We start from the raw sequence: 71,886 nt of genomic DNA, 5'->3' as shown, positions 1-71,886 counted from the left end.
GCTTTTCATTACATTAACAATTAACAAAAAAAAAAAAAAAATGTGGAATTGAAAACAAAATGCCCTTTATATCAGCACCCTAAAAATGAAATGCTTAGGTAAAAATCTAAAAATACATGTACAAGTTCTATATGAGGAAAAGCACAACATTTGGATGAACAGAATCGAAGAACTAAACAAATCCAGAGATACTCCATGTTTACAGATAGGAAAACTCAACAACTTGACATTGTCAAGATGTCAGCTCTTCCCAATATGATCTATAGATTCAATATAATCACAATAAAAAGTACAGAAAGTCATTTTATGTATTTTGACAAAATAATTCTAAAGTTTATATGGCAAAAGACCTATAATAGCCAACCCAATATTGAAGGAGAAGAAAATTGAGAACAGACTATTCAATGTCAAGACTAGTTATCTAACTACAGTAATCAAGATAGTGTGACAAAATAAGACAAAAAGATTAATGGGACAGAAAAGAGAGACCAGAAATAGACCCTCATAAATGTAGTCAACTGAACTTGGACAAAAGAGCAAAGGCAATAGAAAGGAGAAAAAGTAGCCTTTTCAACAAATGGTATTTGAACAATTGAACATATACATACACAGAAATTATCTAGACACTGATCAAATACACTTTATGAAAAATAACTCAAAATTGATCATGAACCTAAAAGAAAAAATGCAAAATTATAAAACTGGAAGATAACGTAAGGGAAAACCTACATGCCCTTGGGTATGATGATATATTTTTAGCTACAACATCAAAGATGCAATCCATTAAAGAAATAATTAATAAGCTGGACTTCATGAAAATTAAAAAACTTTTACTCTAGGAAAAACACTAGTAAGAGAATTAAAAACAAACCAGACTGGGAGAAAATATTTGCAAAAGACGCACCCACTAAATAACTGCTATCCAAAATTTATATATACAAAAGGCTCTTAAAACTCAAACTTAATAGATACATCATCAAAAAAGATATACAGATGGCAAATAAGCACATTAAAAAAAAATGTTCCATACCATATACCATCAGTTCAGTTCAGTCGCTCAGCCGTGTCCGACTCTTTGTGACTCCATGAATCACAGCACGCCATGTCTCCCTGTCCATCACCAACTCCCGGAGTTCACAAACTCATGTCCATCGAGTCGTTGATGCTATCCAGCCATCTCATCCTCTGTCGTCCCCTTCTCCTCCTGCCCCCAATCTCTCCCAGGATCAGGGTCTTTTCCAATGAGTCAACTCTTCGCATGAGGTGGCCAAAGTATTGGAGTTTCAGCTTCAGCATCACTCCTTCCAATGAACACCAAGGACTGATATCCTTTAGGATAGAATGGTTGGACCTCCTTGCAATCCAAAGGACTCTTAAGAGTCTTCTCCAACACCATAGTTCAAAAGCATCAATTCTTCCATGCTCGGCTTTCTTCACAGTCCAACTCTCACATCCATACATGACCACTGGAAAAACCATAGCCTTGACTAGACGGACTTTTGTTGGCAGGGTAATATCTCTGCTTTTCAATATGCTATCTAGGTTGGTCATAACTTTCCTTCCAAGAAGTAAGTGTCTTTTCATTTCATGGCTGCAATCACCATCTGCAGTGATTTTGGAGCCCAGAAAAATAAAGTCTAACACTGTTTCCACTGTTTCCCCATCTATATGCCATGAAGTGATGGGACCAGATGCCATGATCTTAGTTTTCTGAATGTTGAGCTTTAAGCCAACTTTTTCACTCTCCTCTTTCACTTTCATCAAGAGGCTTTTTAGTTCCTCTTCACTTTCTGCCATAAGGGTGGTGTCATCTGCATATCTGAGGTTATTGCTATTTCTCAGGGCAATCTTGATTCCAGCTTGTGCTTTTTCCAGCCCAGCGTTTCTCATGATGTACTCTGCATATAAGTTAAATAGGCAGGGTGACAATATACAGGCTTGACATACTCTTTTTCCTATTTGGAACCAGTCTGTTGTTCCATGTCCAGTTCTAACTGTATACCATCAGGGAGATGCAATTAGAGTAATGAATAATGATGAGGTATGACTGCATACCCATTATGATCAGAATCTGGAACACTGACAAAACCAAATGCTTAGAGGATATGAGGCAACAAGCAACTCTCATACACTGGGAAAGGCAAAATGATACCATACCTTTGGAAAGAATTTTGTGGTTCCTTATACAACTAAATATACTGGCACCTTATGATTTAGCAACTGCACTCCTTGGTATTTCCAAAGAATCTGGAAAATTCAGTCCACGTAAAAACCTGCGTAAGTATGTTTTTAGCAACTTTATTCATAATTACCCAAATTTGGAAGCAGACAAGACATCTTTGAGTGGATGAATGGATAAATGATGGAACATTCAGACAAAAAATTATTATTCAGAGGTATTTAAAAATGAGCTATCAATCCATGAAAAGACATGGAGAAACTTAAATGCATATTCAGTTCAGTTCAGTTGCTCAGTCATATCTGACTTTTTGCAATTCCATGAACCTCAGCATGCCAGGCCTTCCTGTCCATCACCAACTCCCAGAGTTCACCCAAACTCATGTCCACTGAGTTTGCAATGCAATCCAACCTCCTCCTCCTCCACCACTCAAACTTTCCCAGCATCAGGATCTTTTCAAATGAGTCCGATCTTTGGATCAGGTGGCCAAAGTAGTGGAGTCTCAGCTTCAACATCAGTCCTTCCAAAGAACACCCAGGACTGATCTCCTTTAGGATGCACTGGTTGGATCTCCTTGCAGTCCAAGGAGACTCTCAGGAGAAGACTCTCAAGAGTCTTCTCCAACACCACAGTTCAAAAGCAGCAATTCTTTGCTGCTCATTCCAGTACAGTTCAGTCACTCAGTCGTGTCCAACTCTTTGCAACCCCATGAAATGCAACAAACCAGGCCTCCCTGTCCATCACCAACTCTCAGAGTTTACTCAGACTCATGTCCATTGAGTCGGTGATGACATCTAACCATCTTGTCCTCTGTCGTGCCCTTCTCCTCCTGCCTTCAATCTTTCCCAACATCAGGGGATTTAAAACGAGTCAGCTCTTTGCATCAGGTGGCCAAGATATTGGAGTTTCAGCTTCAACATCAGTCCTTCCAGTGAACACCCAGGACTGATTTCCTTTAGGATGGATTGGTTGGATCTCCTTGCAGTCCAAGGGACTCTCAGGAGTCTTCTCCAAAACCACAGTTGAAAAGCATCAATTCTTAAGCACTCAGCTTTCTTTATAGTCGACCTCTCACATCCATACAAGATTACTGGGAAAACCATAGCCTTGATTAGATGGACCTTTGTTGACAAAGTAATGTCTCTGCTTTTAATGTGCTGTCTAGGTTGGTCATAACTTTGCTTTCAAGGAATAAACATCTTTTAATTTCATGGCCACAATCACCATCTGCAGTGATTTTGGAGCCCAAGAAAATAAAGTCAGCCACTGTTTCCCCATCTATTTGCCATGAAGTGATGGGACTGGATGCCATGATCTGTTTTCTGAATGTTGAGCTTTAAGCCAACTTTTTCATTCTCCTCTTTCACTTTCATCAAGAGGCGCTTTAGTGCTTCTTCATTTTCTGCCATAAGGATGGTGTCATCTGCATATCTGAGGTTATTGATATTTCTCCCGAAAATCTTGATTCCAGCTTGTGCTTCTTCCAGCCCAGTGTTTCTCATGATGTACTCTGCATATTCTTCATTTTCTGCCATAAGGATGGTGTCATCTGCATATCTGAGGTTATTGATGTTTCTCCCGAAAATCTTGATTCCAGCTTGTGCTTCTTCCAGCCCAGTGTTTCTCATGATGTACTCTGCATATAAGGCAAATAAGCAGGGTGACAATATATAGCCTTGACGTACTCCTTTTCCTATTTGGAACCAGTCTGTTGTTCCATGTCCAGTTCTAACTGTTGCTTCCTGACCTGCATACAGGTTTCTCAAGAGGCAGGTCAGGTGCTTTTGTATTCCCATCTCTTTCAGAATTTTCTGCAGTTTATTGTGATCCACACAGTCAAAGGCTTTGGCATAGTCAATAAAGCAGAAATAGATGTTTTTCTGGAACTCTCTTGCTTTTTCGATGATCCAGAGGATGTTGGCAGTTTGATCTCTGCTTCCTCTGCCTTTTCTAAACCAGCTTGAACATCGGTAAGTTCACAGTTCACATATTGCTGAAGCCTGGCTTGACGAATTTTGGGCATTACTTTACTAGTGTGTGAGATGAGTGCGGTAGTTTGAGCATTCTTTGGCATTGCCTTTCTTTGGGATTGGAATGAAAACTGACCTTCTCCAGTCCTATGGCCACTGCTGAGTTTTCCAAATTTGCTGGCATATTGAGTGAAGCACTTTCACAGCATCATCTTTTAGGATTTGAAAGAGCTCAACTGGAATTCCCTTGTAGTTCAGTCGGTAAAGAATTTGCCTGCAGTTCAGGAGACCCGGGTTCAACTCCTGGGTTGGGAAGATCCCCTGGAGAAGGAAATGGCAACCCACTCCAGTATCCTCGCCTGGAAAATCTCATGGACAGAGGATCCTGGTCAGCTGCAGTCAATGGGGTCACCAAGAGTCGGGCGCAACTGAGCGACTAACACTTACTTACACTTAACTGGAATTCCATCACATCCACTAGCTTTGTTCATAGTGATGCTTCCTAAGGCCAACTTGACTTCACATTCCAGGATACATGGCTCTAGGTGAGTGGTCCCACCATCATGATTATCTGGGTTGTGAAGATCTTTTTTGTACAGTTCTTCTTTGTATTGTTGCCACCTCTTCTTAATATCTTCTGCTTCTGTTAGGTCCATACCACTTCTGTCCTTTATTGAGCCCATCTTTGCATGAAGTGTTCCCTTGGTATCTCTAATTTTCTTGTAGAGATTTCTAGTCTTTCCCATTCTATGGTTTTTCTCTATTTCTTTGGCATTGATCACTGAGGAAGATTTTCTTATCTCTCCTTGGTATTCTTTGGAACTCTGCATCCAGATGCTTATATCTTTCCTTTTCTCCTTTTTTCTGCTTCTCTTCTTTCCACAGCTATTTGTAAGGCCTCCTCAGCCAGCCATTTTGCCTTTTTGCATTTCTTTTTCTTGGGAATGGTCTTGATCTCTGTCTCCTGTACAATGTCACAAACCTCTGTCCATAGTTCATCAGGCACTCTGTCTATCAGATCTAGTCCCTTAAATCTATTTCTCACTTCCACTGTATAATCATAAGGGATTTGATTTAGGTCATACCTGAATGGTCTAATGAATTTCCCCACTTTCTCCAATTTCAGTCTGAATTTGGCAATAAGGAGCTTATGATCTGAGCCACAGTCAGCTCCCGGTCTTGTTTTCGCTGACTGTATAGAGCTTCTCCATCTTTGGCTGCAAAGAATATAATCAATCTGATTTCGGTGTTGACCATCTGATGATGTCCCTGTGTAGAGTCTTCTCTTGTGTTGTTGGAAGAGGGTGTTTGCTATGACCAGTGTGTTCTTTTGACAAAACTCTATCAGCCTTTGCTTTGCTTCATTCTATACTCCAAGGCCAAATTTGCATGTTACTCCAGGTGTTTCTTGACTTCTTGCTTTTGTATTCCAGTCCCCTATAATGAAAACGACATATTTTTTTGGGTGTTAGTTCTAAAAGGTCTTGTAAGTCCTCATAGAACCATTCAACTTCAGCTTCTTCAGCCTTACTGGTCGGGGCATAGACTTGGATTACTGTGATATTGAATGGCTTGCCTTGGAAACAAACAGAGATCATTCTGTCATTTTTGAAATTGCATCCAAGTACTGCATTTTGAACTCTTTGTTTTTTTTTTTTTTTTAGTTTTTAAACTTTACATAATTGTATTAGTTTTGCCAAATATCAAAATGAATCCATCACAGGTATACATGTGCTCCCCATCCTGAACCCTCCTCCCTCCTCCCTCCCCATACCATCCCTCTGGGTCGTCCTAGTGCACCAGCCCCAAGCATCCAGTATCGTGCATCGAACCTGGACTGGCATCTCGTTTCATACATGATATTTTACATGTTTCAATGCCATTCTCCCAAATCTTCCCACCCTTTCCCTCTCCCACAGAGTCCATAAGACTGTTCCATACATCAGTGTCTCTTTCGCTGTCTCATACACAGGGTCATTGTTATCATCTTTCTAAATTCCATATATATGCGTTAGTATACTGTATTGGTGTTTTTCCTTCTGGCTTACTTCACTCTGTATAATAGGCTCCAGTTTCATCCACCTCATTAGAACTGATTCAAATGAATTCTTTTTAATGGCTGAGTAATACTCCATTGTGTATATGTACCACAGCTTTCTTATCCATTCATCTGCTGATGGACATCTAGGTTGCTTCCATGTCCTGGCTATTATAAACAGTGCTGCGATGAACATTGGGGTACACGTGTCTCTTTCCCTTCTGGTTTCCTCAGTGTGTATGCCCAGCAGTGGGATTGCTGGATCATAAGGCAGTTCTATTTCCAGTTTTTTAAGGAATCTCCACAGTGTTCTCCACAGTGGCTGTACTAGTTTGCATTCCCACCAACAGTGTAAGAGGGTTCCCTTTTCTCCACACCCTCTCCAACATTTATTATTTGTAGACTTTTGGATCACAGCCATTCTGACTGGTGTGAAATGGTACCTCATAGTGGTCTTGATCTGCATTTCTCTGATAATGAGTGATGTTGAGCATCTTTTCATGTGTTTGTTAGCCATCTGTATGTCTTCTTTGGAGAAATGTCTATTTAGTTCTTTGGCCCATTTTTTGATTGGGTCATTTATTTTTCTGGAGTTGAGCTGTAGGAGTTGCTTGTATATTTTTGAGATTAGTTGTTTGTCAGTTGCTTCATTTGCTATTATTTTCTCCCATTCTGAAGGCTGTCTTTTCACCTTGCTTATAGTTTCCTTTGATGTGCAGAAGCTTTTAAGGTTAATTAGGTCCCATTTGTTTATTTTTGCTTTTATTTCTGATATCCTAGGAGGTGGGTCATAGAGGATCCTGCTGTGATGTATGTCAGAGAGTGTTTTGCCTATGTTCTCCTCTAGGAGTTTTATAGTTTCTGGTCTTATGTTTAGATCTTTAATCCATTTTGAGAAAAATATGGAACACTTCACGAATTTGCGTGTCATCCTTGCGCAGGGGCCATGCTAATCTTCTCTGTATCGTTCCAATTTTAGTATATGTGCTGCCAAAGCGAGCACCATTTTGAACTCTTTTGTTGACTATGTTGGCTACTCTGTTTCTTCTAAGGAATTCCTGCCCACAGTAGTAGATATAATGGTCATCTGAGTTAAGTTCACCCATTCCAGTCCATTTTAGTTCACTGATTCCTAGAATGTTGACATTCACTCTTGTCATCTCTTGTTTGACCACTTACAATTTGCCTTGATTCGTGGACCTAACATTCCAGGTTCCTATGCAATACTGCTCTTTACATCATCAGACCTTGCTTCTTTCACCAGTCACATCCACAACTGGGTGTTGTTTTTGCTTTGGCTCCATCCCTTCATTCTTTTTGGTGTTATTTCTCCACTGGTCTCCAGTAGCATATTGGGCACCTACTGACTTAGGGAGTTCATTTTTCAGTGTCCTATCTTTTTGCCTTTTCATACTGTTCATGGGGTTCTGGAAGTATACTGAAGAATACTGAAATGCATATTACTAAATGAAAGAAATCATTCTGAAAATGCTGTTTGACTCCAGAAGACAATAAAAAAACTGATGATTATGGGGTTGTGGAATGGAAGGAGATCAAACTGACAAAAGCCAAAAGGATTTTTACCACAGTGGAAATGCTATTGTGCCTATATTGGTACATTGTTATATTTTGCCCAAACCCATAGAATGCACAACACCAAGAATGAACCCTAAACTGTGGAGTTCGTGTGATTGTAATGTGTCAGTGTAGGTTCATCGTTCATGAAAAATGTGCCATTCTGGTGGGTATTATTCCTAATGAGGGAGGCTATGTATGGTTTTTTTTTTTGTTGTTGTTGTTTGTTTGTTTGTTTGTTTTGGTGTTTTAAAAGGTCTTGTAGGTCTTCACAGAACCGTTCAACTTCAGCTTCTTCAGCGTTACTGGTTGGGGCATAGACTTGGATTACTGTGATATTGAATGGTTTGCTTGGAAACGAACAGAGATCATTCTGTCATTTTTGAGATTGCATCCAAGTACTGCATTTTGGACTCTTTTGTTGACCATGATGGCCACTCCATTTCTTCTGAGGGATTCCTGTCTGCAGTAGTAGATATAATGGTCATCTGAGTTAAATTCACCCATTCCAATCCATTTCAGTTCGCTGATTCCTAGAATGTTGACATTCACTCTTGCCATCTCTTGTTTGACCACTTCCAATTTGCCTTGATTCATGGACCTGACATTCCAGGTTCCTATGCAATAATGCTCTTTACAGCATCCGACCTTGCTTCTATCACCAGTCGCATCCACAGCTGGGTATTCTTTTTGCTTTGGCTCCATCCCTTCATTCTTTCTCGAGTTATTTCTCCACTGATCTCCAGTAGCATATTGGGCACCTACTGACCTGCGGAGTTCCTCTTTCAGTATCCTATCATTTTGCCTTTTCATACTGTTCATGGGGTTCTCAAGGCAAGAATACTGAAGTGGTTTGCCATTCCCTTCTCCAGTGGACCACATTCTGTCAGATCTCTCCACCATGACCCTCCCATTTTGGGTTGCCCCACAGGCATGGCTTAGTTTCACTGAGTTAGACAAGGCTGTGGTCCTAGTGTGATTAGATTGACTAGTTTTCTGTGAGTATGGTTTCAGTGTGTTTGCCTTCTGATGCCCTCTTGCAACACCTACTGCCTTACTTGGGTTTCTCTTACCTTGGTGTGGGGTATCTCTTCACGGCTGCTCCAGCAAAGCTCAGCCATTGCTCCTTACCTTGGATGAGGGGTATCTCCGCACTGCCGCCCTTCCTGACTTTCAGTGTGGGATAGCTCCTCTAGGCCCTCTTGCGCACACGCAGCCACGGCTCCTTAGATGTGGAGTTGCTCCTCCCAGCCGCCGCCCTTGGTCTCGGGCATGGGGGCGTGGGGTAGCTCCTCCAGGCCGCTGCCCCTGGCCTCGGGCTTAGGGGCATGGGGTAGCTCCTCCCGCCCACCGCCCCTGGCCTCAGGCTTGGGGCATGGGGTATCTCCTCCTGGCCGCCACCCCTGACCTCAGACACGGGGTAACTCCTCTGATCGCCACCCCTGACCTTGGACGCAGGAATACGGAATGAAGCAGGGCAAAGACTAATAGAGTTTTGCCAAGAAAATGCACTGGTCATAACAAATACCCTCTTCCAACAACACAAGAGAAGACTCTACACATGGACATCACCAGATGGTCAACACCGAAATCAGATTGATTATATTCTTTGCAGCCAAAGATGGAGAAGCTCTGTACAGTAAGCAAAAACAAGACCAGGAGCTGACTGTGGCTCAGATCATGAACTCCTTATTGCCAAATTCAGACTGAAATTGGAGAAAGTAGGGAAAACCACTAGGCCTTTCAGGTATGACCTAAATCAAATCCCTTATGATTATACAGTGGAAGTGAGAAACAGATTTAAGGGCCTAGATCTGATAGATAGAGTGCCTGATGAACTATGGAATGAGGTTCCTGACATTGTACAGGAGACAGGGATCAAGACCATCCCCATGGAAAAGAAATTCAAAAAAGCATAATGGCTGTCTGGGGAGGCCTTACAAATAGCTGTGAAAAGAAGAGAAGCAAAAAACAAAGGAGAAAAGGAAAGATATAAACATCTGAATGCAGAGTTCCAAAGAATAGCAAGAAGAAATAAGAAAGCCTTCTTCAGCGATCAATGCAAAGAAATAGAGAAAAACAACAGAATGGGAAAGACTAGAGATCTCTTCAAGAAAATCAGAGATACCAAAGGAGCATTTCATGCAAAGATGGGCTCGATAAAGGACAGAAATGGTATGGACCTATCAGAAGCAGAAGATATTAAGAAGAGGGGGCAAGACTACACAGAAGAACTGTACAAAAAAGATCTTCACGACCTAGATAATCACGATGGTGTGATCACTGACCTAGAGCCAGATATCCTGGAATATGAAGTTAAGTGGGCCTTAGAAAGCATAGCTATGAACAAAGCTAGTGGAGGTGATGGAATTCCAGTTGAACTATTCCAAATCCTGAAAGATGATGCTGTGAAAGTGCTTCACTCAATATGCCAGCAAATTTGGAAAACTCAGCAGTGGCCACAGGACTGGAAAAGGTCAGTTTTCATTCCAATCCCAAAGAAAGGCAATGCCAAAGAATGCTCAAACTACCGCACAATTGCACTCATCTTGCACGCTAATAAAGTAATGCTCAAAATTCTCCAAGCCAGGCTTCAGCAATATGTGAACTGTGAACCTTCCTGATGTTCAAGCTGGTTTTAGAAAAGGCAGAGGAACCAGAGATCAAATTGCCAACATCCACTGGATCATGCAAAAAGCAAAAGAGTTTCAGAAAAACATCTATTTCTGCTTTATTGACTATGCCAAAGCCTTTGACTGTGTGGATCACAATAAACTGGGAAAATTCTGAAAGAAATGGGAATCCCAGACCACCTGATACCTCTTGAGAAATTTGTATGCAGGTCAGGAAGCAACAGTTAGAACTGGACATGGAACAACAGTCTGGTTCCAAATAGGAAAAGGAGTTGTCAAGGCTGTATATTGTCACCCTGTTTATTTAACTTATATGCAGAGTACATCATTAGAAACGCTGGACTGGAAGAAACACAAGCTGGCATCAAGATTGCCAGGAGAAATATCAATAACCTTAGATATGCAGATGATACCACCCTTATGGCAGAAAGTGAAGAGGAACTCAAAAGCCCCTTGATGAAAGTGAAAGTGGAGAGTGCAAAAGTTGGCTTAAAGCTCAACATTCAGAAAACGAAGATCATGGCATCCAGTCCCATCACTTCATGGGAAATAGATGGGGAAACAGTGGAAACAGTGTCAGACTTCATTTTTCTGGGCTTCAAAATCACTGCAGATGGTGACTGCAGCCATGAAATTAAAAAATGCTTACTCCTTGGAAGGAAAGTTATGACCAACCTAGACAGCATATTCAAAAGCAGAGACATTGCTTTGCCAACAAAGGTTCACCTAGTCAAGGCTATGGTTTTTCCTGTGGTCATATATGGATGTGAGAGTTGGACTGTGAAGAAGGCTGAGCGCCGAAGAATTGATGCTTTTGAACTGTGGTGTTGGAGAAGACTCTTGAGAGTCCCTTGGACTGCAAGGAGATCCAACCAGTCCATTCTGAAGAAGATCAGCCCTGGGATTTCTTTGGAAGGAATGATGCTAAAGCTGAAACTCCAGTACTTTGGCCACCTCATGCGAAGAGTTGACTCATTGGAAAAGACTCTGATGCTGGGAGGGATTGGGGGCAAGAGGAGAAGGGGACGACAGAGAATGAGATGGCTGGATGGCATCACTGACTCAATGGACGTGAGTCTGAGTGAACTCCGGGAGTTGGTGATGGACAGGGAGGACTGGCATGCTGCGATTCATGGGTTCGCAAAGAGTCAGACACGACTGAGTGACTGATCTGATCTGATGTCTGTTTTTTTAGGGCGTATATGGAATAACTATTCCTTCCTCTCAATTTCATTGTAAACCTAACACTTCTGTAAAAAATTCTTTTTTAAATAGTTATCTACTTTCTATTTGGATTCTTTATTACTGAGTTTTGAGAGTTCTTTATACATTCTAGTCACTAGTTCTTTGTCTATGTGCAAATTTTTCTCCCAGTTTCTAACTTGTCTTTTCATTCTCTCCTCAGGGTATTAGGCAAAAAAAAAAAAAATAGTTTTAATGAGATCTAGTTTATTAATGTTTTCTTTTATGAATCATGTTTTTGGTGTCAGGTTTAAGAATTTAGTGAAGTGAGAGTGTTAGTCACTCCATCATGTCTGACTGTTGTGACCCCCATGGACTGTAGCCAGCCAGGCTCCTCTGTCCATGGAATTCTCCAGGCAAGAATACTGGAGTGGGTAGTCATTCCCTTCTCCAGGGGATCTTCCTGAACCAGGGATCTAGCCCAGGTCTCCTGCATTGCAGGCAGAATCTTTACCATCTAAGCCACCAAGGAAGCCCAAGAATGTATTGCCTAGCTGTGTATCCAAAAGATTTTATCCTATATTTTTTTCTAAAAGTTTTCTAATTTTATATTTTAGATTTAAGCCTAGAGTCCTTTTGGGGGCTAATACTGGTTTCAGATGTAAGGTTTAGGTCAAAGTTCATTTTTTAAATTTTTGGCTAGTGGATGCCCAAGTCCTCCAAATCATTTAGTTACTGAATTGCTTTGATACGCTTGTGAAAATTTAATTGGTCATATTTGCAACGGTCTATTTATTGGTTCTCTATTCTGTTGTATTAATCTATGTGATCAGCACTTTGCCAACATTGTATAATGTCCTTAAAAATATAGTAAGACTTAAATCATATAAAATGATTCCTCCCAATTTTCTCTTCTTTTTCAAGGTTGTTTTGTTATCCTAGGCCCTATATCTTTCCATCTGAATTCAGAAATGAGTTTGTCTATAGTCTATGTCTATGAAAATCCTGGTGGATTTTGGAAAAAAGTTGCATAAAACCTATAGATCACTTTGAGAAAAACTGATATTTTACTACCAGTTAAGTCTTCAATGGACTGGTTCAAAATTGGGAAAGGAGTACACCAAGGCTGTATATTGTCACCTTAGCTTATTTAACTTGAGTACATCAGGCAAAATGCCGGAGTGGATGAACCACAAGCTGGAGTCAAGATTGCCAGGAGACATATCAACAATCTCAGATATGTAGATAATACCACCTTAATGGCAGAAAGCAAAGAGGAACTAAAGAGCTATTTGATGAAGGTGAAAGAGGAAAGTGAAAAAGCTGGCATAAAACTCAAAATTCACAAAACTGAGATCCTGGCAACTGATCTCATCACTTCATGGCAAATAGATGGGGAGAAAATGGAAACAGTGGCAAATTTTATTTCTTGGGCTCCAAAATCACTGCAGACAGTGACTGCAGCCATGAAATTAAAAGACACTTGCTTCTTGGAAGAAAAGCTGAGAAACCTAGACAGCATATTAAAAAGCAGAGACACCACTTTGCTGACAAAGGTCTACATAGTCAAAGTTATGTTTTTTCCAGTAGTCATGTATGGATTATGTGAGTTGGATCATAATGAAGGATGAGCACCAAAGAATTGATGCTTTTGAATTGTGGTGCTAAAGAAGACTCTTGAGAGTCCCTTGGACATCAAGGAGATCAAACCAGTCAATCCTAAAGGAGATCAACCCTGAGTATTCATTCGAAAGACTGATGCTGAAGCTGATGCTCCAAACTTTGGCCACCTGATGCAATGAGCCAACTCAATGAAAAAGACTCTGATATTCTGCAACATTGAGGGCAGGAGGAGAAGGGAGTGACTGAGGATGAGATGGCCTGGATGGCAACACCAACTCAGTGGACATGAGTTTGAGCAAACTCAGAAAGACAGTGAAGGACAGGCAAGCCTGGCATGCTGCAGCCCATGGGATCACAGAGTTGGACACAACTTAGTGACTGAACAACAGCAACAACAAAGCCTTCAAATCCACAAGTACAGTCTTCAGCTCCATTTATCTAGTTTTGTTTCATTTTTTCATTGACATTTAAAAATTTCAGCATTCATATCCTGAAAATGTTTAAATTTTGTACATAAGTATTTCATTTCTTAGGAATGATTATAGATACTACTGTGTTTTTCATTTGTTTCCAGGTTAACTATTAGTATATAAAATCTGATTAATTTTTTGTGTCTTGGACTTGTATCCTGTAATCTTGCTGGGCTCACTCATTAATTCTAGGAGGCTTTTCTTTTTTATATTTGGGGGAGGCAGTGACATAATTATATTATATGACCATGATTACCCTTAGGAGTTTGGGTGGTATACTGAGAATAAAGGAGAAGTCATTAAAATATTTTATGCAAAGGAGTGACCAGATCACACTTTGGATTGGAATAATCCCTCTGGTTATAAGATAAAGAATGAAGCAAAATAAATTTAAAGAGGAAGAATGGGTAAGTCTCAAATCATGTAGATGTGTTTCTGTGTAATTTTACAAGCTTGTTTCTACATGATGTTTGAATGATTAATTCAGTCAGTAGTGATTTCCACTGATGTGTTAGAAATTGATTCATTCCATTCCTTGACTTTCTGCTAGCACCAGTAGGAAAGTGTCAATGGACTTGTCATCACTTAGACGTTCCAGAATAATTGCTGTTATTTTCAATTTTATTTCCATAGAGCAATGATGGAAGAAAGCTATTTATTGGCCCTCCCTTGTGGCCCAGTGGTTAAGAATCTGCCTGCCAAGACAGGGGACACAGGTTTGATCCCTGGTCTGGGAGGATTCCATCTGCCTTGGGGCAACAAATCCTGTGCACCATAATTATTGAGCCCTGGTGCCCTAGAGCCCACTTTCTGCAACAAGAGAAGCCACTGCAGTGAGAAGCCCACATACCACAACTAGAGAGGAGCCCCATACTGCAACTAGAGAGGAGCCTATCCAGTGAAACTAGTAATTGTATTTATTTTTCATGTGAAGAAACTCTGCTTTCAGTGGCTATTTAATTTATAAAGTTCATAGCTAAAAGATGGAATGTATGCTTTAGATACATGGCTTGAAAACTAGTTTGTGAAAGAATACTAAGTCAGTTAGGGTCACAATTTGACTCAAACATCATTTGTAAGCTAATCACATCAAGTTTATCAACACAAAATCTATTAATTGATTTACTTTATCTTCCAGATTTCTGTGGAAATTTAGCTTTCTTTATTAAAAAAAGTAGAAGAAACCAAGAAAATAGGAAAGAATCTTATAGTGTGGACAGCATTTTATATTCACAGGTATGTTTATATCATATTCAGTATTTGAGGCATTATACTAGCCTCTGAGAATATAGAACTGAGCTAGATGTAGTCTAGGCATCTTAGAAAACCTGAGGCAAAATGATTGTAAGACAATAAAAAAATAAAACGAAGATATAATCTCAAGTATGTATAAAAATATAAGTATACAATATATAAAAATAAATACAAAACTAAATATTGTCAAAGTTGCATAGAATCACACAGCCTCGGGTTCTGCAGTGTCTGCCATGCCAAGCCAAGTGATTACAGTTGTGCCCGACTCTTTGCAACCCTATCAGGGAACTCTGTCCATGGGATTCTCCAGGCAAGAATAATGGCATGCATTGCCATTTTCTCCTCCAGTTCTGCAGTCCATGGGGTCGTTAAAAATTCAGTCATGACTAGGGGACTGCACAACAAGAAGAAACTGATAAGACAAACATCCTAAGATATCACCTATACATGGAATCTAAAAAACGGTACAAACGAACTGATCTACAAAACAGAAATAGAGAAATCAAACTTCTGGTTACCTGGTGGTAAAAGAGTGGAGAGGGATAAATTGGGAGATTGAGATTGACGTATAAACACAACTCTCTACAAAAGAGATAATTGGCAAGGACATACTATATTGCACAGGGAACAGTACCCTATACTGTGTGAATTCCTATAGGGGAAATAGTCTATAAACAGTGCACACATGTACGTGCATAGCTAATTCACTCTGCTGTATACTTGAAATTAACACAATTTTAGGAAAAGGCAATGGCACCCCACTCCAGTACTCTTGCCTGGAAAATCCCTTGGACGGAGGAGACTGGTAGGCTGCAGTCCTTGGGGTCGCTAAGGGTCGGACACAACTGAGCGACTTCACTTTCACTTTTCACTTTCATGCATTGGAGAAGGAAATGGCAACCCACTCTGGTGTTCTTGCCTGGAGAATCCCAGGGATGGGGGAGCCGGGTGGGCTGCCATCTATTGGGTCGCACAGAGTCGGACACGACTGAAGCGCCTTAGCAGCAGCAGCAGCAGCAACACAATTTTTACTGGAGTATAGTTGTAAATCAAAATTTTTTACAAAAGAAGAAACTGAGAAATATACAAGTGAGATGGGAGAAATGGAAGTGTTGGATTGGCCAAAAAGTTCATTCATGTTTTTCCATTCCATAAGATCTTATGGAAAAACTGGAAGAAACTTTTTGGCCAACCAATAACACAGAAAGAGAGAATGCATTATAAATTGCTATTTCATCCTTTTGGGGACTCATCAGTACAGTGTAGCTAATGCTGTAAAAATTTTAAACATTTTGTTTCTTAAAACTCAATAATATGTAACAGTTCTGAGATTTGGGTATCACAGCCTTCATTAGTATAAGTATTTAACTATTTGTGATTTAAGTGGGATAAAAGCAGGGTGTTTTAAATCTAGTAAAGTTAAATAAAAAATTGATATTTTTTTTTTAATAATTTTATTTTGGGCCCCGGCCTCGGCCTCATCTTCGGAGCCGCTGCTGCTGTAGCCCACGAGGGGTGCCGCACTCATGAGGCACCCCCGCACCCACCTTCACGACCGCACAGAGAGTCGGCAGGCAATCTCACCCCACCCGGAATTCCTCTGTGCCCAAAAATTGATATTTATATACATTTATTTACACACTAATTAAAAACATGAACACTGAGAATAAGTGTAAAAAGCTTTTTTTCAGTGTTTCAAATTCTGTTTTAAAATACGAAATCTAAAAGAAATGTTAGCCCTGGTAATTTTTTAAAACTTCATTTGGCTGCACCACATGTTAGTCATGGCACATGGGATGTTCAATTTTCCTTGCAGCACGTGGAATCTTTTCTTTTTTGCCACTTTCTGTGATTTTTTTTTTCTTTTTTCTGCTTTTTGCGTTAAAGAGTTGTTGTTTTTTTTCCCCATTGGAGTATAATTCCATATGGTGCAACTAAAGATTCCATGTGCTGTACAGCTGATTCACTTTGTTGTACAGCATGTGGGAATCATTAGCACATGAGACCTTCTAGTTGTGGCATGTGAGATCTAGTTCCCTGACCAGGGGTCAAACCCAGACCCCTTGCATTGGGAGCATGGAGTCTTAGCCACTGGACCACCAGGGAGTCCTTAGTCTTAGTGCTTTTGAAAATTTCCCTATATATCTGTAACTGATAGTAAGAGAATTTTGAATATGTTAACCAGTTATAAAGTTCTCATTAACATTTTGTATGGTTTCAGCTATCATAGTCATTTTTATGGTCCCATGTTTGCAAAGAAAAGTGCTGTCTATGTAACAAAAGAGGAATTCATTCATATTTTTTGTTTGGTCGCTAAGTCATGTCCAAATCTTTGTGACCCCATGGACGGCAGAATGTCAGGCTTCTCTATCCATTCACAGTTATCGGGTTCAGATAAAAGTATCAACTCATATTATTCAACCCCTGGAGGAGGACATGGAAACCTACTCTAGAATTCTTGCCTGGAGAATCCCAAGGACAGAAGAGCCTGGTGGGCTACTGTCCATAGGGTCACAAAGAGTCAGATACAACTGAAGCAACTTAGCACATACAATATTTAATACTTAGAATTATGCTCTTCCAAATCCCTGTATCATTCAAGAATAGCTTATTTCTTCGCTGTTAGCAAATATTATAGATCAATTTTTATGATAAATTTTCAGCAGATCAGGCAGTACAGCAGCAACTATATATAGTAATTTATAATGCATCTAAGGATATGGAGACATTACTATTTGTCTTGCTGCAAATCCTTTTTCTAATTACGTATCTCTTGCCACTACTAACTCCAGAGTCAGTCAGGTAGGCACATTCTCCAGTTCCTTGGATGACAAATCTAAAACCAAACACAAAAATATTAAAAAGCACAGGTTGGACATCTGCATTCTTTCCTCCTCATATTCTTCCACACCCCCACTCCAGGTATTTTTAATGTGAACCAGAGAAAAGTGAAAATCTGTCTTCATATGGCTTCTTAGTATAATATATATACATCATTTTTGTATTTAGTTCCTTATATACTCTCATACTCCCTACCTGAATATCAGATTATCATCACCCATCCCAAATCCAGTTATGTTGTTGACTAGTTATTTAGCGCTTGCTGTTGCAGCCAGGTGAACTGCTGCCATGGGTGGAGATAAAAGACATTTGCATATATTGAAAGATAGGGAAGTCATTCTGGCTTACACATGAGTAAACTTGAATTTTAGGCCATCTGTAACAGCCTGTTTGTGGCCTATCAAACATATATTCTACTTTTGCTTTAATGACGAAAGAAAAGGGTACACTGACCAGAAATAAAAAATGTCCATGTTAAAAATAAAAATTAAATGTCTCTCTTCTGGGGACACTAGTGCTGGTCCTCCTTCAATGATAAGACTCCCTTCCCAGGTGCCAAGGCCATACTGACCCGCTCTGTATGTGCTGGTCTATTTTTTTCATTTGGATTCATGTTGATGTATGGCAAAACCAATACAATACTGTAAAGTAATTAACCTCCAATTAAAATAAATAAATTTATATTTTTTAAAAAAAGAAATATCCTTGAAATCTTGAAGGAATGTGACCCTGACTTGTTTAATGTTCTCTCTTCTGACAAAATATAAAACTGGGCTAGAAACCCTGTTTCTCTGAAGCAGTTTCTCAGAGTGATCTGGGAGGTGGGCTTCCAGGCTAGTCCTCAGCTTGGCTCAAATAAAACTCTTCTCTATTCTTTTAGTTTTGATCATTTATTAATTATTTTCATTGGCCTTCAATGAAGATGATTTTCAGTGTTCTCTTGACCTGCTTCATAAACATATGAAAATAAAATTATGTACTTACTAGTAAATTCTTAAATGGGCTTGGCTTTGATTGAGGGAAGCTATTGCCCCTTTTTATTCTGTCTGCTCCAGTGTAATGGTTACAGTTAAGACCTCTCCACTGAAGTGTTCAGATACTAAGTTTCTTCCAGGGATAAATTATCACAGGAGGGATTCCCTCTGGGTCCCTGACAACATACCTTTTAGGAATAACACAGCAGCTGGCAGAGTGGACTGAGGGTCTGTGGATACCAATTCTTCAGTGGCTTTCCAAGACTATAGGACCCCAGAGTACCTCAGCTGCTCTCTCTACATTCTAAATATGGATTTCAGCACAGTTTAAGTCAGTGCGTGAAAGCAGAAGAACTATGTCTAATGTCATCATCATGCTAAAGACTTCAATTGAAAACATGATATGTAAACTTTTCCCAAAGGCACTGCTAATAAACAGAAGAGCATACAAAGGACTTCTATTTCTTACATCATAGTGCAGGAAACTTTCCATGATATGAAATTTACATTCCCATAAATACAACTCACACCCATAACTACATAGAATAGAAGGCAGCCTAAAAACTTACGGGACATTAAGTTTAGAGTTGTCTGTCCACTTCCAAGCATGATGTGATGATTCTCTGCTAAGGCCAATCCAATAGTCAAAAATGTCTTTGTATCTTGTCAGAAAGTTCTATTATAAAACACAGAAAGCAAAAACACATGTCTCCTTCATTTTACCCTTGAGTCCTCTTCCCCCCAGCCTTCTCTCGTTGGATGACAGCCTGGTAAGATTGAGAAGCTTAGACATTGAAGGGAGAAGACTAGTCCCCAGTTCTCAGCTTAAGTCACTCAAATGTGTCTGATCCTAAATTACATTAAAGTGATCACACATCTCAATTTGACCGGGAAAGTCCCAGGTTATGCCTGTGGTTCCAACATAATATTGTCACTTTCACTCCCCAAGATGTCCCAGTTTGGATGATAAATTACAGGATTACCATACTTCTTTTTTTACAATGGGAACAATATATCTAATGTGAAGGTTAACTATGAGGATTACATGAGAGAATGTGTCTAATTTGTCTCACAGCTTTCCAGGCATAGAACATGCCCAAGAAATATCAGGCACTAATATGCACTCCAAGGCCCCAAGTCTGCCTGGAATGGGATCCTTCCTCTTCTTTCAGCTGTCACCCTGTGCGGCCTATATCCTTCTCAGGGGCTAAGTATTTAACAAAGAACATGATCCAAAAATATTCCTTACCAGCTCCTCCTCAGTTTCAAACTGAGCAAGAACAGCTCCCACTGAAGTACAGGATATCTGACTCAATGTCCAATTCTCTGAGTCTTCAGAAAAATAAAAACACTTATTCCCAAATCCAATCCATCCTTTTGGGCAGGTGACATACACAACTTGTAAGTCTGTCTCTCTGCTTCTCACTAAAAGTTGGACAGACACAGTGAAGCATAACAAATAAATTTTCTCATCCCTTTTATCTATTTTTACACTTACCACCCTGAGGTCAGTCTTTTTTTACATATGTATATATACATATATACACATGTGTACATGTATATGTAGGTACAGTATAACAAAATTCCAAAATGAGGGGTTTGAAGAAAAGCATGGCCAAAGAACAGCTAGACTCTTGTACTTTCATGGCCTTGGCTAATAATCTTTTGCTTTTCTCAAAATCTGAACAGGGGCTACTTTCTATAGGTAGACTCTTAGAAATGTTTTCCAAGCCCAAATTTGTCTGTTTTTCTGAATGAATAGTTTTCCTTTATATGTATCTTGGCACCACCCACTACATAATTTTCTCTCATTTTACTTCCAGGAACATATTCTCAAGTGTATTTCTAATGCCTCTTAGAATGCTATCAGCCTTAGTCATTTATAAAATGTCAACTGTTACTCAATATTTGGAAATTTGATTGCACTTCACTGCTTGCCAAAAGAAGTCTTTTGAGGTCATTTTTCCTTTTTGGTTTCTGGGAAAATGGAATATTGAGATCCGTGATCACTTGCTGAGTACAAACTAGTGAAAGAGGCTTTTCCCAAGTGATTTTATTATATTGAGGATTTGCCTTAGAATAGAATGTTCTATGAAAACTATTATGTTAATAAATATACACATTACATGATTCTCAATGTAGCAGTCAAAATATTATTCTACAATGAAATTCAGATCATGGCATTCCTCTCCTACAATTTCCCTCTTCTTGATACCCGCTACTGCACTCAGATTAAAAGCCAGAGTTTTTACCTGACTCATTAGGCTGTAACCTCCCTGACCCCCAGCCCGTTACTCTTCCTCATTCCCACCTTGCTTAAGCCTGTTACTTCCACCTCATTCCCTTCCTCCTTCAGCATGGAGGAAAGCCTCCATGCTGTTCCTCAAACCTGCCAGGAGATTATTCCTTTCATTCTACTTGTTCCTGCCATCTGGAATGCTTTCCCCACATACCCAATGGCTTCTTCATCTCCTTCAAGTTTGCTGAAAAGTCGTTTTCTCAAGGAGGCTTGCCCTGGACACTTAACATTCAACTCAATCTGTTACCCTATATTATAATATCTGCATCTTCCTGCTATTTATAGAATAGGAGTGTTTTGTTCACTGATACACCTCAAGCATTTCACACACCCTGGCACATAATGGAGCTCAATAAATATTTATTGACAATGTGAATGTGCAAAGAACATGGTACGGTTTGGAGAATAGGTAACTCACCTGCCAGAAGAACGCAAAGTGTCACCACATTTAGAGCTACAAGTATAAGAATAATCAGGATGCAGCAGCAAAGCTTGGCAGGTGTAACAGAAGAGGTAATTGCTAGGCATTTCTTTTGGAGATCTTTGCCTGTAAATACAAATGTCATAATCTCAATCTCATGGAGGTATTAGAAAGAAAAACAAATTTATCACAGAATCAACACATAAAGTCTGCTGTACCTCACCTCCCCTATTGCCAAACTCTCTCACAAAAGGTCCATGTCCAGGACAGACAGCCATGGACATGGCCCCAAAGCGACTAGAGAGAAGAGAAACTGAAGCTTTTTCCCCTGGAGAGTCTTCCAGTTATTGGAAGAAGAGCTAATAAGAGAGTAAGAAACGAAAAGAGTAGAAATCAGAATGAAAATAAAACATACAAACAATCCAGATTTACCTCCATAAATAATAAATTTGGTTAGAAGTTCTGAAAAGAGCATTAGAAAATTAATCACTATAATTCATCATATTAACAGAATAAGAGAAGAGAAATGGATATGACCATGTCAATAAGTATGACATAAAATATGGAAAAATGTATGTCATCCAAAATAAAAAAGCCCAACAAATTATGAACTGAACTTTCACTTTTCATAGAAATAGGGCAGCTAACATGATACTTAATGGTGAAAAAGTGAAGGCCTTCCTCCAAAGGTCAGGAACAAGGCAGGGATGTCTGCTCTCACCAATCTAATTTAACATTTTACTGGAGTTTCTATGAGTGCCAATAAGGTAAGAAAAGTAAATAAGGCAAAAGTTAAAAAGGCAAAGAGATGAGAAAGAAGTGAAAATGTTTCTCGAAGTCACATCCACTCTCCTCCCAGTAGAAATATCAATTTGAAAAGTATCTGCACATTAAAAATACCTTCCCCAGAGCAAGGAGCACCAGGTACACCCACCCCCTGCTTCATCCCAGCTCCTGTGTACTCTAGCAATTCCAGGCAGATAATGCAGCCTTAGACAGCTTCCACCCAGGGCTTCCTGTGGGCATCTAGGAGCCCAGGCTCCTGTCTCCCCCCTGCACCTGCCAACTCCAGCTGCTCCAGGTGGGGCTCCTGTGACACTTGGCTCCTGGTGAACTCTTGGGGACCAGGCCCCCAAAACCCTTCCCTCAGGACTGGGCAGTCCAGCAGAGAGAGAGACCCATTCCCCATGGGAAAAGGGGAGTAAAACAGCACCTGACTTCACTACACATCCCAGATCTGCCTTCCCCATCCTTCTGGCTCCTGCAGCCCTGTGTGACTCCCTGCAGACTCACAAACCAAGGCCCCCCTCTCCCAGGTGCCTGCCAGCTCCAGTGACCCAAGTGACTCCTGTGACACCAGGTTCCCAGCAGGCTTCTGGGAACTAAGGCCTCCTTTCACCCCAGTGACTGCTGAATCTAGCAGCCCTAGGCAGCTCCTGTGACTTCCCTGTTGGCTGCCACCAATCAAGAAACCAACATAACTAGTCATTAGGGAAACAGTAAAATACAGTGAGCTGCCACAATATGTGCATCAGAGTGGCAAGTAAAACAAAATAACAAAACTAAGTGATAGGGAAGAAAAGATGCAAATGGAATTCTCATGAACTGTTGGAAATATAACTGTATAGCCACTTTGGAAAACAGCTTGGCAGTTAGGTGTGGTGAACATACCCTTACCATATGCCCTAGCAATGTAAGAATCCCTTGGTGTCTATGCAAGAGGAATGAAAACTTCCATTTACACAAAAACCTAGACTTGAATATTTATATTAACTTTATTCATTATCGGGCTTCCCTCGTGGTTCAGCTGGTAAAGAATCCACCTGTAAATGCAGGAGACCTGGGTTCGACCCCTGGCTTGGAAAGATCCCCTGGAGAACGGAAAGACTACTGACTCCAGTATTCTGGCCTGCAGAATTCAATGGACTGTATAGTCCATGGGCTCACAAAGAGTCAGACACAACTGAGTGGCTTTCGCTTTACCTTTTTATTCATCATCACCAAAACTGGCAACAATTCAAATATCCTTCAGCTGATAGAAAGATAAATAAATACCACTTGGTACTAGGAGAAAAGAAAAACTTGACTTTATATTCACAATTGCTCATTTCTTATTTTTCTTTGGCTTGTTAAATTTTAGTGAGGCTCACTCTCCCATCCAAATCCCCAAACTCTGGCTTGCCTGAAAATGTAAACAAGCTCTAAAAAGAGAAGTGAGATGCATCATAGCTCATGTGTGACCATGAGTTCGTGTCCCTGGCACAAAGTGGGAAGTGCTAACTTCAGGCTATCATCTACTCTTTACAGTTCATGCTCTCTTCCCCCACAAGTGTCCAACCCACTTCTTGACCTATTTATAAAATGAGGACCTTTTTTAGAGCATTTTTCCTATTGCAGGAGTCCTTGTAAATAATATCTCTCCTTCTTAAAACTACACTATTGATAACACAGTACAATATGGATGAATTTCAAATGCACGATGCTTAGTGAAAAAAGTCAGACTCCATCAACATTCTTCTAAAGCAAGAGTATAAGAAAAGATAACAGATCAGTTTTTATCAAAGGGTGGACAGAGAGGAAAGCAATGTTTACAAAGGTGTGGGTGCGGGCGGAACTGTTCTTTATAATGATCGTGATGTGACTACACAACTATATGTATTTGTCAAAACTAAAAGTGTATATCAAAAGGATGACTATTATTTTTTTAATTTATTTTTAATTGAAGGATAGTTGTTTTACAGTGTTGTGCTGGTTTCTGCTATACAACAGCATGAATCAGCTATAAGTATACATATATCCCCTCCCTCTTGAGCCTCCTCCCACCCTCCCATCCCACCCCTCTAGATCATCACAGAGCCCTGACCAAAGTAAGACCCTGATGCTGGGAAAGACTGAAGGAAGAAGGTAGAAGGGGATGACAGAGGTTGAGATGGTTGGATGGCATCACTGACTCGATGGACATGAGTTTGAGCAAGCTCTGGGAGTTGGTGATGGACAAGGAAGCCCCATGCTGCAATCCATGGGTTCACAGAATCGGACAAGACTGAGTAACTGAGTTGAACTGAACTGAATAGGCAAATATATAATTTAGCATTAGAGTGTTTTTATAATTTTTCTCCATGGTATTTGCCATTAACTTATGAATTATTATTTGCTTTCAAGTATATTGTTTCGTGTATTTTTTAGATGATTTTGATATTGTTGTCCATGGAGTAGAAAGAGCACTGGTGAGGAATTTAAGGAACCCTAGAAAGAGTTTTGTCTCTATCACCATCTGCGTGTGTGGACTTGAACAAGTTATTCTGTCTGTTAGTGTTTTAACTGGTCACCATTTTTCAAATCTTAGTAGCAGAATGAACAATGGTCTCAAAAGCGTCACAGTTATATTAAATTCTAAATACATAATTGTCCTCACAGCGATGATCAAAGTCTTTCCTGAATTTATGACGACTAGTGCATGCGTGGTTAGTGTTAGTGGGGTGGGGACAGGTTAGAAACATAACATTTATTTCTTCTTCCTCTTTCTTACTTTATTGTTCCCCTTCTTTCTTACTTTAGAGAGACCAGTTCTGTTAACGTGCCCAATGCACTGGCAACAAATCCGAGATAAATGCTTGTATTTTCATGAATCTTCCAAATCTTGGAATGACAGTCCAGCTGACTGTTCCACAAGAGAATCCAGTCTACTGCTTATTCAAGATGGGGAAGAACTGGTAAATAATTAAGTAAAATACTTTAATACAACTTAGCACTGACTTCTAGCCACATCAAGATCTTTGTGCTTTAGCCTTAAGGGTTCTATGCAGATGAAAATATCAACCTTGACTTCAAGAAGCTCACAATCTGAGAGACTAAATAGACATGTAAACAAGATAAATATAATTTAATGAATACAACAATATAAATATAAACATTTGTATATAGTAATATATAAATGAACAAATAGAAATATCACAAATAAGGATTAATTAACTCCAACAGGGAGTCAGGAAAAGCCTCTTAGAAGAGGTGATACTTGAACTGGGTTTCAGAGGATGAACATAAGAATGCAAACCAGCAACAGATAAACAGATTCAATATTCAGTCATTTCTTCTGTTTCATTTACAGAGACTCATACAAAACCTGATAAACAAAGAAGGAATTCTGTTTGGGATTGGATTAAACTTTACATTATCAGAGAAGAGCTGGAAGTGGGTAAATGGATCCTTTTTAAACTCTAATATGTGAGTTTTAGATAAGCTAATTTGAATATTCAATTTGCTTCCCACTAGCTATCCATTTTGCAGATGGTAGTGTATATATGTCCATGCTACTCTCTGTTTGTCCTACTCGCCTTCCCTTGTGTCTCCATTCCTGCCCTGCAAATACGTTCATCAGTACCATTTTTCTAGATTCCATATAGATGCATTAATATATGAGATCCAACCAGTCCATCCTAAAGGAGACCAGTCCTTGGTGTTCATTGGAAGGACTGATGCTACAGCTTAAACTCCAATACATTGACCACCTCATATGAAGAGCTGACTCATTGGAAAACACCCTGATGCTGGGAGGGACTGGGGGCAGGAGGAGAAGGGGATGACAGGATGAGATGGCTGGATGCCATCACCGACTCGATGCACATGAGTTTGAGTGAACTCCAGGAGTAGGTGATGGACAAGGAGGCCTGACATGCTACGATTCATGGGGTCACAAAGAGTCGGACATGACTGAGTGACTGAACTGAACTGAATGATGCTTGCTTTTTAAATTTATTTATTTATATTAATTGGAGCATAATTACTGGTCTACTGGTTTTAACTTTTACTTTCATGTCCTAGAAAACTTATTTAACTTACAAGGACAGTTTAAATTTAAAAGAAAATAGATTTCACCTTTGTGCTGCTCAAGTAGTTTCGCCTACGTGGCTTAGGTAGTAAAACATCAACATTTGGCAAGAACTTTTGCTTTCATTAAGCATTAAGCATTAAGCACGAGCCCTGTGTTTCAGGAACCTCAATATCCGATTGTCCCAGATAAAAAGTAAAGTTCAGGGAGAGGGGAGAATGGGAGAAGAAAGAAGGAAATGCAAATTTTTAGCAGAAAATAGAAGTTCAGTAAAAGCTATAAAAAGTGTTCTTTCTACTGGACTGAAGAACAAACATGCATAAGCTATGTTCTTTCTCTTTATCATCAAATTTAATATAAACTAAAAATGCTAAAGAATTTGCTGGTGGATAGATTTAGGTCCAATTCCTACTTTCAAACTCTACATCTGCTTTTAAATTATCAAAGATTAAAATTTTTAAAAATAGAAATAAATAAATTACAAAGGATCTATACACCAATAGTCTCAGTTTTTGCAGGTGACTTTTTAAAAATCAATAATTATTCATGATTTTATCAAAGTCTCTTTAGAGAACAATAAATTAATTCTCAGCTCCCAATTTGCAGTAGTAGTAAAGAACCCACCTGCCAATGCAGGAGACATTAGAGACACGGGTTTGATCCCTGGGTCCAGAAGATCCCCTGGAGGAGGACATGGCAACCCACTCTAGTATTCTTGCCTTTAGACTCCAATAAACAGAAAAGACTGGTGTCCTCTTCCAGGGGATTTTCCAGACAAGAATACTGGAGTGGGTTGCCATTTCCTTCTCCAGGGAATCTTCCTGACCCAGGGATCAAACTTAGGTTTCCCGCATGCAGGCAGACTCTATACTATCTGAGCCACCAGGAAATCCCTTAATTTAACTAAAATGGTTATGTTTAAAAGATGCTCATTTCATTTTTATGATCACTTCTGAAAATTTCTGGTAAGACACATTATATAAACTACTTTGGTAATGTATTCTAAGTAGGATGATATAAAGCTTAGCTGAAGATGTGCTATAATCAAAAGTCCAGAGAATGAAAAAAAAAAAAGAGAGAGAGAGAGAGAACACAGAAGTACACCAGATCCCATGAGACAGAGAGAGACATAAAGCAAGAGAGAAACAGTGTATGAATGCTCAGTCACTTCAGTCAGGTCTGACTCTTTGTGACCCCATGGTCTATAGACCGCCAGGCTCCACTGTCCATGGGATTCTCCAGGCAAGAATACTGGGGTGGGTTGCCATGCCCTCCTCCAGAGGATCTTCCCCACCCAGTGATCAAACTTGCATCTCCTGAATTGCAGGCAGATTCTTTACCCACTGAACCACTTGGAAAAGCTGGAGAAAGCCAGAGGGAAAGACAAAGGGAAAGTCATTTGAACATATAAATGAGCCTCAACAGATTTCATCTGAAACACTTAACGATATCACTGAAAATCACATTTACCCTTAATTCCAAAAGAAAATTTTTCAGGACAGTTTTATCCCCAAGGGTAAGAAAATATACTTTTATATTTATTTAGATTTTTTTGGAACACAAAATTTTGACTTGTACTCATATTTCTTCCAGAAAATGTGACTACTCATTCAAAGCCCAGATCAAAAGTCACTTCACAAGTAAAGCCATCACCAATTCCCTAGGTTTTATTAAATACCTTGTAGTACAAATCGCATCAAATTGTAGTAACTCATTTGTCTGTCCCTGAGATGATGAAGCCCTGCAGGCAGGGTCTAAATACAATTTGTCTTTGTAGCTCTGTGTCTAACAAATAACAGATTCCAAATATATTATTATTAGTTTCAAACAGACTACAGCATAAGTGTCATGGTTAATTTTTTTTTAACATATACATGTGTTTATTCTTTTTCAAATTCTTTTCCCACTTAGGTTGTTACATAATATTGAGCAGAGTTCCCTGTGCTATATAGGAGGTATGGGTAACTTTTATTAGTTTATGTATTACAAAATTGTTGGTGTCTGTTTGCCATCCCTCTGGGATATAATCATCTGTTATTTAACATCATAATGTGAGTTGCCAGAATGCAAGTAGCCAGCAACCTGGAGAAAATACGAAGACTAATTAAAAACAAAACCCACAGACCATTTTTCTCTTAACCTCCTATAACATAATTCACTGTGCAGTAATATTTAAGTAACATATCCAGTAGCAGAATAACTAACATAACAATTACACACCTGCCCTCTCACCCACTTCTAGTCCCTCAAAACATCTCTCCTTCTATGGAGGTTAACTGTGAAGTCCTGATACCTCTAAAGCACAATTTCTACTATGCTGTCAGTGATCAGTAGTATAAGAACTCTCCTCCCCAACTCCCGTTTTGTTTTGTCAAAGTTCATCAATTTAACCTTACCAGATCTCCACGCCTCTGTGTTCTCTCTATAGGTAGGGTCTGTCTCTAAGATTTTCAAAAACACCTCTGTTGATGTCATGTTTCTGTTTGAAAAAAAGGATTTGGTGGTACCTTTTCTCAGTCGTTGCAAAGCAGGAAATGTGAATTGAAAGGAACTTACTTTAACATTTGGCTGAAAAGAAACTAGCAACCTCTCAGTTTAGACTCCACCTCCTATTGCAAAAGAGCCTCCTGATGAAAATGAGTGAAAACGCTGGCTTAAAATTCAACATTCAAAACTCTAAGATTATGGCATCCAGTCCCATTATTTCATGGCAAATAGATGGGGAAACAATGGAAACAGTGACAGACTTTATTTTCTTGGGCTCCAAAATCATTGCAGATGGTGACTGCAGCCATGATATTCAAAGATGCTTGCTCCTTGGAAGAAAAGCTATGACCAAACTAGACAGCATATTAAAAAGCAGAGACATTACTTTGCCAACAAAGATCCATCTAGTCAAAGCTATGTTTTTTCCAGTAGTCATGTATGGATGTGAGAGTTGGACTATAAAGAAAGCTGAGCACCAAAGAATTGATGCATTTGAACTGTGGTGTTGGATAAGACTCTTGAGAGTCCCTTGGATGGCAAGGAGATCAAACCAGTCAATCCTAAAGGAAATCAGTCCTGAACATTCGTTGGAAGGACTGTTGCTGAAGCTACAATATTGTGGCCACCTGATGTGAAGAACTTACTCATTGGAAAAGACCCTGATGATGGGTCTTTTCAGAAGGCAAAAGGGGAAAGGGGTGCCAGAGGATAAGATGGTCAGATAGTATCACTGACTCAATGAACATGAATCTAAGCAAACTCTGAAAGATAATGGAGAACAGAGGATCCTGGTATGCTACAATCCTTGAGGTTACAAAGAGTTGGACGTGACTTAGCAACTGAACAGCATCATGTCACTATGTCACTGGGTGCAGACCTTCCAAAAATGTACATGTTTTTGTTGTTCAGTCACTCAGTCATGTCCAACTCTTTGTGACCCCATGGACTGCAACACGCCAAATTTCCCTGTCCTTCACCATCTCCTGGAGCTTGCTCCAACTCATGTCTACTGAGTCAGTGATGTCATCCAACCATCTCATCCTCTGTCATCCCCTTCTCCTCCTGCCTTCAGTCTTTCCCAGCATCAAGGTCTTTTCCAATGACTCGACTCTTCACATCAGGTGGCCATGTTTAGAGTCATCTCTTGTACTGTTGGAAATGTACATGAGGCAGGAGCTAAATGGACTCGGGGCTGTACAGCTGGACTTTGTCCCCTGTGGACAGGTATTCCAAGATAAAGAGGAGGAGGAGCTAAGCCCTGCCCAGAAATGAGATAGTACTTTTCTCATTCTCAAGGTCCAGAGGACCTTTCCAAGAATACACCTGCAGCAAGGCTCTTTGTGGATCAAAAAAGGAGTAATGTCAACCTGTGCACAGGCCTCTTCACTAGAAGCCATCTTGGCTAGGAAATGTGGGCACACACCTGGGAGGACACTGATATACACCAAATATGGACTCAGAATCAGCCAAAGCAAGACGTTTGGCCAAAGGAAACCCAGAAGAAAATCGCATAAAAGTGATTCGACTACCACAAGGACCCGACGCTCTGGGCTTGCCAGTGTGTGCCTATGCCATGTACTCTTTTCCCTCCTAATAAATGTCTCACTTGTTTCACTAGTTTTGGTTTCTCTGTGGAACTTCATTTTCTGGAAATGAATCCTAATGGCCGGGACTCAGCACTTGGCCTGACTTCAATCTCTGGCCAGAAACCAAAGTCCTGTTTCAAGTCCCTGCAGGTTGAGGCCACCTAAGCTCAGACATATCTTCACAAAAACCTTTGCCTTTCTCTGTTCATGAAAAAACAATAACAACAAGGAGACCTTAGAGGTAGCACAGCCTCAAGATAAAAGAAACTTATGTCCCTGAATTTCCACGTGGAAGAAAGCTGCATTCTAACTAGAACCTCCTATATTTCACAGCTACATGAGTGATAAGTAAATATACACTGTGCTATCAATGAAATTCAGGAGGTTATCTATTGTAGCAGCTGTGTAATGTATCTAGTCAGAGTGGCAGCCTCATTTTTTCCATATTTTTTGCATTACTAATCACTTCTTATCCAGTCACCAAATATCTGCAGATTGTTTACTACTATGGTAGGTGCTAAGAAACAAAAGCTCTGCGAATTCTGATGAAGAGGATGAAGCAGGTACCTGGGGCTTGTGTGGGAGAGGTCTGGATGGATTTTCCAGAATGGCTGAGGCAAGGTTAGTGTCTTCTCTGGTGTCTAGTCAAGACAGGGACATTTTAAAAGATTACGGTTTATAGTACCACTGAAAACTTGACAGAGCTAAGAGCAACAACAAATTGAAATTATAATAGAGTGATCATTATAATTATAATGAAGTGTTCAGCATACAAAAATAGAGTTGGAAGGAGAGGGTCTGATTTCAGAATTCAAGAATTAGAACTTCTTTGTATCTTGGTATTGTACCACACAAAAGGACAGAGCAACACCTGGCCATTCCTGTGGCCTCAAGATATCCCGAGAAATCTTGTTGTCACCCTCAAGATCTCCCTCCCTCCCTTTCCTGTGTTTGTGCAACCAATCCTTGCTTAACACACATCACTTCTCATCAACTGAAGTTTTAATGCTTGAGAAACAAGCTCTGTAATGAACCCATGGCTTCTCACATTTAAAAAGTTAAATAAACTTCCTCCTTTTTTTTAAGTGTGTCAGTCACAACTCAGAGCTACATCTGTATCTTCAAGCTGGGGCTCTCACAATCCAGCCAAAAAACGCCTCTTCTCAATCAGGTCTTTGTTTCTGAAATTTCAGTTAATAAAAGCAATACATTATGAAAATGGTGACACACTTAACCTGCATGACACCAGGAAGGGAGCCCTTTTTTTTTTTTTTTTTTTTTTAACACACCCTTATTCTGTCAGCGGGAGTTTAAGGCTCTTCAGACAAAACGGAAAGAAAAGTCTCCCCAAGAACACTGGGACCTTTGTGTTTCTGGAAAGGAGCAGAATTCAGGCCGGTTCCAAAGGGATCTCAACTTTTCAATTAAGATACAATCCTGGGAGAGAGGCAGACGGAGACATAAAAAGGGGAAAGACCCTGAAACAGGTCACTAAGAACACCTGCTGCCCTCTCTCAGCCTTTCAAAGCCCTTAATCCCTAGACCGCAGAGCTTACCCTAAGGAATCTCCCAGTCACCCACTAAAGTTCTGCAAACTCCTATGAAGAGGGCGGCTTAGGCGCACAGCCATCTGGGGAGAAATCAAGTCAAATATTTTTCAAATCATGCAACTAGGCCAGATGTTCACCCCGTATTGGGACAGCCCTGGAGAGTTTGCAACCCGCTAGAGACCAAGAAGGCAATTTCTTCTTTCTCTTCTCCTCTCGGTAGCGGTTTCTCTTTCACTATGGCTTTGCTCTGGATCAGAAGTGGCCAAACGGGGATGCGGCGTCTCAGGGCTGCGACCACTGCCCTCTCCCGGTGCCTCTAGCTTACCTGTGGGGTGACCACATCCCTCTCCTCCTCGCAGATAGATCTGCGGCTATCTCCCACATCCAGGTCCCAACCGTCTGCCAAAGGAGACACCGGATGCGGGGCCTGGAAAATTACGCCCATAGAGCGGATGGTACCCCAGATGGTACAAGATAACCCTCCCTCCCCGACCCTCCACCTTCTGCGCTCCACCCTAGATGTTACGCCCCACTTCCTGTGTTTCATTTCTCATGATGTGGAGGCAGAAAAGAAACTCAGAACACTTGAAAACAGGATGCCTGCGGTTGAAGGGTCTTTGGCTCCTTTCCAACCTGCCAAACGCCTCATGGGGACCTGGTGGACTAACAGTGGATCTAAGAGGACAGCCCTCTGCTCAGGCTGTCTGCCACGCTGGGTCCCTTCCTAGCAGAGCAGGAGAACGTCTGCATAAATCTCCACAGCCTGCGAGTCTCCCTGGCCTAGCAGAGATGGGGACAAGGCTCTGTCTCTCTGAGGTTCAACCCGTGGTAACCAAGACCCCTGAGGACAGAAACCCTGTTGTGTGTAGCCACCCACACACAAACCTACTCTAAAAGGTGTTGATTTGTGGCTTGTTCACACCACTGTTCTCAGGAGATCATACACAGATCAAAACCCCAGGCTATTACGTTCTGAGGCTACAAAATGAGGAAAGGTTATAAAGGTCAAAACTATAAGGTTATATAAATTGTCAGAAATTAGGACTAGAGTTGGGAAGAAATAAGAATGCTTGTTTAAACAGGAGTTGTTTTGGGTTTCAAAATGGTTACACACTTGCAGGTGTAGGAGGGAGGCACTTTGAAACTATATTTGCACCTGGCAGTGCTTGCAGATACTGTTTTGAAAATGTCTGGTGATGGTCTTGAGTTTGATATAATTCAGAAAGTTTAAGTTCTCAGTGATGCATCTGCAAGTTCTCAGATGCAAGAATGCATCTGAAACTACCTCCACCTAAGGCCATCTGGCTCCATTTTGTATGTGTGAACTATAGTTACTCCATTTTTATTTTTGAAAGATCTTAAATACATAATCAGGCTTCCCTGGTGGCTCTGTGATGAAGAACCTGCCTGACAATGCAGGAGAGGCAGGTTCAATCCCCGGTCCAGGAAGATCCTTTGGTGAAGAAAATGGTAGCCCAGTCCCAGTATTCTTGCTGGGAAAATCCCATGGACAGAGGAGCCTGGTGGGCTACAGTCCATGGCGTCACAAAAGAGTTGGACAGGACTTAGTGACTAAACAACAGCAGCAGCAAATATATCATCACCTGTCTACATCACCCTTTTTTGGACTTTTGTGAGGTGATAAGATTTCAACCCTGACGATCTGCTACACTGAGATTGGTCCAGTTGGAACAGAGTTTACAAACAGATTCTTAAAACAAGACAGTAATGGCATAAATTGGTCTTTGATGAACAAAAATTTCTTTCCTGGTGAATTATTTTGATCCTTGAAATGATTTAGAAGTTTCACCAAGTGGTGACAATAAAAAGCTGACTCTTTAGAAGACAGTTTGTCCGTTTCTTATGAAATTAATATACTTGCCAGGTGATCCAACAGTCTCACTTTTTGGCAGTTACAGAAATGAGTTGAAAACTGATGTTTATGCAGACTTACACAGGTGTGTCTATAGCAGCTGTATTTTTGATTGCCAAAACTTGGAGGCAACCAAGATGCCTGTTAATATATAAATGGCTAAACACACTGTAGACTCTCCAAACAATGACATAATGTTCAGGGACTTAAAGAAAAGTTCTCAAGTGAAAAAAAAATAAAAAGAACCTTTTATACGGGTTATTAAGTGAAAGAAGGCAATCTAATAAAGCTGCATACTGTAAAATTGCAACAATTTGACATTTAGGTAAAGGCAAAACTATGGAAATGTTGAAAAGACATGTCAGAAGGGCCAAGGTGGAGAGATTGGGAGGGATGAATTGGGGAGGCCAGGGGATTTTTAAGACAGTGAAACTATACTCTGTGATTCTATAATGATGGATTTAAAACTATTAGGTGGTGTTTTGGGGGATTCTCAAGAGCTCTAGTTCTTTATGTCTCAGCACAGAAAGAATCCAGTGAGAGGCAACGTGATAGATAAGAAGTGATTTATTAGAATAGGAGATTTGTGAGGCTAACAAGTGGGTGGATGAGAGGGTGCTGTGCCTGAGAACTTAGTGGGCTATAGTTTTATATTAATAATCAAAGGACAAGTAGGGAGGGGGGAAATACCTCTTTTTTTCCTCATTCTTGAGTAGATGTCAAGCTTCCATAGTCAGCTCTGCCTTCATGTCAGGCTGGGGAGTTTTCTTGTCCCTACGTGGTTAAGCCAGGACAGTCATGGCACTATGGAAAAATTGTTTCAAGTCTCAGGACCATGAGGGTCTTTCACTTTGAATGTCACTTTTCCATTTTATTGTTTTTTTATATGTGCCGAGAGGTTGTCCTAGGGGGTCATTAACTTACTGAGCTCACTAGGTGGGATGTGGGTCTCATGCCATCGTTCTATTGTTTTGAGAGATGTCTCAATGCTTCTGTTTTGCAAGGTTTTGTTGCTAAACAACCCTGCTTGGTTTTGTAGTTAAGCAAACCTGCTTTTTTAAGCAATCATTAACATACAGGGGTTTCCCAGTCTCATACTTTTTTACTTACAATCCCCAGTGGGATTAACCATTTAATTACCTACTTTGTCCCCTTACTCTATCCCTATCAAATTCATATCATTATGAAAGTGAAAGTGTTAGTTGCTCAGTCGTGTCTGATTTTTTGCAACCCCATGGACAGTAGCCCACCAGGCTTCTCTGTCCAAGGAATTCTCCTGGCAAGAATATTGGAGTGGATAGCCATTCCCTTCTCCAGAGGCTCTTCCTGACCCAGGATTGAACCCCAGCCTCCTGCCTCACAGGCCGATTCTTTACTGTCTGAGCCAACAGGAAAGCCCAAGCTTGCCATAGCATATAGAACATAAAAAGTAAACCCTAATGTAGTCTATGGACTTCAGTTCATAATATTATAGCAAAATTTGTTCATCAGTTATAACCAATAAAACAAACTAATGCAATGTGTTTAAAACAGGGGAAGCTGTGTATGAGGAAGAAATGCCTGTGGGAACTCTCTGCATTTCTGCTTTTCACCCCAATCTGAAACTGCTTTTTCTTTTTTCCATAAACCTAAAATGGAGTCTCTTAACTTAAAAGAGCAGTTGACTCTTAGTCAGCATTATCACTGTTTTTAACTCAGTGACTGCTCTCTGAGGAACTGCTCTCATCTTTAAACTAGAACTGGAAGTTAAACATGCGACATATACGGAGCTCTAGTGTGTTCTGTGTGACATGAGTTTATAGGTCAAAGATTATTTGCTGTCAGAATCCTTTAAACTTAAAGTGTAAGTCTGAAAAAGGCACTTTAGAAACCACTGGGGACAATGCTGAACAAATTAAAGCACTAAACCATCAAGAGAAAAAAAGAGGCTGAAATCTCTATTCTTTGCTTTGCTATGACCACAGAAATCTTTGAAGCAGAATTGTTATCCATCCAACTACCCTTGCTGAAGGGTAAATATAATCGGGACTTTCCTAGTTATTTAGTGGTTAACAATTCACCTCCCAATGCAGGGAAAGCAGGTTCAGTCACTGCTCAGGGAACTAACATCCCACATGCTGTGGGGCAACTAAACCCTCAGGCTGCAACTAGAGAATAGCCATGCCATAAAAAAAGACCCTGCATGCTGCAACTAAGTCTCACTTAGCAACTAAACTACCACCACCATAGAGCTTCTCCATCTTCAGCTGCAAATAATATAATTAATCTGATGGTGGTATCCATCTATAGAGTTGGGCTTCCCATGTGGTGCTTTGGTTAAGAATCCACCTGCCACTGCAGAAATTGTGGGTTCAGTCCCTGGGTGGGGAAGATCTCCTGGAGAAGGTATCTCTTGACTTAGGCAAACACCTGTCTAGAGCTTAAACAAGGGGCTTCCCTGGTAGCTCAGCTGGTGAAGACTTTGCCTGCAATGCATGAGACCCCAGTTCAATTTCTGGGTCAGGAAGATCCCCTAGAGAAGGGATGGGCTACCCACTCCATTATCCATGGGCTTTTTTTGGTGGCTCAGACAGTAAAGAATCCTCTTTCAATGCAAGAGATCTGGGTTAGATCCCTGGGTTGGGAAGATCCCTGAAGGAGGGCATGGCAACCCACTCCAGTATTCTTGCCTGGAGAATCCTCATGGACAGAAGAGCCTGGCAGGCTGCAGTCCATAGCATCACAAAAGAGTCAGACATGACTGAAAGACTAAGCGCAAAGTGTACACAAAGGGAAATATCAAGGCTGTCCAGGTCACCATATATATATACATCAATCTTGTTCAGAGGTACCTGGGCACAATAAGCAACACAGTGAATACTGTTTTCATCCACTCGAATTTAGACAAACTACCTACCCAGGAGCAGAGCTGCTGTTTGCGGTACAATGGCCAGCCTTGAGCAAAATTTATTTTAGCTTTTTTTTCCTCTGTATAACTTGGTTTTGTAGGTATTACAGGAGCAAAATGTGATGCGGTAGGCTGCAAAAGGAGCCTGGGTTTTGAGGTAGGAAACAGATGGTCAGTTTTGCTCCTTACTCATCCATAAATTCAAAAAAATCCAGTGCCTGGATAAGGCAAATATTAATGTATCAAATGAAATAATGTGAATTGAAGCATTTACCAATAACTTGAGCTTTCTGATTTCAATATACAGAAGGTTTAAGGATATAAAAAAGAAAGGCCAGCAGCGCCCCCTGGTAGGAACTGTTAGTGAATGAACTCAGATTTTTAAAAACATTAAACAACAAAAACCAACCCCAAAACAAAAACCAACCAGCCAACCAGACAACAACAACAAAAACCTGCAAAGCAAAATACACTTGGGTTTTTGAAGCAACTACACAAGTTTCACTCTAACAATCAATACTCCTTTTCTTTATGTGCGTGCATGCGTGGGTGCTCAGTTGTGTCCTACTCTTTGTGACCCCATGGACTATAGTACGCCCATCTCTGCTGTCCATGGGGATTCTCCAGGGAACAATAATGGAGCAGGTTGCCCTGCCCTTCTCCAGGGAATCTTCCCAAACCAAGGATTCAACCCACATCTGTTATGTCTTCTGAATTGGCAGGCAGATTCTTTACAATTGGCACCACCTGTGAAGCCCTAGACATAGGTTTATTCCATATCTTGGCAATTGTATAAGTATTGCTGCTACAAACATTGAGGGGTGCGTATCTTTTCAAATTAGTGTTTTTGTTTTTTTGTGACATATACCCAGGAATGGAATTGCTGAGTCGTATGGTAGTTCTAGTATACATATGCTAACAATATTAATCTTCCAAGTCATAAACATGGGATGTCTCTTCATTTAGTTATGTCTTCTTTAATTTCTTTAAATTCTACAGTTTTTAGTACAAGTTTTAATTAGGTTTTTTTCTGAAGTATTTTATTCTTTTTGATACTGTTGCCAATGAATTTCATTTTCTTTCCAAATCATTAATCAGTGTATAGCAACTGATTTCTGTGCATTGACTTTTTATTCTGAAACTTAGACAAATTCATTTATTAGTCTAATAGTTTGTGAGTGTGTGAGTCTGGAGTCTTGATGGTTTTCTACACATAAGGTTATGTCTTCTCTGAACAGATGTAATTTTGCTCCTTTTTTTTTCAACTTGGAGGACTTAACTTCTTTTCCATGTCTAATTGGTTTGGCTAGAACTTCCATACCTATGTTGAATAGGAGTGGTGAGAACAGACATTCTTGCTTGTTCTTGACCTCAGAAGAAAAGCTTTTATTTTTTTTTTTTTCACCACTGATTGTGCCGTGGGCTTTTCATAAATGGTCTTTATTATGTTGAGGTATGTTAGTCACTCAGTTGTGTCTGACATTTTGTGATCCAATGGACTGTAGCCTGCCAGGTTCCTCTGGTCCATGAGGTGGTCCAGACAAGAATAATGGAGTGAGTAGCCATTCCCTTCTCCAGGGGCTCTTCTTGACCCAGGGACCAAACCCCTGTCTGCTGCATCTCCTGCTTTGGCTGGCGGCTTCTTTACCACTGAGCCACCTGAGGAGTCCATTTTATAAGTATACAATAGTAATTGCATAGTAAGGGTCTTCTGTCCTATAAGATGGTTGTCAAGATGGTTATAACAAATGAAAACATCCATCAGTATGTTTCACACTGCATATGCACAAATGAAGAGTCTCCTTTGGTTTATATTTCTGGCTGGTTTATACTTTTGAAGCTCACATAATTTTGCAAGCTTCTGATTGAAGAGAATACTCCTTCCTCACTCAATTGTTTTTAACATGGCCATTGTGGACTTCTCGTGGTCATAGTCACGCTTCCTAACTTGAAGTTAAACTTCAGTGCACTGAAAGCATGCTTTTAAGCTAAGAATAGTCTGGATCTTTGGCTCTTTGCTTTCTCTGTTGTATTATTCAGTGACCTTTTTCACATTTACAGCTCCTTTTCCCACATTTTGCAGCTCTTGTCAGGAGCACAAATATTTCAGGAAGATTTGAGAGCTTTAGAAAATTGTCCTACAGTTTTTTGTGTGTGTTAGTGTTTACTTTTTACAACATTGCGTTAAATATGGTTTATCTTGATTCTTGGGGGGTTTTCTGTTTGTTTGTTTGTTTTTATTTTGAGCCAAATTAGAGTACTTCATTTCCTTCACTTTGGTCCTGGCCCAGAAAAAGGTGTTGAAAAAAGATACTTACAAAGACAACAAACAATCTTTCCAGAATATTGTCAAACAATAGGCCAATTAACTAAACAAAGTAGATATTGAGTTGGCCAAAAAGTTCCTTTGGAATTTTCCATGTTATGGAAAACTTGAACGAACTTTTTGGCCAACCTAATGTTATATGTCTAAGTACACTGGACACCCAGTAAGTGGACTTCCTCACTAATTTATAGACAAAACCCACAACTACCATTGTGGGTAGGTGCTAGTATAAGAAAGAGCAAAACTTTTTAAACTGATCACTTCCTTCAGCTGATCTTGCCTCATAGAAGTTGGAGTTTTTCCTTTTATACGAGTAAAAGGAAGAATTCTTCTGTTTGCAATGGAGAGTCAGCTGGTATATGCTGATTTAAACTTACCCAGGGATTCTGGCATTGAAAGGTCATCACCCCCATCTCTTCTTCAGAGTAAGTGGCTTTAATTTTCCTTTTGGCATTTGTATATCTTCCAATAGTTAGATGTTCCTGTAAATTTGTGGCTTTAAATCATGACTTTGAAGATGAGCAGTTGTCATGTTTTAAGTTGATATAGCATGGCCTGTCTGTAGGTAATCACAGGTGTGGAAAAAAGTACATACCTTTAGATTTCTTTTTGAATATCATTCCTGTTATTGAACCTTGGCTAAAAGAACCTGAATAAATATTTTATAAGTATGAACAAAGGAGTATTTTTTATTTTATTTGGAAATAAAAGGAGTTTTTCTATTTTTTTTTTTGTTTTATTTTTTGCCATCCCATGTGGGGAGCAGGATCTTTGTTCCCCAACCAAGGATGAAACCCGTGCTCCCTGCAGTGGAAGCACGGAGTCTTAACCACTGGACCAGCCAGGAAGTCCCTTTTTTGTTTTTATTTTTTAACAAAGAAATGTTTTTAGAAATATTTTGCTACCTTGTTGTAATAGTAACCTACTTTATTTCAAATCTCTCTGTAAAATACTGTGATTAAGTTCCAGTGCATTTGCACCCATGACATTCCTTTCAGAATACAAAGTGTTAATGATTAACACTTTGCTAATTAATTAACACAAAGTGTTAAAGATGTTAATGATGAACATCTTCCACTTTTCAAAGGGAAGAAAAAATGTTCCAAAAGAAAGTTATATTCAAGATCAAAGATGTGAATATACTCACAATCTGATGATTTTTAAATTGAAAAATGTATCAGTTTAGAAGGAGATAGGCCACAAGACACAGGAGAATGTCACTGATAAACCTATTTGATATTTGTTGAATTTGGTAATTTTCTGTGTGTCAGAGGAGCTAGTATTCTGAGTGAAGGAGATGAGGATTCTAACGTGAGGTAACAGGTGATGGATTCCATGGCTGAAAAGAAACTAGAAACTAAGTAGAAAAATGTATAAAATTATTATAATATAGTACTGCCTTCTGATGTCAAACCAAATTTACTAATATTGCAATTTTTATCCCACCTGATATTCATTCCTTTGTGTGCTTAGCAGGTGTGCTACATCCTTTCAGGATGACTTGGGATAATTTCAAACTATTCAGTTATCAACATTCTAAATTGGAGACTGAAAAGTCTTAGGGTTATCAAATAGTTTCACAATACCCTTCAAATGGCAGTTATGGAAAATTGGAGAATTTTGATAACTATAGTGACAGTTTGGTCAAACTATAGTTATTTTTTTATGGGAAACAGAAAAGCATTCCGTTCCCTATTCAAATCTAGCAAAAGTGGCGAGAAAGGAGGATGGTGTTGAAAGGAGATGTGGGAGGATGAATATAGAAAAAGCAAGATTTTCCTCAAAAGCTATGATCTAAGATCCCAAATCAATGGGGTCAGAAGATGTGTCTATTCTGCTTGTAATCATTATTCCTCAAAATATCATTATAAAAGTAAATCTGAAAAACAAAGCAGAATAAAGTCAGAACAAAATATGTGGTTACAAAACACTTGACTGCAAAAAAATGTATAACCTACAAGTTGAGAATTTTGTATTTGGTGGTTTTACCAAGGACCATAGCTGGGAAGGCAGCCTCTTAGATAACTCCGAGGAACTGTCCCCAAATGGTGAGGGAGAAACCAGGACATATAGGAGTTTTTGCTGGAAATAAAAAAATATATAGTTGACTACAAAAAGATGACTGCTAATCACAAAAACAGACATATCGAGTTAATGATTTTAGTGTTTACTTATGTGGGAGAAGATGCAAGAGTCTGGGCTTACTCAAATCATTCCCGTGACATGCATTTTAACTATCTACTGCTAGTATCCTGTTTTTCTTCACTCTGAATTCCACTCGGACTTCAACATCACGGCGGCTGCCCTGGCTAATGGGTTTATGGTCACAACATCTCTTGTTTATTGAAATGGCAGCTGACATTCTTTCTCCACAGATTGACCTGTTATTACATTTATTATGAAGCTACCCCTGAGCTCTTTGGCTGAACTGTTCAGGCTGTGGGAACTGTAGAGTAGTGATTACATCAAAGGCATTCAGGTAAACCGGAGATGTGAGTTGTGACCTATTTAGTTTATGGCCCAGCACTTGATTTCTTAAAAAAGTAGATAAGTGTTCACAAAATGCCTCTAGAGTTTACATATTCATCCAAAAATAAGCACCTGTACCAGGCATGCCCTGGTGCTGAGGTTAGGACAAGTGGAAAAAATAGTGGAAAAATATTTTCTCTGTTTGTGTTTATGTTATACTGCTAGGAAGACATACAAATAAACAAATAACTAAGTATATACATATATATGGGTTAGATAATATTAAATGCAATAGAGAAAATTTTATCTATATTTTTTACTCTCTCATATTCACCCCTCTGCTTTTTTTATTCTTTATTTATTTATTTATGGCTGCACTGGAACTTTGCTGCTGCCTGTGAACTTTGTTGAGTTGTGGACTATTCAAGGGCTAGTCGCTAGCTGTAGCGCACAGGCTTCTCATTGTGGTGGCTTTTCTTGTTGTAGAGCTCAGACTCGGTACCGGATGTGCACTGCTTAGTTGTTTCACGGCATATGGAATCTTCCCAGATCAGGGATAGAATCCCTGTCCCCTGCTTTGGCAGGTGGATTCTTAACCACTGGACCACTAGGAAAGTCCTGAGAAACTGTTTTTTATTTGTGCTGGAATTGAGAGTTAACTTCAGAGAGGGTATGATATCAAGTAGAAGAAGGCCTGCTTCACAAAATGACATCTGAGCCAAGACCTGAAAGAATTAAAGGACAAAGATATGTTTCCTTGGAGAAGAGCTTTTTAGAAAATGGACCAGGGCAAGTGCAAGTTCCCTGGGATGAGAACATTCCTGTCCTTTTGTAGGAGGAGCACATACATTGGGTGTGAAATGATGGACCATATCTGTGTTGAAAGCAGCAGGAGATAAAGTCAGAGATGTAATGGGAAATGGATTGAACAGGAATTTGTAGACTGTTTTACAGATGTACAGTCTTAAATCTGCTTGAGAGAAGGCCAAGAAAAGGTTTGCAGCAATGGAGTGAGATGATTTGGCATACTATTTTTTTTTAACTTTATGTATTTATTTATTTATTTTTGGCTGCACTGGGTCTTCGTGGCAGTCCAAGGGTTTCTCATTGTCACAGAGCGTGGGCTCTGGGCTCATGGACTTCATTAGTCGCAGAATGCAGTCTCGGCAATTGGGGCTTGTGGGCTCTAGAGCATGGGTTCAGTAATTGTGGCAGAATCTTCCCAGACCAGGGATTGAATCTGAGTCCCCTACATTAGCAGGGAGATTCTTATCCACAGCACCATCAGGGAAGTCCTTGGCATATTGTTTATATTCAAACAAAAAATAGCCCTGCGTGGGTATTTCCAGATGACTAAAGGAGGAGAAGGGGAGAACAGGATGAGATGGTTGGATGGCATCACCAACTCAATGGACATGAGTTTGGGTAAACTCCAGGAGTTGGTGATGGACAGGGAGACCTGGCATACTGAGGTTCATGGATTCGCAAAGAGTCGGACACGACTGAGCGACTGAACTGAAGTGAACTAAAAATTTACCTGGCATCTTCAATTTGTTGTAACTTTGTTAGTTCTAAAGTCATGTAGTGTTGCAGAAAAACAACTCAGAAGAGTCATAAGACCCTCCTCTCAATTCCATAAATTTTAAATGAACAGTTATTATGTACCAGAGTCCATGTCTAGAAGAAGTTTTTCATATAACCCTTTCCAAAACCTCACAAAGTAACTATTATTTTATGTTTCACAGGTGAGGAAGTTGTATTTTATGAAGGTTATAGGCTTAAAGTAACATACTCAAATACAAATCTGTTACATTTGAGAGCCTTTGCTCTTAACCACTGCTGTTCTTCAGTAATAAATGATAAGATAGTGACTATATGAAACTTTCTCCATTTTTCAAAATTTCAAGACAGGAAAGAATAAGGAAGAAAAGAGACAGAAAGGTAAAATACCATACAGCTGTCAGGAAAGTTCACCTAGGACTGTCTCAGGCTCACTAAGTTTAGCTACTGTGTCACACAGGATCGCATTAGAAGTTCTAGGTCAATATTCTCCAGTGTGCTTTCTCTCATTTTCAGATTACCCCTAGGACCTTGGAGCTCCTCTAGGTGTTATCTTTTCTCTCTCTCCTCCACATGATTATCCAGGTGTCACTATCTAAAATTTAATCCATTCTGTTTCCTACCTTAATCTTTTATCACATTTAGCTATCTTAAATTCCATCTCCACAAGGATGTTTTAGAAAGGGCTAACTCTTAGACAAATGTCACCGTCCTAACAGGAGAGTTCGGTAGTAGTTGGCTGAAAACTGGGTCACACAACTCAGTCACCTGGGGGAGTGTAAAAAACTAAAGTAGAAATAAATGGACTTACAGGTCACTCTGGAACATTTTTTTAAATCAATTAATTAATTTTATTTATTTTTGGCTATGCTGGATCTTTGTTGCTGCGTGGGCTTTCCCTAGTTGTAGTGAACAACTCTTTAGTTGCTTCTCATTGCAGTGGTTTCTCTTGTTGTGGAGCATAGTCTCTAGGGTGCTTGAGTTTCAATACTTGTGGCCCACGGCTTAGTTACCCTGCCACGTCAGGTGGGGTCTTCCTGGAATAGGGATTGAACCTGTGTCCCCTGCATTAGCAGGAAGATCCTTAACCACTGGACCACCAGGGAAGTCCTTAGGACCCTACTTTAAGATAACTGATAAATGTTCTTTCTTGCCCCTAACCCCCAACCTGAATCTTGCTCTTTCTTATGTGATCCAAACAGCCTTTGCTTTTTGTACCAGATGAACTCAACTGAGTTAACCAAGCATGTTTTCTTAATGTCTCAGATCTTTGTCAGGGTCCACGTTGGCATAACTTTCCCCTGAAATTTAGTTGTGCTGTGATTATACTTCTTGCCTTGACTGTGACTGGGTTGAGTGTTTCAGGTAAGTGATGCAAGATCATTTATTTCTTGTTCTACTTATTCTCCTTCTGCCATAAATAGTAAAATATGTTAAACAGCTTTGGCCACCCCAAACTTAGCAGAAGACTGATGAAATAAAAACAGTTACGAAACAGTGCTCTAATAGTGCCCAGACCATATCCACTTTGCAAACCCTAGGCTTTCATATTTCTCTTTCTAATTGTTCTGAGAATCTTCATAGGGGATTTACATGTGCTCCAAGAACTTTTTAAAAAATTGTAATTATGATAAAAGCTTGATAATAACAAAGAAAATAAGTTTACAATTGCTTAGAGTTTCTTTTTTTTTTTTTTTTTAATGTGGACCATTTTTAAAGTCTATTGAATTTGTTACAATATTGCTTCTGCTGTTTTTATGTTCTGGGTTTGTTGTTGTTGTTGTTGTTGTTGTTGTTGTTTTGTTTTGTTTTTTGGCCCCAAGGCATATGGGATCTCAGCTCCCCCACCAGGGATCGAACCAGCATCCTCCGCATTGGAAGGTGAAGTCTTAACCGCTGGACTTCCTGGGACATCCCTACAGTTTCTTAGGTGCCTACTAAATTCCAGATTGTCCTAGGCAATGTCTCCCATAGGACAGACACAATTATACTCATTCTGAAAATGGAACATGTAGACAGGAGTGTAAGCAATTTAAGAATTTAAATAACACCTGAGAGTTTACTTATATAGTGGGTGTGTGCATGCTAAGTCACTTCAGTCATGTCTGACTCTTAGAAATCTTAGGGACCATAGCCCTCCAGGCTCCTCTGTTCTCTCCAGGCAAGAATACTGGAGTGGGTTGCCATTCCCTTCTCCAGATTACTTATACATTAGATGCAAGTAACTCAGTGTTTCTCTGTGTTTACTTACATGTTGTTTATGTTGTCTTCTAAGCAGACCCACTGTTACTAAATTGCTATTGCTCTTATCTTCTGTTCATTTCAAGCTTGTTGAGATAGTACTGAGACGACAATTCCCTGAAGTGATAAATATAGCATATGCATTTCATTGCACCTTTCAGCATTTTATCTTCTTAATGGTGTTTCTTTATTTACCAGTGATATTCATAAGACAAAACACATCAGTAGAAAAAACCAGCATGGATGCTCAAGAGAACAGGAAGGAAGCAACAGGTATATTTTGTGGCTTGAATTTTCTAAGACTAATGGCTAAAATTTGAAGTTATCATTGTATTACTTTCCTTAAAGCTCATTACAACCCATATGTTAAGATTAGTCTTATCACTCTGATTTTATGTTTGGCAGAGCTGAGGCATGGAAAGGTTAAGCAACTCATTTGGGGTCATACATGTGCTAAGGGGTGACACTGAGAATTGTACTTCAGTGGTCTATCATCATAGCCTATCATCTTAACTACCAGATAATACTGCCTTATGAGTACTCAGGCTAGGAGAGTCAATAATTATTGGTCAAAATCCAAGCTATAAAGTAAAATATACATTAAGTGAGCTATTTGGTGATTTTAATATGTCAAGCAACTAACCTTTGACTAAAGCTAATGAATAGAACACAAACATGTAATGAATTCTTTAATATTTATTGTATTAATCATTAAGATATTGATCTTGTCTTTATACTTACTAAGCAGTGTGTGTTAATACTCCATTGTTGACAGACTGTAGCAGAATGTGGTCATTTTTTATATATATTTGTACAGAAGAGAAATTTTAAGAAAATGAGAATATCCCTCTAAAAAATGCTATCAAATAGATCTTATTATTATTAGGCAAATATATAATTTAGCAGTTAGAAATTTTCTAATAATTTCTCTCCATGATATTTGCCATTAATTGTGAGTATGAATTATTATTTGCTTTTCATTTTACATGTTGTTTCAAGTAGACTTTTTTTTAAGAGCGTTTGATATAGTTGTCCATGGAGTAGGAAGAGCAATGATAAGGAATTTAAGGAATCTCAAAAAGAGTTTGGCTCTATCACCACCTGCTTGTGTGGACTTGAACAAGTTATTCTGTCTCTCAGTGTTTTAGCTGGTCACTAAGAATTGATGCTTTTGAACTGTGGTGTTGGAGAAGACTCTTGAGAGTCCCTCGGACTGCAAGAAGATCCAACCAGTCCATTCTGAAGGAGATCAGCCCTGGGATTTCTTTGGAAGGAATGATGCGAAAGCTGAAACTCCAGTACTTTGGCCACCTCATGCAAAGAGTTGACTCATTGGAAAAGACTTTGATGCTGGGAGGGACTGGGGGCAGGAGGAGAAGGGGACGACAGAGGATGAGATGGCTGGATGGCATCACTGACTCAATGGACATGAGTCTGAGTGAACTTCAGGAGTTGGTGATGGACAGGGAGGCCTGGCGTGCTGCAATTCATGGGGTTGCAAAGAGTCAGACATGTCTGAGCGACTGAACTGAACTGAATAGCAGAATGAACAGTGGTCTCAAAACCCTCAGTTATATTAAATTCATGAATTGTTCTCACAGTGATGATCAAAGACTTTCCTGAATTTATAATGACTTGTATGAGATCCAACCAGTCCATCCTAAAGGAAGTCAATCCTGAATATTCATTGAAAGGACTGATGTTGAAGCTGAAACTTCAATACTTTGTCCACCTGATGTGAAGAGCTGACTCATTTAAAAAGACCTTGGTGCTGGGAAAGTTTGAAAGCGGGAGAAGAAGGGGACAACAAAGGATAAGATGGTTGAATGCCATCACCAACTCAATGGGCATGAGTTTGAGTAAACTCCAGGAGTTGTTGATGGACAGGGAGGCCTGGCCTGCTGCAGTCCATGGGGTCACAAAGAGTCGGACACTACTGAGCGACTGAACTGAACTGAATTGTGTATGTGTTATGAGTGTTAGTAGGGTGGGGACAGGTTAGAAATATAACATTCATTTCTTTTCTTCCTCTTTCTTATTTTATTTTTATTTTCCCTCTTCTTCTTACTTTAGAGAGACCAGTTCTGTTAACGTGTCCAATGCACTGGAAACGAATCCGAGATAAATGCTTATATTTTAGTGAAACTTCCAAACCTTGGAATGATAGTCTAGCTGACTGTTCCACAAGAGAATCCAGTCTACTGCTTATTCAAGATCAGGAAGAATTGGTAAATAATTAATAAGTAAAATATTTTAATACAATTCAGCACTGGCTTCTAACCATATCAAGATTTTTGTGCTCTAGTCTTGAAGGTTCTATGCAGATAGAAGTATTAACCTTGACTTCAAGGAGCTCACAATCTGAGAGACTAAATGGACATATAAGCAAAATAAATATTATTTAATGAATACAAAAATATAAATATAAATATTTGGGTATATAAATGAACGGAATAGAAATATTACAAGTAAGGAATAATTAACTCCAATGGGTATAGGAAAGGCGTCATAGAGAAAGTAATACTTGAACTGGGTTTCAGAGGATGAATAGAAGAATGCAAACCAGCAATAGATAAAGGGATTCAATACTCAGTCATTTCTTCTGTTTCATTTACAGAGACTCATGCAAAACCTGATAAACAAAGAAGGAATTCTGTTTTGGATTGGATTAAATTTTACATTATCAGGGAAGAGCTGGAAGTGGATAAATGGTTCCTTTTTAAATTCTAATATGTGAGTATTAGATAAGCTAATTTGAATATTCAATTTGTATCAGGTTTGCAAGGCAAGATAGTAACACTGCTATTGAAAACTGAGATTTATAGTTTTAATTTAGTTTAGAAATTTTCAAAAGAAGCAGTATAGTCTGAGAAGAAGAATGATTTTTGAAGTTAGTTGAAGGATTCATATTGATGTATGACAAAACCAATACAATGTTTTAAAATAATTAGCCTTAATTAAAATAAATAAATGAAAAAAAATTTTTTTAATTTTTTAAAGAAAATCTCCATATATGAAAAGACATCACTCTTTGTCACAATGTATATTTTTAATTACAATGGAGTTTTAAGAAACAGGGGATAGACCAACTCCTTTGGGAGGGACACCAAAAAAAATTTTTTTAATAACAAAATTTAAAAATAAAGAAATTTTTAGCTGGATGCTATTGGACAAAGAATTTTTGTTGCAATATTATTAAAACAAAGAATTTAAGTAGAACTTTTCAAACTATGGGACCAAATAAGTAGGCCACATCCAGCATTGAAATAATGAATACGAGAAGAAAAAAGTATAGTAAATATCAGATTGTGGAATCCAGGCATTTGAGAGAATTGGCCACCTTGTGACAAATATTGTAGCCTATTTTAATCAGTGGTGTAGAAAGAGAGTTGTTTGAGGAGATGCAATGAAACTGCATAAGCTGCGAAAGAGCTTTTTGCTATTTTTAAAATGTTTTTATTTATTTATTTATTTTTGTCTGTGCTGGGTCTTTATCACTGCTCAGACTTTTCTCTAGTTGCTCAGAGTAGGGGCCACTCTGTAGTTGTAGCATGTGGGCTTCTCATTGTAGTGGCTTCTCTTGTTGCAGAGCACAGGCTCTGTAAAAAAATTTTGATGAGCTTTTCAGAACAGATGATATCTTGTTATGATTTTTGAGTCTGTGAATGATATATTTACATTTGTATAAAGGATAGTTAAAATTGATTTTTTTATCATTCAAAAAAATAAGACATTAAAATTGAAGACATAGGAGTGGGTAAAAATTTATATAAAATAGAGTAATAATTTGTTATGTAGAAAATTACAAAAAATTGAGAGACAGGTTGCTTTAATTAGCAAATTTTTATGTTGCTTCACCCATGTTCTAAAATATAATATTTTTAAATACAGTACTTTAAAAAGAATATCACTTTAAAATAAAGGGTCCTGGACAAGAATAAATGTATGAGAAGGCAAATATATTTTGTTACATAAAATCTATTCTGATTTTTATTTGTTTTCCAGGAATTATATTCTATACTTTATTTACACATAAATGCAATTCTGATATTAACTTATTTCTATTTTTCTGAACATAGAAAAACGTTAATTTCGGTTTCTGCGTGGGTATGTTTCTTATTGGGCCATTATGTTTATTCTATTAAGCTTTATGATAAAATTGGAAATCTCTGAAGTGTCTATGAGCAGAAATATAGGCAAAGTTGATGAACTAAATTCAATTGGCATTCTATTCTATTCTGAAGACTGAAAGGATGCTTTGGTTAAGACAGTAATCAGGTAACCCTGAAAGGTATCATATGATAGTAGAAAGAGTAGCAGTTAGACTCGCTTTTCTTTAGTTCTCTACCCTGGTTTTCAAGTAATGAAAAACATAAACAGGAATAATTTTTTTCACTGCTTTGGGGATTAAAGAATATAACACTAAAGAACTAGGCAGAGATCTGGTCAAAGAAGGCCTGAGAAGTCACTGAGGGTCTTTTGAAAAAGGGCTTGGTCAAATGAGCATTCAAAAAGTTATCTTGAAATTTGAAGAAGGGGACCAGAAGGGTGAAAGAGATAAAACACAGGGGACTTTTGCTATTACTCACTTGAAAGAAGTGCTGATGTGACTAGACTGTCAGGCCCTAGGAGGGAATAAGGTGGACTTCTCAAGGCCAAGGGGCTTTTTGAAGAAACAGAAAAAAGAACAAAGAAAATCTGTGATGGAGCCCTGCCCACTGTACCACTTCACTTTCAATTTAGGACAAGCAGGTGAACGTCTTGCGCATATCCCATCCTAGCACGCCAGTTCTGCATTGCCATCCCATTCTTTGACTGCTTCTCACACCACATCTGCAATGAGCCACAACACTCCTGCATCTTTGGAACTAATAGTACATTGATCACAGCAGACACTCGTGTACTGTTTGGAATTGGAAAGAAAGGAACCTTCCACTGCATACAACATGAACTGAACCTCCTTTTCTGGCCACATTCAAATTCTGCAGAGCCTGTGTATCTGTACTTACTTACTACATTTCCTGAGCACATACTCTGTTTAAGCCTGATCACACTTCTATAGGTATCATCTCAATGCCTCCCCAAATACTAGGTCGTTATATCCTAAATATTTAAGAAAATCAAAATTCCATGAAAGCAATAAGTTTTTCATGTGATATGTTAATAGGAGATTCAGTTTCCAATTTTCAAAGCTTCATTTTGTATATATCATGATGACATTTATGTTTAGAATGCTTTGCTTCCAGTGAAGATGAACTTACAAGTTCCAGATGCTTGATTAGCTTTCTTTTAAAAGTGTATATTTATGACTGACTGTGTAGTTATCACTGTTCAGTTGCTAAGTCGTGTCCAACCCTTTCTGACCCCCATGGACTGTAGCTCCCCAGGGTCCTCTGTCCTCCAGTGTCTCCCAGTTTGCTCAAATTCATGTCCGTTTGAGTCAGTGATGCTATCTAACCATCTCATCCTCTGCCTCCCCCTTCTCCTTTAGCCTCAGCCTTTCCCAGCATCAGGGTCTTTTCCAATGAGTTGGCTTTTCCCATCAGGTGGTCAAAGTATTGGAGCATAAGTCCTTCCAAAGCCTCAGCATCAGTCCTTCCAAGAAATATTCAGGGTTGATTTCTTTTAGGATTGACTGGTTTGATTTGCATGCAGTCCAAGGGACTCTCAAGAATCTTCTCCAGCACCACGATTTGAAAGCATCAATTCTTCGGCACTTACTCTCTTTATGGTATAAATTTCACATCAGTACATGAGTAATGGAAAAGCCATAGATTTGACTATACTGACATTTGCTGGCAAAGTGATGTCTTTGCTTTTGAATATGCTGTCTAGGTTTGTCATAGATTTCCTTCCAAGGAGCAAGTGGAAAAAAAATGAAAGGGAAAGTGTTAGTCCCTCCGTCCATGACTCTTTCCCATGCTATGGATGTATCCCTCCAGGTTCCTCTGTCCATGGAAATGGAATTCTCCAGACAAGAATACCGGAGTGGGTAGCCATTCCCAGGAGCAAGTGTCTTTTAATTTCACGTCTTCAGTCATTGTCTGCAAAGATTTTGGAGCCCAAGCAAACAAAGTCTGTCACTGCTTACATTTTTTCCCCTGCTATTTGCCATGAAGTGATGGAACTGGATGCTAAAATCTTAGCTTTTGAATGTTGAGTTTCAAGCCAACTTTTCACTGTCCTCTTTCACCCTCTTTCAGAGGCTTTTTACTTCCTCTTCACTTTCTGCCATTAGACTGTTTATTTACCCAATGCTTCTCATTGTTTCCTGAAAGTTATAGAAAACACTGGCTGGATGAGGAGAATTGTGTGAGAAAATCATGAACACTAAAGAGAGTCTTTTCTTTTTCTCCACAGATTACCCATTTTTGGTGATGCTAAAGAAGACTGCTGTGTTTACATATCAAAGACACAATGTATTTCTGATTACTGTGCTGCAAAAAATAGATGGATCTGCCAAAAAGAACTAAAACCTGTCAGAAACAAAGGAATATATTCTTCCAATTGACTAGACATCCCCTTCCATCTCTTTAATTTCCATTTCAGATCTCTGTCATTTTAACTGCATATATTGTCATAGTGGCTCCATGCACATTTTGTGGTACAAAGTGAACACACACTGAGAATTCTAATTTTTGTGAATTTTACAAAAGTTCATGTCTAACCTCCTCATTAAATAACTGAGAAAACATACACCTAAAGAAAAGATGTCTCAGGGCAGGTGCTCAGGAGTCAGATAGGTGGATCATCTGGTAGTTCTATTTTTCAGTTTTTTAAGGAACTGCCATACCGTTCTCCATAGTGGCTGTATCAATTTACATTCCCACCAGTAGTGCAGGAGGTTTCCCTTTCCTCCACACACTCTCCAGCTTCTCCTGTTTGTAGATTTTGTTCATGATGGTCACTCTGACGGGTGTGTTAGCTTTGACATAAATACACAACCATATGTAAAATGAATAGCTAGTGGGAAGCTGCTATATAGTACAGAGAACTGAGCTCGGTGCTCTGTGATGACCTAGAAGAGTCTGATGGGGAGGGGGGCAGGCAGGAGGCCCAGGGGGGAGAGGATATATATACATATATATCAGTTCAGTTCAGTTACTCAGTCGTGTCCGACTCTTCGCCACCCCATGAATCACAGCATGCCAGGCCTCCCTGTCCATCACCAACTCCCGGAGTTCACTCAGACTCACGTCCATTGAGTCAGTGATGCCATCCAGCCACCTCATCCTCTGTCGTCCCCTTATCCTCCTGCCACCAGTCCCTCCCAGCATCAGAGTATTTTCCAATTAGTCAACTCTTTGCATGAGATGGCCAAAGTACTGGAGTTTCAGCTTCAGCATCATTCCCTCCAAAGAAATCCCAGGGCTGATCTCCTTCAGAATGGACTGGTTGGATCTCCTTGCAGTCCAAGGGACTCTCAAGAGTCTTCTCCAACACCACAGTTCAAAAGCATCAATTCTTCGGCGCTCAGCCTTCTTCACAGTCCAACTCTCACATCCATACATGACCACTGGTAAAACCATAGCCTTGACTAGACGAACCTTTGTTGGCAAAGTAATGTCTCTGCTTTTGAATATGCTATCTAGGTTGGTCATAACTTTCCTTCCAAGGAGTAAGCATCTTTTAATTTCATGGCTGCAGTCAGCATCTGCAGTGATTTTTGGAGCCCAAAAAATAAAGTCTGACACTGTTTCCCCATCTATTTCCCATGAAGTGATGGGATATATTAATAGCTGATTCACTTCATTGTACAGCAGAAGCTAACACAACATTGGAAAATAATACTCTAATGAAAAGTCTCATTTTAAGAGACAGTGATGCACTATGGATAAAAGCCCAAACCGGCTAAGGGGAATGATTTCTAATCCAGCAGCTTTCATCCATCCCCCTCTGTGCCTTATCTCATCTCCAAAAAGTTTTAGTCAATATTTCTAAAGTCTTCTGCTTATTCCACAGCCTCTATTTTTTGCTTTTATATTTTGTGGTAGAGCATTGACTAAAATCAATTCTCTGGACTCTTATATCAGAGATCCATTACTAAAGGAATTTGGGGAAGGGAACTTAACTCTTCCCCATCATTGCAAAGTTCTTTTCATTTTAGTTTTATCCTTGCTTTTTTTTAAATTAAATTTTATTGGAGTGTAATAGCTTTATAATCTTGTGTTAGTTTCTCAGTTCAGTTCAGTTCCTCAGCCATGTCTGACTCTTTGCAAAGCCATGGACTGCAGCACACCAGGATTCCCTGTCCATCACCAACTCCCGGAGTTTACTCAAACTCATGTCCATCAAGTCAGTGATGCCATCCAACCATCTCATCCTCTGTTGTCCCCTTCTCCTCCTGCTTCCAACCTTTCCCAGCATCATGGTTTTTTTCAGTGAGTCAGTTCTTCATATCAGATGGCCAAAGTATTGTGACTTCAGCTTCAGCATCAGTCCTTCCAGTGAATATTCAGGACTGATTACCTTTGGGATTGACTGGTTTCATCTTGCAGTCCAAGGGACTCTCAAGAATCTTCTCCAACACCACAGATCAAAAGCATCAATTCTTTGGTGCTCAGCTTTCTTTATAGTCCAGCTGTCACATCCCATACATGACTACTGGAAAAACCATAGCTTTGACTAGACAGAATTTTGTTGGCAAAGTAACCTCTCTGCTTTTTCATATGCTTTCAAGGTTCATCATAGCTTTTCTTCCAAGGGGCATGAATCTTTTAATTTCATGGCTGCAGTCATCATCTGCAGTGATTTGGGAGCCCAGGAAAATAAAGTCTCTTACTGCTTCCATTGTTTCCCCATCTATTTTCCATGAAGTGATGGGACTAGATGCCATGATCTTTGTTTTCTGAATGTTGAGTTAAGTCAACTTTTTCACTCTCCTCTTTCACTTTTGTCAAGAGGCTCTTTAGTTCTTCTTCACTTTTTGCCATAAGGCTGAGGTCATCTGCATATCTGAGGTTACTGATATTTCTTCTTGCAATCTTGATTCCAGCTTTTGCTTCATCCAGCTCAGCATTTTGCATGATGTAATCTGTACATAAGTTAAATAAGCTGGGTGACAATATACAGCCTTGACGTACTCCTTTCCCAATTTGGAATCAGTCCATTGTTCCATGACCAGTTCTAACTGTTGCTTCTTTTTTTTTTTAATTTTATTTTATTTTTAAACTTTACAATATTGTATTGGTTTTGCCAAATATTGAAGTGAATCCGCCACAGGTATACATGTGTTCCCCATCCCAAACCGTCCTCCCTCCTCCCTCCCCATACCATCCCTCTGGGTCGTCCCAGTGCACCAGCCCCAAGCATCCAGTATCGTGCATCGAACCTGGACTGGTGACTCGTTTCATACATGATATTCTACATGTTTCAATGCCATTCTCCCAAATCTTCCCACCCTCTCCCTCTCCCACAGAGTCCATAAGACTGTTCCATACATCAGTGTCTCTTTTGCTGTCTCTTACACTGGGTTATTGTTACCATCTTTCTAAATTCCATATATATGCGTTAGTATACTGTATTGGTGTTTTTCTTTCTGGCTTACTTCACTCTGTATAATAGGCTCCACTGTTGCTTCTTGACCTGCATACAGATTTCACAGGAGGCAGGTCAGGTGGTCTGGTATTCCCATGTCTTTCAGAATTTTTGTTGTGATCCACACAGTCAAAGGCTTTGGCATAGTCAATGTTGGGAAGCATAGTACAAAATAGCCGTATTAGGAGAAAGTCCTTGGGAAAATGGTGAAGGGCCAGAAGTATCCAGCTTTGTGTACTGCGGACAGAAAAACATCTCCTGCCTTTGGTTATGCTCATCGCCAAGATTTAATAATAAATAGGGATGTTACTTGAGAAAAGGGGTTGTGGGATAAGCACATGAGTCACTTAGAGCACGCTGTCCTTGAAATGTTTTTACTGATTATGTGTTAACCCCGTATGCGCTCTGCTGGCCATATACTTTAAGCTGTTTGTTCCTGCTTCTATAAAAAGGCTTGACTGCAGAAATAAACTTGTCAGTCCTTGCAAGAGACTGTCTGAGTGTCATTCTTTCAGGTTCATTGCTTCCAAGCCCCAGGGAGAAAAATGCCCAACAAGTGGCGCCCGAACAGGGACTTGAAAGGAAGACTGAACAAAGCGACGAGCCCCTGCAGAAAGAGGTAAGCAGGATAGGACAACATAGCAGTAAAATTCCTTTCATTTCTATAATGCATCATTTTTTGAACAAGACGGTGTTAATGTTTCAAGAGATCAGTTGAATGACTGCTATCATATACTATTGGAACATAATCCATGGTTCCTTGAGGACGGGACACTTGATCTTTATGTATGGAAAAGGGTTAAAAATAATGTTTTGTGAGCATATTGGCAGGGAGTTCACATTCCTCCTCAGTGGTGGGTTACCTGGTCACTCATACGGGCTGTCATAGAACAAATTGAAGGACATAATGTTGATTTGGAGGTAGAGACTATTCGGTCTTTGCATGAATATGAGCTTAATGAACAAGACATGCAAGGTGCTTTGAAATGCAAGAATGTCATACTCAATCAAACACAAACCCTGGAAAAACAACTTGAGGATGTATCTATTAAGGATGTGCCAAAACCAAAACCGCTTAAGGCGGAAGTCATTTCATTCAGCAGACAACCCAAATCTGAGGCTTTTCCTCCTGCTCCGTCTGTAACTGCTGTTGCTAACTTTGCTCATACTAACCGCTTCACTCCTCCTTGGGAGATCCCTGCTTGTGCTTTCGCTTTCCCAACACAATATGATCAACTCGTCCAGGGTCAAAATTCTTGGGATGGTATAGATTTTAGCATGTTGTCTAATTTTAAGAAAGCATGTACTCTGTATGGACCTACTTCTCCTTACTGTATAGAATTTCTCAGAGGATGGGCTGACCATTGGATGCCATATGATTTTTTTCAAGTAGCAAAGATGGTTTTAAATCCTCAACAATTACTGCAGTGGCAAATGTGGGTTAGTGATGAGGCCCAACAGCTGATGATTGACCAGCAATCTCGTGGTAACACTGCCAATTTAACTTATGATATACTGACTGGAACAGGGACTATGGCCGATGTAATGGCACAATTAGCTAATATTACCCTTGAGATGTTGCATTTCATTAAAGAAACTGCCTGCAGGGCATGGGCAAATGTTGATAGCGCTAACTCTGATGGTTCATTTGTTAAGATTATTCAAGGACATGAGGAAGAATATTCTCAATTTATAGGAAAATTAAAGGATGCAGTTGAGAAATCGTTTAAGGATGTGACTTTACAAAATATTATTTTAAAACAACTTGCTTTTGAAAATGCTAATGAGGAATGTCAATCCGTGCTCAGACCAATTTGAGAGACTGGCTCTCTTATGGAATATTTGAAAGCATGTAGGGACATCGGATCTATGTCCATAGAGCAAAATTGGCAACATTGGAAACCTTTAATGTGCAAAAAGCTGCTAATTCCAAATGCTTTAATTGTGGGAAGCCCGGCCATATGAAAAAACAATGTCGCATGCCAACACAGGCTGGAAAAAATAATACTACTTCTAATAAGAAGAGACCCCCAGGAGTATGTCCAAGATGTAAAAAGGGGTTCCATTGGCTGAATGAATGTCATTCTAAATTTGATAAGGATGGAAACACCTTGAACCCCAGTACACAACAAAAACAATAGGGAAACTGATAAAGGGGCCGTACTCTAGCCCCACTACAAAAGGAGGACCTAACGTTATGACGCTACAAGCAGCTACATCTAAGAGTGCTTGCATTGATATACCTAGTCCTTATGATATGGAACTAATAGAATTATACAACCCCCACAAAATTCCCACTGGATATTATGGCCCGATTCCACCCAGGACAGTGGGACTAATTTTGGGACGTAGTAACTGCACAATGAGAGGTTTAATGGTATTGACCAGTGTTATGGATGAAGATTATGAAGGGGAAATACATGTTATGGTAAATGTTGTGAAAATGGGAAATGCATACTTACAAAAAGGGGAACGTTTTGCACAATTATTACTTTTGCCATAGGTCAAACAATGAAGGCATCTGATAAAGTTTAGCAGGGAGGCTTTGGCAGTACCAACCTTACTGCTGCACTATCCACCTTATTAAAGGAACATCAGAAACCCATGCTTACTTTACGCATTCAGGGAAAGAATTTCACAGGCATATTAGATACCAGAGCTGACATTTCAATCATTAGAGCTGCAGAATGGCCCCTCGATTGAGGTAAGGTTATGGCTCCTTCTAGACTATTAGGAATGGATGAAACTGATGCCACACAAACTTTGTCAGTGCATCCTATTTACAAGTGTATGGCCCTGATCAAATTGTAGCTTATCTTAAACCATATATTACTAATATCCCTATCAATTTATGGGGACGGGATTTTCTTGAACAAAAGAAAGCCACAATTTCTTTAAATGAACCTTTTTAATGGGGGCCATTGAGTTAACACTGCTGCCCCTCGATTGGGAATCTGATATCCCAATATGGACACCTCAATGGCCCCTAACTAAAGAAAAATTGGCAGCTCTTATGCAATTAGTTAATGAACAGTTACAAAAAGCTCATATAGAACCTTCATTTTCCCCGTGGAATTCCCCTGTTTTTGTAATAAAAAGAAATCAGGAAAATGGTGAATGTTGATAGATTTAAGAAATGTTAATAATACCATGTTACCTATGGGGCCCTTACAACCTGGATTGCCCTCCCCTTCTATGGTACCAAAAGGATGGTCTATAGTTACTATTGACTTATAAGACTGCTTTTTTACTATACCTTTGCACCCTAAAGATAGAAAACGTTTCGCCTTTTCAGTTCCTTCTATAAATCACATGGCTCCTGTTAAAAGATTCCAATGGAAGGTGCTACCTCAGGGAATGATGAACTCCCCTACCATTTGCCAATATCTCGTATCTGTTTTATTACAACCCATTAGAGATAAGTATACTACTGTGTTTATAATTCATTATATGGATGATATACTTCTCTCTATGGAATCTGAACTCTGTTTACAACAGTTATGTAATGAAGTTACTACTACTCTTCAAAATCATGGCCTGCTTGTTGTGCCAGATAAAATTCAATGGAAAGCACCCTTTAAGTATTTAGGACATGTTATGGAAGAATCTAAAATCAAACCTTAAAAAATTCAAATTTCTGTGCAATCTCTACACACGCTGAATGATTTTCAAAAATTACTAGGAGATATTAATTGGCTGTGGCCATCTGTAGGCATCCCCACCTATGCCTTACAAAATCTGTTTAAAATTTTAGAGGGATCCCCTGACCCTAATAGCCCTAGGCAGCTAACAAAAGAGGCCAAAGAAGAACTGGCCTTAGTGGAGAAACGCATTCAACAATCTTTTTCAACTCAGCTAGATTATGATCAACCAATTTCTTTATATATATACCCCACTGAACATTCGCCCACTGCAATTATAGCTCAGCATAGCGCAATAGAATGGGTATATTTACACACTAAACAGTCTAAAAAAATGGTATCATATCTTGAGAAAATAGGGCACTTAATTGTGTCAGGAAGAAGCCATGTACAAACTTCAACTGGATTTGATCCATATGCAATATACGTTCCCTTGACAAAACAGGAATTGCAAACTGCCTTACAGTATAACTTGACCATGCAAATGGCATTAAGTGATTTTCAAAATGTTATCTTATTTCATTTGCCAAAAGGAAAATTATGGGACTTTCTACAATGTACTAAATTCATTGTAACTAATATCATTGCATCTCAGCCTATTACCAATGCACCCACCTATTTCATTGATGGCAACAAGAAAGGCATAGCAGGGATTGTCAGCCCTGGTACCAAAGAGAAATTACCCACTACCTACTCTTCAGAACAAACAGTTGAATTGTATGCTTTATATGCTCTTTTGTCACTTCAACCATTATCCTTCAACGTATATACTGATTCCAAATACCTTGCTTCTCTTTTTCCTGATTACCACCTTTTTATACAACCTAGATGAAGAATTATATACTCTCTTTTCACAGACTCAAGCTTTAATTCACTCACGTATGGAACCCTTCTTTATTGCACATATACATGTTCATTCAGGTTTACCTGGCCCTCTGGTCACAGGAAATGATGCTGTTGACAGGCTCATAGCTCCCATTTTTACATCTGCCAGTGACGAACATGCTAATATTCATACCAATGCTAACAGATTGCCCTCTAAATACCATATTCCTCTCCCTGAAGCACGGCATATTATTAAAACCTGTGATGTCTGTGCCCTTCTGCACTTACAAACTACGATTTCAGGAATTAATCCCCGGGGCAACAGCCTAACTCCCTTTGGCAACTTGATTTCACTCACTGCTCCTTAAGAAAGTTTTCTTTGCTTTTTGTCTCACTTGATACCTTTTCAGGCTTTATCTGGGCAGTACCTGTCTCTTCAGAATCCAGCAAACACGCCATTTCCATACTCTTACTCACCTTCCCCGTTATGGGGATTCCTTCTGTCTTGAAAACAAACAATGGACCTGCATTCACCTCGCATTCGTTTCGTTCATTTTTATCAGAATGGAACATCACACACATTACAGGAATACCCTATAATCCTCAGGGTCAAGCCATTATTGAAAGAGCCCACCACACCCTAAAAACTCATTTACTAAAACAGAAAGGGGGAATATGGAAGAGGAGATACACTTCTTATCCTATGAACCCTCAGTTATTATTATCTTTAACTCTTTATTCCCTAAATTTTTTAAACTTTACAAAAAATAATTCTGACACTCCTGCAGATAGACATTTTGCAGAAGACAAAAACAGCAAATTAGAAATCAATACACCAATATGATATAAGCAATTTAATCAGTGGCTGCCAGGAATCTTACGACTCCTAGGCAAGGGTTATGGTCTTGTCATTGCAGATGGAGAGGAAATCTGGGTTCCCCTTCACCATGTCCGTTACCAAGAGGGACCCTGAGACCAGACTCCCTTGGGAAGTGATGAAGTTGACGTGAAGGGTCTCATCAGTGACCCTGGAGGAGCCAATGAGGAAACGCCATCATCTGAATCCTTACCAGACGTGGGCTCAAGTGAAAAACATGACTCGTCAGGCTGAGCAGACACTGAAGAGCACTGGAACTCCTATGACTCCAGATAAGCTATTTCTGGCAATGTTAGCTGTTCTTTCCTGTTCCTCTGGGGTAAGTGCAGAATATGTTTATTGGGCATACATACCCAACCCACCACTTCTCTCCATAGTGGATTGGGTAGATAAAGCCCCTATGATCTTTACTAATGACAGCACGCATTTTCCAAGTCCCTGGTCCACAAAGCGACCAATCCATGAAGAAGATGAGGGAAAGCCAATCAACATTTCCGTGGGATTCAAAACCTTGCCTATCTGTTTAGGATCTCATCCTCTTTGCATGACTATCTTCCCACAGTGGTGGGCATACTCTGCCAACAATGGGACTGCTTCACGTCTGGGAATGTTTGCTATGGCATCTTTCTTACTTAATGGCTCCGAGCGACATTATCCAGGCCAGATAGCCAACTATTCGAACTCACTTTTTCAACCAGAGGAACCTACATGTCATACTGTATCTTGGAGAAGAAAACAGGAGATACAACCGTTACATTGGTCTGATTGTCAAGGCCAATTTGGGAAAGTTTCTATAATTCAGCAAAATCATACTACTCATACATTTATATTTGTTGACTGTGGACCTCACGGTTTGTTTGTAAACTGTTCTGAAGAGCAGGAGGAACTTCATAATTGCTCCTGGTTTAATAGATCAAACATTGGAGGCTTTCATAAATCTAAGACAAGTTTCTGGGCTGATAAGGACATACTGCTGAATTGGTATAACGGGGGCTTATCACCCCCATGACCCAGGATTGTTGTCCCCATTGTGGGGCCAAAGCAATGGCACATTTGGAAAATTCCAGCAGCTTTAGAGCACTTCGCTAGTGTTTATGGGACTGCGGGTGTGTTTCATCCTTCTAATTATACCTTCCTATATAATAGTACTGGCTATATTCAATCGTGTGTTCACCTTCTGTACTTGTTTATTGTAGGGCATTTTGATATTGACTTATCAGCCAAGATTGTCAATTGTACTGCATGTGCATTTTATACCTGCCTTAAGCACACCATTTCATATCACAATGCTAGCATTGTGCTAGTTAAACAAAAACCTGAGTTATGGCTTCCCGTAAACTTAACTGAGCCTTGGACTGATTCTGTATTTCATTCTGTATGTTGAAAACTGGGCTTAGGCAATCTAAGCACATCATTGGGTGGATTATTGCAGGCATCTTAAGCCTTATCTCCATTGTGACTGTAGGAACTTTGTCTGATATGGCTTTATATAATTCTATACAAAATCATGATTTTATCACTGCTTGGCACAAAGACTCTCATGATCTGTGGACTCAACAAGCTCAAATAGATCAGCAATTACAAACACGAATTAATGAGTTACAAACTGTGGTTATCTACTTAGGAGATCAAATGCAGCAACTGACTTTCCAAACACATATACGTTGTCACTGGAATTTTACTTCTTTTTGTCTGACTAACATGCCCTATAATAGCACTGAATATCCTTGGAATAAAGTTAAGGCGCATTTGCAGGATCTCACAGATAACTCAAGTTTAGACATCAATTTGTTGAAACAAGTTGCTAATTTTCAAGTTAGAGTACCTAGGGAATTGTATAGTACTCAATTCTATGATACTTTAACCAAAACCCTAGTGTCTCTAGACCCTAGAACTTGGCTTTTAAGAAGCATTATTTTTATATATGTTTTAATCACCCTGCTCTTTTTGTCATTGCTTATAGGATACAGAAGTCTCTACTCAAGACTCTGTGCCTCCCACAATGGAGTCCAACTAGCAGCCGCCGTGCTTAAATTAAAAACAAAAGGAGGATATGTTGGGAAGTGTAGTACAAAATAGCTGTATTGGGAGAAAGTCCTTGGGAAAATGGTGAAGGGCCAGAAGTATCCAGCTTTGTGTACTGCAGACAGAAAAACATCTCCTGCCTTTGGTTATGCTCAGCACCAAGATTTAATAATAAATAGGGATGTTACTTGAGAAAACAGGTTGTGGGTTAAGCACATGAGTCACTTAGAGCACGCTGTCCTTGAAATGTTTTTACTGATTATGTGTTAACCCCGTATGCGCTCTGCTGGCCGTATACTTTAAGCTCTTTGTTCCTGCTTCTATGAAAAGGCTTGACTGCAGAAATAAACTTGTCAGTCCTTGCAAGAGACTTTCCGAGTGTCATTCTTTCAGGTTCATCACTTCCAAGTCCCGGGGAGAAAATCCCCAACAGTCAATAAAGCAGACGTAGATGTTTTTCCTGTAATGCTCTTGCTTTTTGATTATGCAACAGATGTTGGCAATTTGATCTCTGGTTTCTTTGCCTTTTCTAAATACAGCTTGAATATCTGGAAGTTCTTGGTTCATGTGCTATTGAAGTCTGGCTTAGAGAATTTTGAGCATTATTTTGATAGCGTCGTGAGATGAGTGCAATTGTGTGGTAGTTTGAGTAATTTTTGGCATGCCTTTATTTGGGATTGAAATAAAAACGGACCTTCCAAATTTGTAGGCATATTGAGTGCAGCACTTTCACAGCATCATTTTTAGGATTTGAAATAGCTCAGCTGGAAATCCATCACCTCCACTAGCTTTGTTCATAGCGATGCTTCCTAAGGCCCACTTGACTTCACATTCCAGGATGTCTAGCTCTAGGTGAGTGATCACACCATCGTGGTTATCTGGGTCATGAAGATTTTTTTTGTACAGTATTAGTTTTTACTGTACACCAAAATGAACCAACCATACATATACACATACCCCTTCCCTTCAGGACTTCCTTCCAACAGTGCATTAATTATTGTTCCATGTGCTATGCACTGTGCATAGGACCAATTTCGAGAGGACATTTTTTCCACCAACCAGGGAAGGGGGTATGTTTCAGGATGATTCAAGTGCATGATATTTATTGTACATTTGTTTATTTACTTCTATATTATTATATCAGCTCCACTTGATTTTACATCAGATCATCAGGCATTAGATCCAGGATGTTGGGGACCCTGCCATATTGTATATTCTCATTAGTTATCTATTTTATACATAGTATCAATAGCGGATCTAATCCCTCATTTCTTCCCACCAACCCCTTTCTCCTTTGGTGTCCATACGTTTGTTCTCTGTGTCTGTGTCTCTACTTCTGTTTTGCAAATATGATCACCTGTACTGTTTTTCTAGATTCCACATGTATGCATTAATACAAAATTTATTTTTCTCTTTCTGACTTACTTCACTTTGTATGACAGTCTCTAGGTCCTTCCACGTCTCTACAAGCAACCCAACTTTATTCCTGTATACGACTGAGTAATAGTCCATTGTAGATATGCACCACATCTTCTTTATTCACACTTCTGCTGATGAACATTTGGGTTGTTTCCGTGTCCTCGCTACCGTAAATAGTGCTGCTATACACATTGTACTGCATGTGTCTTTTTGAATTATGATTTTCTCTTCAATGCTTGTTTATTTTTCTTCTATGTTTACTTCTTTCTATGGTTCATGCTATAGGAAATATGTAATCAAATTTTTCATTGCTATCGTGGAAAATGTGTTTTTATTTTCCAACTCCACAGTTGGGGAAGCTAATGTTACAGAAGAGACATGTTTATTCTGATAGATCTCTCGAGTATTCTGTTTTAAAAAAAACACATGGCAAATTTTCTATGGAAATCAAATAAATGGTAATATTGAATTTATTTTTTAAGGAGACTCATAATAAAATTCCTGAAAAATAGATATCTACTTACTCTGGTAAGTCAGTCCCAACCTGAATCATATAAATTCAAATAATAGTATAATGACCAAAATAAAATTTTAGTTTCTGCTTTCCACACATGTTGATTTATAATAATTATTAATATAAAATTTTGAACACATCAAAAATTCAAAGTATAATTCATTTTGTGCCAATTACTTAGGGAATATCAATAAGTTTTTAGGAAAAGATTCTAGACAAGAGTATCATTACAAAGTAATATATGATAAAAAGTGAGATTTTTGAAGTGTTTGATACTTTGGGGAAAAAGATCTGTAAAGAACAGATACTTTAGAAAAAATGTTCCCACAATTGACAATACACATTCCTACCTCATTGGAATGATGTTCAAAGCAACCTTCCTTCTAAAGCAGATCAGGGTAAAGCTAAGTTCATTCTCCTATACTTCTGAGATCTGAAATCAAGCACCCCTAAAGCACACATCTGTACAAACACTTTACAATGAAACTAAGCCCAAGAGGTTAGGTTCTTGCACTGCCATTTGCTATTGCATCATTAGAAAATCACGTGAATTCATTCTTGGATATATTAAGGCTGAGGTCATCTCTGAAACTCAAACTATGAAGATGCAATTCCAGGAGGAAGGCAAGTCTAAACCATATTCTGCTGCTGCTGCTGCAAAGTCTCTAGACAGATTGAAAAATATCAGATAGGAGAACATGTTTTATTTGCAGTATTGAAGCAACGTTTCCTGACAATAAACTTGCTGCAAAGCCAAGTCATGTCAACCTATTATGTCATTCAGGATCGGCCATCTACACTTCCTCTGTGCAGCCCATGCTTCAGATGCAGGCTCCTGACCACTCTCCAAACACAACCTGATGTTTTAGGATTTCAATTTTGCCCCATATGTGTGACAGACTCCTTTCATATAATCCTTTGATTCTTTGCCTAGAAAAAGCCTAGGAACTGTAGAAAGCATGAATTGAATGTTCATTTCTTTCTGAACTTTTCCTCAAATCTCCCTGGTTCTCACCATTTTTAATCTTTTTCTCCTCACTTTTCTAAAACAGGATTTATCTTCTTTTTTTCCATATTATAATTAGTTCATTTATGATTGTAAGACTGGCTCTACTTCTCTCCTGGCTAAAATTGGACAAATATCATGATAGAACAATGAAGGGAAGTCTCTGATTCAGTTACAAGGGCGTAACAATGATCTATTTATGTTGTATTGAATGGCCCTTGAGACTGGACCAGTGACATATCTTCCATTTATTTTCTATGCCTTGTGCTTGAATTTGAAGTTCATTTCCCACCATTTTACCTTCCTTTTCCACCCATTGACAGAGCTCCTCAATATACACTGTGTGTGTTAAAGCAGGTATCATGGTTAACATATATACACTATAATATGTAAAATAAACAGCAAGGACCTACTGTATATTCCTTTGCTGTACACTTGAAACTAACACAACATTGTAAAGTAACTCTATTTCAATTTTTTTAAATCAATTATCATAAAAAAAATTACCCTGGAAAAAATTAAAACATAAATGTATTAGCCTAGCTTTTTAAACCATTATTTCCAATCCACGATGTGTAAGTAACCACCAATAAATTCTGTTTCTTTCAAATGCAGGTATGGATAAATAAGAATAAGTTTTGACTTTAATACCAAGCAGTGTGGGAAAGGAAAATCCAAGAAGTACAAGATAATTATTAAAAAGTTTTAAATTCTAAACATCTATAAATTCATGAAGCAACTAAAGTAACCAGGTGTGATGGGCATAGTTTTTAGTTCCCCCTTGATAGCAGTTGGTTTGCATCTGCAGGTGTTTGATAAACTCCATTCTGTCCTCTTGTGGGCTTACTGAGTTTTGTTTGTGTGTGTGGTGTATGTGTGTTTGTAACTATACTTGTTCCCTTCCAACAAAAAAAAAAAACAAAGTTAAAAAAAAATTGTATATCAATCAGAAGCGATTTATCTGTTTTTTCCTTTTGCACAGCTTATTTCTTTCATAATATATGAAATTTTACAATTATTTAAATCTCACTTTCCTATTATTATTTTTTATTACCACTATTGCTGTTTGAGCTCCATGAGATCAAGTACCTTTATAGTATTGTAAGTCAATGCATGGTTTTGGCACATAGTAGATGTTCAATCTGGAGAAGGAAATAGCAATCCACTCCAGTGTTATTGCCTGGAGAATCCCAGGGATGGGGGAGCCTGGTGGGCTGCCGTCTATGGGGTCGCACAGAGTCGGACACGACTGAAGTGACTTAGCAGCAGCAGCAGCAGATGTTCAATAAGTATTTCCTGAACAAAAAACAAATAAATATCAGAGGGCATTTGTTTACTGAATGAGCTGTTCTAGATGATTCTTGCTTGAGGTTTCTCATGCAATGGGAGTGAGATGGTTGCTGGACTGGGGTGAGTTCAAAGTCTGTGTTGCTTGTATATATGGTGACCGATTACTTCAAACCTCAGGAGGATGACTGAGTTACAGGAGCAGTTATCTGAAAGGACAATTTTTCAAGAAATAATATAAGCAGCATAGAACGATGTGTCAGCATTTAGGAGGTGACCTGAGGCTTTCCAGGTGGTGCTGCTGCTAAAGAATCCACCTGCCAACGCAGAAGATGCAAGAGACGAGGGTTTGATCCCTGGGTCAGGAAGACATCCTGAAGGAGGAAATGGCAACCCACCCAAATATTCTTGCTTGCAAAATTTCCATGGAAAGAGGTGCCTGGAGACTACATTCCATGAAGCTGTAAAGAGTCTGACACAACTGAGGACGTGAGCACAGGAGGTGAGCCACTAACAGGGTTAGAACCCAAATACAACCACCCAGGTATATGAATCCAACTGCAGTCTCTATCAAAACAATCTGTAAGGGTCCTTTCAAAATAAACTTTGAAGGCTGCATAATCACAATGTGCTTTGGATTTTCTCTCTGTGCTTCATGAGAAATTGTCAATGTTACACTTTAAGAAATAGGTAACTGCTAAAGAAATGCAAAAAGGCAAAATGGCTGTCTGGGGAGGGCTTACAAATAGCTGTGAAAAGAAGAGAAGCAGAAAGCAAAGGAGAAAAGGAAAGATATAAACATCTGAATGCAGAGTTCCAAAGAATAGCAAGAAGAGATAAGAAAGCTTTCTTCAGCGATCAACGCAAAGAAATAGAGGAAAACAACAGAATGGGAAAGACTAGAGATCTCTTCAAGAAAATCAGAGATACCAAAGGAACATTTCATGCAAAGATGAGCTCGATAAAGGACAGAAATGGTATGGACCTAACAGAAGCAGAAGATATTAAGAAGAGATGGCAAGAATACACAGAAGAACTGTACAAAGAAGATCTTCATGACCTAGATAAGCACGATGGTGTGATCACTGACCTAGAGCCGGACATCCTGGAATGTGAAGTCAAATGGGCCTTAGAAAGCATCACTACGAACAAAGCTAGTGGAGGTGATGCAATTCCAGTTGAGCTATTCCAAATCCTGAAAGATGATGCTGTGAAAGTGCTGCACTCAATATGCCAGCAAATTTGGAAAACTCAGCAGTGGCCACAGGACTGGAGAAGGTCAGTTTTCATTCCAATCCCAAAGAAAGGCAATGCCAAAGAATGCTCAAACTACACACAATTGCACTCATCTCACACGCTAGTAAAGTAATGCTCAAAATTCTCCAAGCCAGGCTTCAGCAATATGTGAACCGTGAACCTTCCTGATGTTCAAGCTGGTTTTAGAAAAGGCAGAGGAACCAGAGATCAAATTGCCAACATCCGCTGGATGATAGAAAAAGTAAGACAGTTCCAGAAAAGCATCTATTTCTGCTTTATTGACTATGCCAAAGCTTTTGACTGTGTGGATCACAATAAACTGTGGAAAATTCTTCAAGAGGTGGGAATACGAGACCACCTGACCTGCCTCTTGAGAAATTTGTATGCAGGTCAGGAAGCAACAGTTAGAACTGGACATGGAACAACAGACTGGTTCCAAATAGGAAAAGGAGTTCGTCAAGGCTGTATATTGTCACCCTGTTTATTTAACTTACATACAGCGTACATCATGAGAAAGGCTACTGGAAGAAACACAAACTGAAATCAAGATTGCCGGGAGAAATATCAATAACCTCAGATATGCAGATGACACCACCCTTATGGCAGAAAGTGAAGAGGAATTAAAAAGCCTCTTGATGAAAGTGAAAATGGAGAGTGAAAATGTTGCCTTAAAGCTCATAATACAGAAAACTAAGATCATGGTATCTGGTCCCATCACTTCATGGCAAATAGATGGGGAAACAGTGGAAACAGTGTCAGACTACATTTTTGGCCTCCAAAATCACTGCAGATGGTGATTGCAGCCATGAAATTAAAAGATGCTTACTCCGTGGAGGGAAAGATATGACCAACCTAGACAGCATATTCAAAAGCAGAGATATTACTTTGCCAACAAAGGTACATCTAGTCAAGGCTATGGTTTTTCCAGTAGCATGTATGGATGTGAGATTTGGACTATAAAGAAAGCTGAGCACAGAAGAATTGATGCTTTTGAACTGTGGTGTTGGAGAAGACTCTTGAGAGTCCCTTGGGCTGCAAGGAGATCCAACCAGTCCATTCTGAAGGAGATCAGTCCTGGGTGTTCATTGGAAGGTTGGATGCTACAGCTGAAACTCCAATACTTTGGCCACCTCATGCGATGAGTTGACTCATTGGAAAAAACCCTGATGCTGGGAGGGGTTGGGGGCAGGAGGAGAAGGGGACAACAGAGGATGAGATGGCTGGATGGCATCACCCACTCGATGGACATGAGTTTGAGTGAACTCCGGGAGTTGGTGATGGACAGAGAGGCCTGGCGTGCTGCGATTCATGGGGTCGCAAAGAGTCGGACACAACTGAGCGACTGAACTGAACTGAACTGATTCATCAGAAATACTTGATTTGTATTTAGATTTTGTAAAGCTTACAGTTTTAAAGTCTTTATTGAACTTGTTACAATATTGCTTCTGTTCTTCCCATGTTCTGGGTTTTTGTTTGTTTTTGTTTTTTGTTTTTGGCCAAGACGCATGTGGGATCTCAGCTTTCCAACCAGGGATCACACCTACTCCCCATGCACTGGAAGGCAAAGTCTTAACACTGGATGGCTTAGGAAGTCCCTATAGTTTCTTAAGTGCCTACTAAATTTCAGATTGTCCTGGGCAATGTCTCACATAGGATAGGCACAATTATACTCATTCTGAAGATGGAGCATGCAAACAGGAGTGTAAGCAATTTAAAAGTTTAAGTAACACCAGGTTACTGAAAGCAAGTAAAAAATGTGAAAGTGAAAGTCGCGTAGTCATGTCTGATTCTTTGCAACCCCATGGACCATACAGTCCATGGAATTCTCCAGGTCAGAATATTGGAATGGGTAGCCTTTCCCTTCTGCAGGGGCTCTTGGATTCTTTGCCAGCTGAGCCACAAGGGAAGCCCAAGAATACTGGAGTAGGTAGCCTATCCCTTCTCCAGCGGATCTTCACGACCAAGGAATCCAACCGGAGCCCCCTGCATTGCAGGCTGATAAGCAAACAAAGAAAGTTTAAGTAAATAGGTAAAGTCTTATTTATAGTAGAAGCAAGTAACTCAATGTTCCTGTGGGTTGACTTGTTATGTATTTGTTTACATTGTCTTCTAAATGGACTCTCTGTTACTACATTGCTATTCCTTTTATCTTCTGTTCATTTCAAGCTTGTTGAAATCATTTCCGGAAGTGATAAATACAGCATATCCATTTCACTGCAGCTTTTAGCATTAACCTTTTAAAATAGTTTCTCTTTATTTGCCAGTGATATCCTTAATACAAAACTCATCAAAAGGAAAAAGCACTGTGGATTCCCAAGAAAAGAGGATGGAAACAACAGGTATATTTTGTGCCTTGAATTTCTTAAGAACAATGGCTAAAATTTGATAGATATCATTGCCTTATCTTAATTAAGGCTAATAACAACCAATACATTAAGATAGTATTATCACTCTGCTTTTACCTTTGACAAAACAGAGACATGGAAAGATTAAGCCACTCATTCAGAGTCATACAAGTCCTAAGAGGTGACACTGAGACTTTGGTTGTCTATATTCAGAGCCTATGATCTTAACCAGATAATACTGTCTTAATGAATATTCCTGCCAGGATAGTCAATAATTAATTAATAGTTAAAAACCAAGCTATAGTCAAATAGTCATTTACATGGGCTATTAGGTGATTTGAATGAATATATCAAGCAGTTAACTTTGGTCTGAAGTTAATTAATGAAACACAAATGTGAAATGAATTCTTTAAATTTATTGTATTAATCATTAAGACATTGATCATGTTCTTATACTTTCTAAGTAGTGTGTTTTAATACACTATTGATGAGTGGCTGCAGCAGAAAGTGATCATTTATTATATACATTGTACAGAACAGAAATTTTAAGAAACTTGGGAAATCCTTCTAGAAAATGCTATCCAATAGATCCTGTTAATAACCCATCCCCAAGAAGAAGAAATGCAAAAAACAATGGGCTGATTCCAATTTGGGAAAGGAGTACATCAAGGCTGTATATTGTCACTCTGCTTATTTAACTTATGTGCAGAGTACATTGTGTGAAATCCTGGGCTAGACGAAGCACAAGCTGGAATCAAGATTACCGGGAGAGATATCAATAATCTTAGATATGCAGATGACACCACCCTTATGGCAAAAAGTGAAGAAGAACTAAAGAGCCTCTTGATGAAAGTGAAAGAGGTGAGTGAAAAAGTGGGCTTAAAACTCAACATTATACCTGTGGTGGATTCATTTTGATATTTGGCAAAACTAATACAATTATGTAAAGTTTAAAAATAAAATAAAATTAATTAAAAAAAAATGAAGATGATGGCATCTGGTCCCATCACTTCATGGCAAATAGATGGGGAAAAAATGGGAACAGTGACAGACTTTATTTTCTAGGGCTCCCAGATCACTGCAGATTGTGACTATAGCCATAAAATCAAAATACACGTGCTGCTTGGAAGAAAAACTGTGACCAACATAGACAGCATATTAAAAATCAGAGACATTACTTTGCCAACAGAGGTCTGTCTAGTCAAAGCTATGGTTTTTCCAATAGTCTTGTATGGATGTGAGACTCGGACCATAAAGACAGCTGAGTGCTGAAGAATTGATGTTTTTGAACTGTGGTGTTGGAGAAGACTCCTGAGAATCTCTTGGACTGTAAGGAGATCAAACCAGTCAATCCTAAAGGAAATCAGTCCTGAATATTCATTGGAAGGACTGATGCTGAAGCTGAAGCTCCAATCCTTTGGCCACCTGATGCAAAGAGCTGACTCATTGGAAAAGACACTGATGCTGGGAAAGATTGAAGGCAGAAGGAGAAGGGGATGACAGAGGTTGAGATGGTTGGATGGCATCACCGACTCGATGGACATGAGTTTGAGCAAGCTCTGGGAGTTGGTGATGGACAAGGAAGTCCCATGCTGCAATCCATGAATTTACAGAGTCGGACAAGACTGAGTAACTGAGTTGAACTGAATAGGCAAATATATAATTTAGCATTAGAAATTTTTTTAATTTTTCTCCATGGTATTTGCCATTAACTTATGAATTATTATTTGCTTTCAAGTATATTGTTTCAAGTGTATTTTTTAGATGATTTTGATATTGTTGTCCATGGAGTAGAAAGAGCACTGGTGAGAAATTTAAGGAATCCTAGAAAGAGTTTTGTCTCTATCACCATCTGCGTGTGTGGACTTGAACAAGTTATTCTGTCTG

General features: G+C 39.3%; 3 protein-coding genes, 1 long non-coding RNA gene and 1 other non-coding gene across 9 annotated transcripts; 3 read left to right on the top strand and 2 right to left on the bottom strand.

Annotated features, from left to right (window-relative positions):
- Positions 1-7,083: 7,083 nt before the first annotated feature.
- LOC113893879 lies at positions 7,084-7,190 on the bottom strand. The gene has a single exon (XR_003511394.1). It is a non-coding gene; the product is annotated as a U6 spliceosomal RNA (small nuclear RNA).
- Positions 7,191-14,273: 7,083 nt separating this feature from the next.
- Positions 14,274-32,333, bottom strand: LOC113892436 (C-type lectin domain family 2 member H-like). 4 transcript variants are annotated; one of them, XR_003511050.1, is made up of 6 exons: positions 28,684-28,851; positions 24,989-25,169; positions 21,457-21,585; positions 19,989-20,164; positions 19,309-19,415; positions 14,274-17,760 (listed from the first exon to the last, which is right to left on the bottom strand). XR_003511050.1 is itself a non-coding variant. In XM_027541268.1 (5 exons), the coding sequence occupies exons 1-5, from the start codon at positions 28,760-28,762 to the stop codon at positions 17,625-17,627; spliced, it is 627 nt and encodes a 208-aa protein (XP_027397069.1). In that variant the 5' UTR covers positions 28,763-28,898; the 3' UTR covers positions 14,274-17,624. The 4 variants fall into 4 exon arrangements, 1 of the variants encoding a protein (XP_027397069.1); XR_003511051.1 differs by having other exon boundaries at positions 25,013-25,169; positions 28,684-28,850; XR_003511049.1 differs by lacking the exons at positions 24,989-25,169; positions 28,684-28,851 and adding an exon at positions 32,236-32,333.
- Positions 32,334-39,235: 6,902 nt separating this feature from the next.
- Positions 39,236-52,285, top strand: KLRB1 (killer cell lectin like receptor B1). Of its 2 annotated transcripts, XM_027541266.1 has the most exons (6): positions 39,236-39,421; positions 44,292-44,390; positions 45,465-45,539; positions 47,340-47,494; positions 47,884-47,999; positions 51,627-52,285. In XM_027541266.1, the coding sequence occupies exons 1-6, from the start codon at positions 39,337-39,339 to the stop codon at positions 51,775-51,777; spliced, it is 681 nt and encodes a 226-aa protein (XP_027397067.1). In that variant the 5' UTR covers positions 39,236-39,336; the 3' UTR covers positions 51,778-52,285. The 2 variants fall into 2 exon arrangements, with proteins under 2 accessions (XP_027397067.1, XP_027397068.1); XM_027541267.1 differs by lacking the exon at positions 44,292-44,390 and having other exon boundaries at positions 39,238-39,421.
- A 2,598-nt stretch (positions 52,286-54,883) lies between these two features.
- Positions 54,884-62,541, top strand: LOC113892433. Its single transcript, XR_003511048.1, has 2 exons — positions 54,884-55,422; positions 62,110-62,541. It is a non-coding gene; the product is annotated as an uncharacterized LOC113892433 (long non-coding RNA).
- Positions 59,193-62,098, top strand: LOC113892432 (endogenous retrovirus group K member 25 Env polyprotein-like). Its single transcript, XM_027541265.1, has one exon. It carries the CDS (start codon positions 60,310-60,312, stop codon positions 61,153-61,155), a length of 846 nt encoding a protein of 281 aa, XP_027397066.1. The 5' UTR covers positions 59,193-60,309; the 3' UTR covers positions 61,156-62,098.
- Positions 62,542-71,886: the final 9,345 nt, after the last annotated feature.

This window comes from Bos indicus x Bos taurus, chromosome 5 (assembly GCF_003369695.1).
Source record: "Bos indicus x Bos taurus breed Angus x Brahman F1 hybrid chromosome 5, Bos_hybrid_MaternalHap_v2.0, whole genome shotgun sequence".
In the NCBI taxonomy this organism is placed as follows: domain Eukaryota; kingdom Metazoa; phylum Chordata; class Mammalia; order Artiodactyla; family Bovidae; genus Bos; species Bos indicus x Bos taurus.
The sequence above is the reverse complement of the archived record's forward strand: the minus strand, read 5'-3'. Positions and strand labels throughout refer to the sequence as shown.

Bases quoted from the DNA above. Each gene is read 5' to 3' on its own strand.
- LOC113892436 (XM_027541268.1), bottom strand. From the start codon at position 28,762: ATGACATCAACAGAGGTGTTTTTGAAAATCTTAGAGACAGACCCTACC. The intron at 21,586-28,683 runs GTAAGGTTAAAT...TTGTATTTACAG, and splicing joins CACAGAGGCGTGGAGATCTG to GCAAAGATCTCCAAAAGAAA. The intron at 19,416-19,988 runs GTAAGGAATATT...GTTTTATAATAG, and splicing joins TTGAAACTGAGGAGGAGCTG to AACTTTCTGACAAGATACAA.
- KLRB1 (XM_027541266.1), top strand. From the start codon at position 39,337: ATGGAGAGTCAGCTGGTATATGCTGATTTAAACTTACCCAGGGATTCT. The intron at 39,422-44,291 runs GTAAGTGGCTTT...TTAATGTCTCAG, and splicing joins ACCCCCATCTCTTCTTCAGA to ATCTTTGTCAGGGTCCACGT. The intron at 48,000-51,626 runs GTGAGTATTAGA...TTTTCTCCACAG, and splicing joins TCCTTTTTAAATTCTAATAT to ATTACCCATTTTTGGTGATG.
- LOC113892432 (XM_027541265.1), top strand. From the start codon at position 60,310: ATGAGGAAACGCCATCATCTGAATCCTTACCAGACGTGGGCTCAAGTG.